Raw genomic sequence first — 72,089 nt, 5'->3', positions numbered from 1 at the left:
GTGAACTATTAGTCTATGAGAAGAGGTGAGAGATAAGCCCAGACAAAATGAGGTGGTAATGAGGTTGCTAAAGACATACAACGAAGAAATGAATTAACTGAAAAGTAAATATTTAACTTGACTGTGTTGAGGACAATTTTTTGTTAAAGTTCAGTTTCTAGTTTGTTACCCTGTATCAAGATTTGGTTAGCTACATAACAGAATTTGTATATTATTAACATCTTTTTAGGAGGAATCAGAAGTTTCTAAGAGAACTAAAAAATGTTTCATAATTAAAAAATCTACATTGTGTAGAATCATGCTTTTTGACTTGTCAATCTTCAAATCTTTGTCCTGATACGTCCATTTTTAAGCTTTTTGTTGTTAATGATGGTGCTGTGGATTGAACCCAGAGCTCAAGGTTAAGGGCTCTATCACTGAGTCATACTTCCGGTACTTTAAGCCTTCTTTAGTCATCTGGTCCTCCAAATATCTCTCTCCCATCCCTGTGATCATAACTAATGTTTGCCTGATGTCTGTATGTGGGATGCATGACACACTGTGCACACTGCATTTCATCTTTCCTTGGCCCTGTCTTGCTGGGTCACACGTTGGTGATCATCACACCTCAATGATGAGCAGCCTGGTGACTGCTGATGACTCACAGGGTCCAATGCAAGTGTCAGATAATTTCTGTTTCATTTTTAGCATTTCATCTGCATTCATTTTAGCACAAGAAATCTGATAAATCCTACTGACCAGGCTTGGCAGGCCTTGACAGTCACACTGAAGAACAGGCCTGGGAGATAACCAGTTCCAGGGTCTTGGGACTATAGAAAAGTGGCTGCAAGTGGTATATTTTCCCATTTCTAGCATTTTTAGTCCCTTCTCAAAGTTTCTCTGACTCACCTCAGGAGATTTTAACTAACAACTGACTCGTTCTTCATATTAAACAGTCTGTCTCGGCAGTTAACTCTCGTGGCAATCCACTAGTGACACATTTTTGATTGATAATCTGCGAGTTCAGTTGCACAGCCAGGCCAGTCATACAGTTAACTTGGTGAATCTTGTATCATGATCATCATGGGCTTTTCATGAAGCTTCAATTTTGATGTTAGTGTACCTTACCAATTATGTTCCTTAAAGTAAAAAAAAATCACAAGTCCTAAAGTGCATTAAATTTACCATAAAAGTAACCTTTTTTCTTTTTAGATATTTAAAGACCCAGCAGTACAGATGGCATATTTATAGTAGCTTGTAAGTGGATCTTCACTAAATATTATCAAAATAGGATATTTCTTCCAGGCCACGTTTTCCCATTCATCTTGAACTAGTAAACACACAAGATTGCATTTGAAGGATATTTATGCAGCCATAATTGTGATTATTGTCATTTTTTTTCTGCAGACACTGCTAAGCAATCAGTCTTTCTAGAGAAATGATCATCAACTTCTGCTTTTTGATCAACATTCTGCATAATTTGACTCCAGGTTACTGAACTAGATATACTGACTTAGTTCAATACATCATAGGGAATGTGATCTTCTGTATTTGATGGAGTTGTTTTCAGAAGCCAAAAATCTGCAAATAAAGATGAAAGCCGTGACATATTTTAGACACGAGGAGATTTCTTCTTGAAAGCTAGGCAGTGATATTTTAATTTCTGTGAAGTCTAAACATGTGTTACCATGATAAGAAATCAAAACAATAAGTAAAATTAAATGACTCAGGTAATGGAAAGGAAATAGCAAGGCTCAGGTGTGCTCCTGCTTGTGTGTTATGTTATCTGGATAATTCCTAATTTTCACAAACAGACATTGTCTTAGTGTTTAGATGTGATTTTTAAAATGCAGACAGTGTAAAGGCAAGTGGAATCTCTGAGTTCCTGGCTGGAAATTTGTGCATAACCTTCACATTTTTGTAACAGATTGAAAGATATGAGTAATTGCTCAACAAGCCACAGAAATAAAATATTCAGTGTATACAGATACACAGAGCCCCGCTTTCCTGACCCCCAACATCAGAAATGGGTTGTTTGAGTCAAGATGGTCCCTCTCTCTCACAGTATATCTAGTTCTCATTGTTTCTCTCCTTCCTTCCCCTTCCCCTCTCTTCTCTTTAATTTTTTTTCCTTTCCTTCCTTTGAGGGATTGGACCCAATGCCATCATGTTGAGCTGCATTCCCAGCCCCTTTTTTTATTTTTCATTTTTAGACCAGGATTACAGGTATCCCTGTAACAACTAGGCAAGATGGCACCGTTTTTTAAAGTCTTTTGATGTTGAAGAGGTTATTCAGTGGAAACTGTGGATAAAGTATGGGAAGCTACTTTTCTAGGCTTTGAAGTTCTACACTTGGTGTTCATTTGGAAGCAAGAACCACAATTATGCTTCAGCTACTATTTTATACAGTAGTCATATTTCACTAGTAGAAATACTACGAAGAGCAAATCATTCACTTGGTCTACTAGGCTTACATTTGTTTCTTTATCTGGAAAATGGGAATAATAATAGCCCTCAGCATATCAGATTACTGACAGGACTGAAGGAATTCAACCTAATAAATGTGCTGTGCAGAAGAGGGTAAATTTGGAGTAAAACCTAGTGTTTGGTCTTATTTCTGTGGTCTTGAGCACCAATTTAGGGAAGCTCTTCCTATGATTCTTTGGTGACTGTGTTTATTGAATTTGTACCAAATAATACATTAAAAGAGATTTCTGAGCTATGTAGATACATCATCTCATTTAATCCCATTTAATCTCACTATTACTGTAATATTAACATAGTTATAAATTTATTAGGATAGCTTAACATACTGAAGATGCCAAGGTTAAAGATCTAATTTTCCTTTGGGCTGATCAGTCATTTATTTATCAGCCATTGCTTAAGTTATTTCATTTTGCTGATTATCTGAGGTGAACCCCTTAACTATTGTAGTTAGGAGTCTTACCTCTAGTAAGTTAAACAGAGAGGCCAAAATTCAAAGCTGCAACAGAATGACCTTTAAAAGGTCAGATGATACCCAAACTCTGATCTTAGACTGAAACTACAAATCCTATACACCATCTTGCAAATGAAATTTGTTTAGCACATAGGTAACCTTGTGAAAGGATCTTAGTGAATACATAGATGTTTAAATTTAAAACTATTTTAAAAGCCAGTTGCAAATTCTAGACAAGAAAGTGTCATCAGTTTGCTTTCTGATTCTCCTCCATTCTGGCAGAAGAATTCAGTGTTGTGTCTGTTGATAACATTCTATGTTAAAACTCCACAAAATCTGAAAATAACTCCAAATGTAATCATTTAAATACTTTTTTAAATTTTAAAATTATTAGTCATGTTTTGAAAGAGATTTTAGTCAAGCTTGTAATGTGTTCTTATAATTGTTGTAGATTCTTTAGGGATGATTGCACTCCTTTAAATTAGATATAAAAAAGACCTCTACTGTAAATGACTAAAAAAATCTAAAGGGTTGTATATACACATATGCTTAATCACAGCTTAATGTTTTTCTTACATTTTCCCTTCATTTAAAAGTTAAAGATCAAGCCAAGGATGGCTGGTCACACCGGAAACCTCAGCTACTGAGGAGAATGAAGCAGAAGGATTGCACAGGTGTGGGACAATGGCTGAGTGCTAGACTGGCCCCTCATATGTTCATGGTCTTGGGTTCAGTCCCTAGCCACACACACACACACACACACACACACACACACACACACTAAAGGTTATGTGCAATCTTCAGTGCACTCTCTAGTTTTACAGATCACAGATCTGCTTTGGACTCTATCTCTTTCACTGACAATCACAAACCATATGGGACATTCAGTCTATTAAAGGAATTACCATGTAGTCTGAAAAGAAATTCAGCCCAGATTTAAAGCTTTGCTTCAGGAGTGGTCATTTCACCTGTACTTCACTGTGGGTGCATTCTGAAATACTATGCAGGTGTATTAGTGAACTTTCTGCTGGGGCACAACACCTCACATCCACTGCTTAAAAGAGAAATTTGAGAGGTTTCAATTCATGGGCTGGCAGCCCAAGGCAGGCACGTTGTGACAGAATGACACTGCAAGAAAACAGCTCACTTCACCACAGCCAGAAGTAGGGAGAAAGAAATACAGCCTGGAAGAAGTTTTCTCTTCAAAGTACATCCCCAGTGGCCTGCTTCTTCCAGGAAGCCCTAACGCTTAAAGTCTCATTCAGCTGACGAGTCTGTCAGCGAAGTCACTGCCCTCACCATCCCTTAACTATGCATTACGTCTCCACACTGAAAAAGTAGCAGCACTGGGGATTGAGCCCCGCTATGTGAAGTTTTGGGGTACACTTTTATTTGAATTATAATACCAGTGTTACATGTAACAAGTGTATATAGAACCTCTCTTTTTTAGTGGATTCCAAGTGACATGTGTGCTATACATACATGGTCTTGAGTTAATAGGACCCTTCTGGCTGTGTAATTTATCATGGTTTTTTTTTTTTTGGTACTGGGGATCAAACTCATGACCTTGTGCTTGCCAGGCAGGCACTTATGCCACTGAGCTAAGTCCCCAGCCCAATCATGTTTTTTTTTTTTTTTTTTTTTTTTTTTTGTTCTGCCTTCTTATGAAGCAACCTGGCAGAATGTTGTGAAAGCCTTCTTAGTTGTCAATATGTAGAAGTAGTAGTGTGTAAATAATTTTCAAAAGTCGAAAGTTATAGCAGTAGGGCACCTGCTCTAAGGAAAAGTTTGAAACCTTGGAGGAAATAAGAAATGAAAATTATATTTAAATCAGTTTTCCAGTTTTGTCTTTGATATTAAACTGATGAGGTAAATTGCTTTCAGAAGTTAAAATAGAGACTTAAAGGTTATAATAATATCACTGCAAAAATAGTCCAGAGGGAGGAAGAGAGGGATAGTTCATTTAAACATAGGCATTCCTTGGGGAGATAGAATAGCTCTATTAATATTAATTCTGTCATTTTCCCTCACTGCTTTCTAAATGTAAAATTGCCAGTCTATATCTCACTGGTTAGAGATACAAAAATGTAAATAACAATCAACAACCCTGTCCTAAACATATAGGATATATAGGACTGTTTTTAAGAAAATTCTAACCAGTGTAATGTTGAAAAAAAACAAAACAGTGTAGTTTGTTAGCTTTCAACTGTTGTGGCAGAAATACGTGAAAAAAAGCCTTAAAAGTTGGAAAGGTTTAGAGTATTGTGGCTCACGGTTTAAAGGTTTCAGTCTGTGGCTGTGTTTGGTCTCTTTGCTTTTGGGCCAGTGGTGGGGCAGAACTTTCTTGCAGAGTGTGATGGAGGGAAAGTGTTCACCTCAAAGAGACTGAAAACAAAGAGACAGAGGGAGGAGCCAGCCCCAGCATCCCTGCAAGGGCACAGCCCCCTTGGCCCCACTGTCTTCCAGAAGTCCGCTACCTCCGCGTAAGGTGATAGGCTGGTGACCAACCCTCTAATTGGAACAAGGACTTCAGGGAGACCCTTCAGATCTGAACTCTAGAACCTGAATTTGGCAGAAGAGTCTGGAAGTGAAGATCTTATTTCCAGGTGTTGCTTTCCAATAGTATCCTGTGCTCGACCTACATGTATATTTTGTTCTGTTTTGCTTGGGATTGAACCAAGGGTTTAAGCACTTGGCTACACATCACTAAGCTTTTAAATGTTTTAGCTTGAGACAGGGTCACAGTAAATTGCTAACTTGCCCAGCTTGAACTGGCCTCCCACCATGACCTTTCCCTCCCACCATTCCTGGCTTCTTCAGCTAGATTTTCTTTTATTGGAAGGAGATGAACGCAGGGATGCTCTACCACTGAGCTACATCCTCAGCCAATTTTAATTTTATTTTGAGATAAGATCTCATTAGGTTTCCCAGATCACTTGAACTTGTGATTGTCCTGCCTTAGCCTCTCAGTGTGCTTGGATTACATTACACACCTCTGTGTCCTGTTTCAGCTGGTCTTTGAGCGCTGAAGCACCCTGGCCTCAAGCTCAGATTTATCTCTGTCACTGTCGCCACCTGGGAAGGGTTTGGGAAAGAAACATGCTCTGTCAGGCCTCCTGGAGGCTCTCTTCAGTCAGAAGGCAGCTGAAGAAACTGAAAGGTTGTTTCTGATGGCAGGATAGAGGAGGTGGCTGAGTTTAAAAGCCATCCCTTAGATCAAGATTTTTTCTTTTTTTTGAAATGGGTAAAGGTTGAGATACAGATTTTTATGTCTGAAAAAAATATCCTGGCAGAGAGAGAGAGAGAGAGAGAGAGAGAGAGAGCAAGAGCTGTCTTTTAAATCTGCACATTGATGTTTTCTTATAGAAGCAGTTGACATTTAATGAGGAAGAAAACAGCATTCTGAAGGTTTATTTTTTAATACTGTGACTGTTCTAGCATTTGAAAGATAATGTTTTTATGTGCAGTTTAAAATGTTTGATATCAATTTGAGTCCCAAACATACATTTCATTAAATTCTTGAGACATCAGTTTTACCCCATTAGGTTCCATTATCAAAATTACCAGGCAATATCTTAAAGGCTTAAAAGTTATATCTCTAATAATGGCACAGGTCTTTTTCTTTTTAAATGTAAAATGCTATTTTAAATGATTCATAGCATGAGTTTAGCTGCCGGTTTTAATCCCCACATCTGGGAATCATCCCAAGATTGCACACTTCCTGTCTGTAGGAGGTAGCATTCTCACCATGGGCACCAACAGCAGTGATTTGATGCAGTAATAAAAGAGGCACCCCGAGTGAGTCCATGTGATGAAATCTGGTAAAAGGGTGTGGATGTCTTGGGTCCTCAACAGATGAAGCTAATTTAATTTCCAAACTCCAATTCTATATCTTCTTTTTATAATTATGCCTGTCCTAAAGTCTAAATGAACAAAACAAAACAAACAAAAGATTTGAAATAAGAGAAGTGGGGTGTGATGCCATATGGCAGCCCAAATGAAACTACCCAAACACTTCAAAAACAGCATGGCATGTTCCCCTTTCCCCTCAGGAACCGTGTATGAGCTCTGCACAGTAAGGAGCTCCCTTCAGGTTGATGGGAACTGACTTTGTCTTTGTGTGCCTTGTGCCTTGTGTGTGTGTGTGTGTGTGTGTATGTGTGTGTGTGTGTGTGTGTGTGTGTGTACATGCACTTACAAGTGTGTATGTATTTTGAAACAAAAGCCACAAACCTTTAAAAGGAGCTGTAGTGAGGTCACTCCAGAGTCCCATTGACAGCATCGCAGATGTTATAGAATGATTGGTGTTTGAAGTAAAAGAACTTTCTGAAGAAGAAAAAGACACATGACAAAAAGCATTGTCATTAACAAGAAGCAATCTTATTTTTGGCATTGGACTAGAGTGGTTTAAGGAAAATTAAAGTGACATATTTCTGCCCTAATGGTATTTATCATTGGAGAAGGACAATTTTGGCTATAACAGACAAAATCAAGAGAATAAGTGGATTTACTAAGTGAGGAAAATGAACTACACAGAAAATGTTACTAAAATGTGCTTGTAGGTTATTGTTGGATCCTTAATTACTAACCTTTTGAACCCAACCTTCCATTTTCTTCTTGCACAGCCTATAAAGGCATGCATTTTTCTCCTGACTTCTATCAAAACACCTTCTTTTACATTGTACTTTGAAGTTACCCATTTACCTTATTTAAAACATATATATTGCCTTAGGGTTGGAAACTGTGCCATTGATGGGATTATATATATATAATATATATATAAACTAAATGCATAAAATTTAATTGAGAATTTAATATAAATCATAAGAAAGAAAATCCCAAACATATTTATTAGAATTTAGACCAAAAACTTGGTTAGGAACCTAGAAATGAAGCTGATAAGACTGAGGGGACAAATTTTAGAAGTTTAAAAGAATCCTGCTTCAGTTCTAGATCTAATTTGCTCTGTATGATGGGTTTTCCATTAAATGAGTAAGTTGAATTGAGTATTTGATGAGATCTTTAAAAGGTCATGTTAATGAATGACTCATTAGTTCAATAAACATTTTTGAATACTTCATACCTGTTAGGAAATCATCTTGGTAAATATTTTACTGGCCTTACTACAGGGCAATTTGAACAGAATATGAGCATTGGTAGTCTGCACAATCACCAAATTACTTAATCAGTTTTTGGAGTTTTCATTATAACAATGTAACATTTAGAACACTTGATTTGATTATACCAATTAATATTCAGTTATTTGTATAGTCTGCATATATAGCATCGTGCTAGTTACCAAAACAATGGAATTGTTCTATGTATTATTTATTGAAAGATCAAGATTTTGGCAATTCGAATTCTAGGCAAGTTCGTGAGAGTCTAAAATTTCAAATATATCCACATAGTCACACGTAATCTAACATACACACTTAGGTTCAAACATTCATTCACATGTTCAAACATTATTAACTTCTTTCAGGTAACTTTATTCAAAAATCAGAAACAAAAAAGGCATTGAAACATCTGCCCTTCTAGAATATACATCACTAAATGCTAATTTTCTCTTTCAAATTTCTTGCCTTTTGATAGCCTTCCAACGATGCCTTCCATCATCCTCATATTCATGAACTCCTTTGGCTTCTCAGCAAAACCAGTTGTGAAACATCTTGAGGTACAAGAAGTGAGTCTGATTGGAGGTCATCAAGATGTAGTCTCAGAGGCCAGGAACAGATCTCTCTCTCTCATTGTCTATTTTTAAATTCCTTGCTGAATATCAAAATCTGCACTGTCAAAATAGCTCAACAACCCACTAATCTATTGTTCATTTCAAATGACCTTGAGGTCCATGAAGACTCACTTTTCTCTGTGGTCAGGCCCCATTTCCATGTTGGTACGAATCAGCATGGTGAACCAGGCAGATGAACCAGCAGTGCACAGCCTGCCTGAGAAGCTGTCAGAGCAGGCTTGCCCTTTGGTAAAAAGCACTGGGCTGGAATAAAGTCATTTCTGTCTGAAGATAAATACTCAAGTGATGATGTCAGCCATGCTCAAAGAGGGCATTAAGGCATATTCTATTTAAACAAATGGAGCAACAGATGCTAATGGCAAGGAAAAATGACTTTTTACAATTGCCATGTGTTTTGTCGATATACACACCTTAGTTTTCCTTCTCTAAGAGTATTTACTTATAGGACTTTGATTTTTAAAGTTACGTATTTGTATGTTAATGGCATGTTGCAAAATCAATATAAAACACCAGCAGTTGTAGCGTGTGACTATGAAGGGCCTGTAAAAATTCAGTAATATGCTAAACATTATTTCTAGGTCCCAGACCAAAGGAACAGTGCGTGGGAAGATAACAGTCACTGTGAGTTGTAGATAATGATGTAGAAGAGTTCCCTCAATTGATGAAATAGTCACAAATGGATGACACGGAAGCTTTCTACAAGTTTAATGTGTAACAGTGTCATCGGTGTCACTTGGTCTCAGAATTTCTTACTTGAAAATGATTCCTATTGACCGTCTAGTCAGTAGAAGTAGCGAGTGCCTTTCTCATGCATTGGCCATGTGCTGACTGAAATGGTAGGACACGTACTCATTGGAGGAGCCTTCATCTTTTCCAAATTGTGGTGATTTTTTTCCTAGCCTTATCTAAGTTATTAACACCTTAGTTAGAACTCAAGGAACATATATTTTGTGATTTCTAATTACCTCATAAATGCATAACAGTGTAAAAAATTGCACAAAACTAAAGATGTTAGAGATGACACATGACAAAGATGTAAAACTCAAAGACTACTTTATTTTTCTGTTAGCCAGAAATTTCTCCTTTATAGCTTGTTGCTCCAGGGCTGGGTTTTAAACATATAAATCTGTGTGACTGCTTTCTTGTAAACAATTTAATATGCACAGAACTAGCCTGGCCTTCAGAGTTGTATATTTGTACAGGTGATACAACCCTTGTGTCCATACAGCAGGAATTTTAGACTTACTGGGAATTTACTTGGAATTCTTAGAGTAAGTATGTTTTCTACTTAGCTCTTCATCTTACAATCAACTTTCCTCAGTGGAGGGAAAAGAACGCCCTGCTCAGGGGGAAAAAACAAAACAAAACAAAAAAAAAACCATATTTTTCCTTTTAACACAGATGTAGCTTTGGCCTGCAACCTCCTTTATTAGAATCACTGGGTGAGGGCTATGAATAAGTAAATTATATCATTTAGTCAGTAGTTAAGGAAGCAGTGATTACTTTGGGTACAGCTGCTGGCATTCCGCTCACATTGCTGCCTTGAGGAGGCTGAGTCACAGGCTATGCGGTGGGCGTGAGACTCCATCTCTTCTCTGCGAATCTGATTCAGGTGCCCAAGCCACACCACGTGGATGTGACCATGACGCCCCTCAGCCTCCAAGCATGGTCCTCACCCATCTACTTCTCCATATCCTTGTCATTCACTGAAAGCCTTCTAACCCATCTAACCCTGTATTGTTTTGAGTTTCTTTTAATTCATTTATTTCAAAGAAGACAGAATTATTTTGTTAAACTATAAAATCACTTAAAATGCTGCAATGATTGCTTTGCTGTATTTGGGATAAAGATACAGCATAATGCACTAAGCTCGGCTTTTCAGGCTCTGTACAGTCTGGTTTCTACTTACTTTTCTGTGTGTCTTGACCCATTCACTCTTTTGATTCATGACCCTCTTTCACATACACTCTTCTTAATTTAGTTCTTCAAAAAGGCAAAGCTCTTTTTTTCTTAACAATTTTCTTCCTTACTCCCTCTTTTCCTACTTTTTTGTCTATTTATCCTTTAAAGTTTCAGGTTAAATGTTGCTTCTTCATTGACAAGATCCCTGAAGACCAACTGAAACTGGATGTACGCTGGGCCTGTGTTTCATAGTGTGCAGCCCCGGGTTAATTCGGCAGGTTCAAGGCGTTTAAAGCTCATACACTGCCAAGAAAGCTCTGGCTTTAGAATCATCTCCTGGGAGGTAACTTCTGAGTCCTTAGTACACAGTGCCTGATATGAGATTCTTACATGCTTGACACCTTCGGCCACATGGTGTCATTTTTACCAGAAAGCTCACTCAGGCTATGTGATTTATGGTGGATGAGGAGCTGAGGACTAAGTAATAGAGGTGAGTAACGAAGGAGCTAGTGCCTCTGGCCCAGGCCCCCACTCACAACCTGCACACAAGACTTGAGCAGGCTGCTACCCCTCACTGTGGGGAGAAGGCCTGTGCTCTTACTTCACAGAGCGGATGCCTGTGAGCCTGTACCTGCCCCTCCTGGGCTTCGTCAACATTTCTTTCCCCTTTGCTGATTTTATTCTACATTTTCTTCTGTAATAAGATGCATCTGCTGAGTCCTGTAACTCCTTCTAGTGAATCACTGAGCCTTGTTTATTTCCTTCAAAATGATTATTTCTGGGGCCTAGGATATGGCTCAGTGATGTAGCGTCAATCTGGGAAGCACAGGGTCTTGAGTTCACTGCTGGTACCCTCCAAAACAACAACAAGAACAACAATGAATCCCTGTAACAAAAAAAAATGTAAATCTACTAAAATTAAATGTACAGGATTTGGTTAAAAAATACAAAGCTGTAAAGAATTTTTTAAAGATTTACTAATGTCACCTTTTTCAATTTTATGAAAAAAGAAAATGCAACTTCATAACAATAAGACACTAATAGTTAATACACTGTACATCATTATCTTTAAAATACTTAGAGTATGAGACACAGACACAAGGTTTTTTCACACAAAAAAGGGACAGACATAGTAGCACAAAACTCATTGCCTTGTAAGCTGAGTTCAATCTTTTATTATTATCATTTGGGGTTGAATAACTACATAGATATTTACATGTATCTATCTACATCCATCTCTATGTCTATATGCATATCTGCATACATCCATTGGTATTTAAAAACTTTTTATTAGTATATTTCAATGCATGATGATTACATTCATTTTGGGGAATTGTAATAACACATCTTAATTCTTTTGTTTTTTCCACTCTACTCTCTTTTCTTCACTAAGATCAGATTCATTTATTTATTTTGTAAACCCTTATAAGGTTACTTATCATTCATATAGACTACCACCAAACCAATAGACCAAAAATACACAAAATACATAAGACAATTACACTAAATTAAAGTATACTTTAGACAATTATTTTTGTTGGCTTATATGGCTTTCCTTCTCTCTCTCTCTCTCTCTCTCTCTCTCTCTCTGTCTCTCTCTCTCTTTCTTCTATTATCTGTTTTTTATTATACCCCTTATATGGTGAGTTTCACACATAAGAAAAACATATGATATTTAAACTTGTGAGGGGCAGGAGCAAAGATGCCAGATAGATAACAACTGGCTACAGAAGCTCCCTGAGATAGTCAACTTAGAATTCAACATAATACAGAGTGGGGAGCCCCAAACAGAGGGAGATGAATTCTCTTGTCCCAAGAAGAAATTAAGGTGACTTGCCAACCATCCGAGGTCCCACCATGACTGGCCGACACTGTAATTTGCCAGGGTCCCGCCATGACTTGCTGAGATCCAGCTGCACCTTGCTGGGGTCCCACTGAAACTTGCCGAGCCATCCGAGGTCCCACCGCTTTGACTCACTGGAAGTGAAGTTATGTTGAGTTCGAGAGTCAGTGAGCTGAACAGAAAGCTGAGTTGGTGGGGAACCTACATCGACCTGTGGTGAGAGACAGGAGTGGAGTCATTCCATAAATAGGGGGCTCCGGTGGATGACATTCTGGGCCTGGGGAGGACTGGTAAGTACAATGGGCAGCAGTGACTTCAGTCAATTGTTTCCTTCCCAAACGGGATTGGTGGAGTGAGCTAGGCCTGGGTCACATGACCTGGCTGAGACCCAATAGGTTACCTGAGGTCAAGTCCCTGTAGCGGTGGTGCACACTAACCACACTGGCCCAGTGGGGCCTCGGAGGTTTGGCTGGTCTGGAGGGGAGGCAGCACAAAGTAATACAGTAGTGCAGGCCACAGCAGCTTGACTGATCTGGAGGGGAGGGGCCAGCATACACTGTCCCTGTCTGCAACTCACTAACACATTGCAGTGTGAAGGGTCATCTAGCCAGCGTGCTTCAGAAGAATTGTAACCAACAAAGAAAGAAACTGGGGCCTCCTGGAAGAAGCAAAAAAATGGGAAGAGGAAGCAACAACAAAGAGTCCCCAGGCCCCAACCCTGAGAACATTGACCTAGGAGAGGTAAATACAAAGTAGAATGAGAACAGCAAACATGCAATATCAGACACAGCACCAGTAGACATAAAGAGAGATATTCAGGACCTCATAGACGAGTTCAAAAGTGAAAAATTTAGCCAAGTAAAGCAAGATATAAGAAGACTAATAAAAGAGATGCTAAGTACCCCTCAAGGAGACACCGACAGAAGAAGGGAGGAACTCAAACAAAGGAGAGAAATATTTGGTGAAGAATATAAAAAATATAGAATACATGAAGCTGATTCAAAGATATCACCAGGAAATAAAAAATTCTATGGAAAGATGGCAAATCAGCTTGAAGGAAACTAAGGATACATTATCCAAACTGGAGGACAATTTTATAGTGTGGGAGTAAGAAAGGGAAAACTTTTTAAAAATAACAAAGTAACAATACAAAGGCTAGAACACCACGAGAGGATCTATAACATGAGAATAAAGAATGTGAAGGAAGAAGCAGGAGTACAAACAAAGGAACTAAAAGGGTATTCACAGAAATAATTAAGGAAAACTTCCAAAACATAGGAAAAGGAAATGATATTCAGATGTATGAGGCATACAGAACTCCAGCTACCTACAACCAAAACAGAACTACACCCAGGCATATAATAATCAAGATCCCAGAAATTCAATGTAGGAACAGAATATTAAAAGCTGTTAGAGACAAGAAACAGATAACCTACATAGGAAGGCCCATCAGAATAACAGCAGACTTCTCCACACAAACCATCAAGTCAAGAAGAGACTGGAGCGAAATATTCTAAGCCCTGAAAGAAAATAACCTCCATCCCAGATTGATATACCCTGCTAAATTGTCTCTAGAAGTTAATGGAGAAGCAAGATGCTTCCAAGACAAAGAGGAACTTGGAAATTTGCAACCACCAATCCAACTCTATAGAGAATACTGCAGGGCATTCTAGAGAGAGAAAAAACTACTAAGACTCCAGGAACATTGACAGAGAGGTCTCAATGAATGGAGCAGAAAACAGAATGAAGCAGATAAGCAGACAACTGATGGCAAAAAAATAGTATAACAGAAATGAGGCAGAGAAGATTTTATTCAATACTAATATGATTGATAGTATCAAGTCTGAGAGTTTAGGCAACTACACTGAAGATGACAAGACTCAATTATACACATTCTGGTTTGATAACTTCCGGTTTTTGAAGTTTTATACTACATACAAAGTCGTGTTTTTATTAATACTGTTGTGTACTAACATATTCAATTGTGCTATTTCTGATGATATAGCCAATTATATTGGAGATTACAAGAGACAACACAGGAACTATGGTAGAATGATTTGTATGGTCTTATATGTTTACTTCATTTCATGTGTTTATAGGAATATGTTTTGTTTTGCCTTGCTTTGTTTTGGTTCTCCCTCTAATATACAAAGGATAGAAATACATATTAATACTCATGCATGTGTAGAATCTATACACAGTTTATGAGAACTGGTCATATGACACATGATGAAGTGAACAGATACTTTAAAGAAAAAGAGACACTAAAGTACCCAGTGCTGATCCTGGAGTTTCATAATGTGAAACCCAGCAATAGGATTATTCTTTGTTCAGAGTGATATTAGCCTGCTTGGGTTTATTCAGTCTCAACATAATTGAAGATATGGATAACTGCATGTATGTTTAAGTGTATAAGATTGACAATATGCTACTAAGTTTGTGTTGGATAGTTGAACAGAACTGTTTGCAGTCTTGTTTGAATTCCCACTTCACATGTTCCAGTTTTGTTTCTTGAACAACTATTTGTAAAACAATAATATGTAAACATCAACTAGTGACTTCTTACTGTTTTTTTCCTGAATGTATGTATTATTTCTATTTTCTGTTTTGTTTAGTCTTTCTTTAAATAAAATTTAAAAAAATAAACGTGTGTTTGAAATTCAAAGTCACGAGGTCTCAGTTGGCATCACAAATTTGTGGTGCTCCTACTATCTGGTTTCACTTAGTTTTTTGAGTTGACGTTTTCTTGTTACACTTGTGTGAAATTCCTACAGTACGTTTTCAGAGTGACTGTTTTAGAGAGCAATGTAAGGGAAACAAAATACATTGTAAGCAGAGTCGTTTGGTTTGATTTAAGAAAATAAGATGAAGCATTGAGTGATGAACTGTCACTGGAAGGAGAATTCTAAAGCTGTGAAGTATATAATTAACTAAAAGACATTGTAACTTGCTCTTGACCCACATTTTAAATTGCAGAGAGCTAGGAAGCCAGGACCAGAAATCTCTAAAGATATGAAGTGTAATAGACAATAGCTTGACTTATAAATAGAACAGGAGTAATGAAAAATTAATTTAGGAGTTTCAAAATATCTGCTGTAGTGATGTTTAAGAAGTGATGCCCCACTGTTTTCCACATGTCCTTGAATTTATTTCTGTGTTCCAAGGAACTTGAAGTCAGACTTTAAGCTTATTCTGTCGTGCTATGTTTCATGGAAACTGATGTGGGAGGAGTAGTGGAAAGAAGTGAAGGGTTACTATTAGAAACCTTTTATGATATGAGGCTGCTCACTAAAGGTGAGCACCCATTTCCAAAGATTGTAGACTGAGTTTCCAGGATATACTCTAAAATGTTATTATCATTTAATACCTAGTGCTAACTTGGACACATTTTGTTCTGTGGGTAGAAATTCTCATTCTGTCTGTAAAGATGGAGGCTGCTGAAGTGGTTTTGTTTTTAGTTTGCTTTTAACCTGCTTGGCGTGACTTTCTTTACTTATGAGGCACCTAGGTTTCCTAGTGAACATGCATGCTGGTATTTCAACACTAGCTGCCCCAGATATGCATTTGGAAATTTAAATCTAAAGTGGAAATATCAGACACAAATTAGTCATTCCATCTTGTAAGTCTTGAAGAACAGCCTTAGGTTCTACCATCTGTACTCTCAGAAATGCTATCATTCTTAGCTTCTTTCTAAGACAAAATGCTTTCTGAGTCTATGAGATGCTGAATGCAGACAGAGCTGGAGCCTGGAGGCTGAGAACTGTCTATTCTTCTGCTGGGAGGATCCACCCAGTGAATGCGGCATGGTTTCGGAAGGAGTTGTAAGCTGGTGAGGATGTGTCTAGGTAGGTTTATTTTTCAGAGCTCTTTGTAATGCCTCTCTGGCAATAGTGGTTTTAACCTAATTAATACATGACCATCACAGAAGAAAATGCTTTTAGTGCAGTTTTTACTGAAAAATTGGATTAGGTTACTGTTGCTCGCAGGAGGGTAGATTGAGTGAAATAAGCTTTGGATTTTGGTTACTTTTTCATTCAATGTCATTCAGTAAACAAGATGTATGTCATACAGTACACACTGTGCTAGAGGCTGTCGGGTTCTTGTGAATATATATTTTATATTACTTTAGGGACTTAAGGGGAAATGTCCATTTCCCATAAATGAATTTTTTGAAAACTAAAAAATTTTTGAAAACTTTTAAGAGATAATGCCCTTGTGAAACAACTTGCCCTTATTTACAGTTCCTCGGTTCAGTCTTGTATTTAATCACATAGGACTTAAAATATTTCCTTACTAATCTTAATCTTCTCCTAAAATGTTTCCTACATCATATCTAAGAAATAGCTGATTCCTTACAATAAACCTTCATATAGTTAATAGTGTTCATGAAAAAAAAATCCCTCATTTGGTAACTAAGTCATTCTTCAGCCTCATTCTCCAAGCTCAGTAATCCAATTATGCTAACTGTATACTATAATTAAACTAAAGCATGCTTTAGGAGAGTTTAATCATGTTACTGAAATATCCCCCAATTAAACTAGGTGCCTGGCAAGGACAACTGTGGTTACGGGCCTTGTAAAACCTAAAGAGGTTTCATATTAGGTGCTATTCTGTGCTGTAAACTTCCATCTGGCAGAGACCTGGAGTTGGGAAACAAATTAAAACAATGCAATCACAGCCATTTGATCTCAGGCTTGACTCTTGACTGGACTCTCAAAACACATATGAATCGTGTCGTATTGATTAAAACAAATCCCCAGCAGAGGACATTCAGTGTTCAGTGTTCATAGTAATATTCTCAGAAGGAAATGAGTTTCTAGATCGAACAGGTTTAAATGGGATGCTTTCCCAGTGAAGTGCAGAACCACTTAGAAGCACTAGGCTAAGTGATCTTGTTTGTACCTCGCTCTCTGGATCTGTGCCTCCAAGTGTGGGGGAGTAGGGGTCCAATTGCTTTTCCAGCTTACTGTCACAAGGTACTTGCTATTGGCATCTCTCTGGCCATAATTTTTTCCTGCTTAAAATCTACATAATTTTTACTTTAAAAATAGTGTGTAGAATTTAACATGTTCTTTAGGTAATGTAGACAAAATATATATTCTGTCTAACTTCATATGTGTGGACCTTCTCTCTGTACTTTTTCTGACTGCTTTAAACATTAAAACAGGGAAGATGGCCAGGCATGGTGGTGCACATTTGCAATTCCAACACCAGGAGGCTGAAGCAGGAGGATTTTTGTGACTTTAATCTCAACCTGATTACACAGTGAGACTATCTCAGAAAACCAACCAAACAAACACAAAAGATAGGGAAGATGGATATTACTCATCAGTAAGCTGGTGGTTATAAACTTTCCTCTCTTTTGTATTAAATATTAAGTAGATCTGGAATATGAATCAGAAGGTATGTGACCTCTCAGTTTCTGCTCTGATGCTACTGTCCCAGTAATTTAATAGCCTTAAGATCTAGAGTAGGGTGAGTTAAGGGGGAAGCCCAAGTGGAGCATCTATGGAGGCCCCCACACTTGGTGCCCTTTGAGGAGTGATCTGAGTGCTTCTTGGCCAGGATGCCCTGTACTACTTTTACAAATTAAGAGTGGAATGGGTGGGCAGACATGTTAGAATGTGTTTGGAGTTTCTCTGCCATCCTATGCCAATCTGACTCTTTGGGCTGTGGTGGAGTATTCCTTGTGTCCAGGGTAGGGATCCAGGGCATCACCTTTCTGTGGTTAAATCACAGTCTGACCCTTCTGGGGTTGTTCCTCTTGTGACTTTTGATGATCTTGTGAACTGAATTTTGTTCCTCCCACATGCATGCTAGGACTACAATACCAGTCAGAATGTGAGTGTATTTGGAGACAGAACTTTAAAAATGGTTAGGTTGGGGCTGGAGGTTTAGCTCAGTGGCATAAGCGCCTGCCTTGGAAGCAGGCAGTCGTGAGTTCGATCCCTGGTACCTATAAGAAGGAAAAAGACAAAAAAAAAAAAAAATGGTTAGGTTAACTGAGGCCTTATGGGTGGACAGGAATGCAACATTACTGGTTTCATTAAAGTAAGAAAAGGCCAGGAATGTGTATATCCAGAGAGAAGGCCATGTGAGGACATAGTGAGAAAGTGTCCATCTCTAGCCATGAAGCAGAGAGGCCTCAGGCAAAAGCAAACCTGCCAACATCTGGAACTTTCAGACTTCAGAAGTGAGAGAGAGAGAATAGATCTGTTGTTAACCCACTTAGAATCTGGTAGTTTGTATGGCAGCCTATAAATGAATACCACTGATAGCAGTGTTATCCCAAGAAATTTCCAGTATGTAACATGAAAAATTTCACTTCCTACCCTTAACTGTAACTCCTGGAAACTAACTTAGGAACACTTAGCTTGTGTTATTGTGTTTTTATCTGTTTAACTTCAAAGAAACTATTCTTTGGTTAAGAAATCCCTTTATGAGTTAAAATTAGAATTTGAGGCCAAGCTAAGAAAGATCTCTGGAGGATCTAAGAATAGAACTGAATTTTTTTAATGGATCAGTACATTATTCTTTTAAGTTCCAGGCCAAGTACAAGTTCCCACTGTTATGACCTACAATGAAGAAAAAAGTTGATCTGATGGCATTTTTGAACGATGGATTATGGCTTTCTTTAAATTAGAAAACTGGGTACTTTCTACAATTGAGATATAGTGATTGGAACCATTTATTTGTCTTCCAACCTCTTTCACTTAATTTAGGGCAAAGCCACATCTTTTCTGTCTTAAGTCAACACATGTATGTGTATGCACACATGTAGTACTCCAAAAACAATAAAATAGTTATGAGCAGAGCAGAGGATGCTATTTCTGGGGAACAATGGCAACACCTAATAATCAGTTTGATGCTGCTAGGAGTCAGTGATATGCAAAGAAACCTGAAGCTTGTGTCTGGGCTCCTAGAATTACTGGTGCTATCAAATGGCTCCACTGTTCATATCAGTAAAAGGAGAATGTTGGGTAAATATGCACTCTGTGCTTCCTTCATGGTCCCTGGGATGGTGGTGTTTGCAAGAGGAGTATAAGAACACACGCCTTTGGTGGGTGAACTGGCCAGAACCCCAAGACTTAGGACAGCAGCTGGGCCCAAGGCACACAGGGACACACACATCTGTAGAGGGTGTAGTAATCAGTGAGATGGCAATGTGGAAGCATCTGAAGCAGGAGCAAGGACACAGCAATTGGACTTTGGAGCACTCCACTGACAGAAGACCCATCCCAGCCCCCATATCCAGAGGCCAAGATCAGCTCCACACCCAGCATGCCTCTGGGTCTAATGTGGACACTAGTCAGAACTGTAAGCACCAGAAGTACTTTACTATTTTTATTCTCCTTTGTTTTTCTGATTGACTTTCCCTTTCTTGTCTGGTGAGAGGTATTGTGTTTTGTTTTGTATTCTGTGATTAATTTTGTATTTGGGTTTTTTCCTTTTCTCTCTGTCCTCTGTCTCTCTGGTCTCTTTTTTCTTTCTTCTTTTCTCTTCTTTTTCATTTTCTTTCCTTCTTCCTTCTTATTTTCACTGTTTAGATTTTGAAACTTTCTTTTTCATTTTCTTCTATTGATCCTCTTTCTTTCTACCTAAACTACTTCTTGAATTTAAATTTTCAAGTGAGTAATCATTATCTCTACCCTTTCTAATTACTCTTCCACATTCTATTTCATTCTTTCCCTCCTGTGTTTCCTGGTTTTCCAAAGCTCAGTCAATTATCCTTCGATCTCTAGCCTTGACTTTACTCTATCTGACTTCACTCATCACTTTAGCATGTCCCCTACCCATCTTAACTCCTGTACCCATCACAGGCTAGAATCACTCCACTATGGGGCAATTATGGCATTCAAGTTCATTATACATGTTTGATTTTGTTGTATACTCTTAAAGTTGCCCTCTGTGAATGGAGGTAGCAGGTTAAAAGTTACTATAGCCTGTCAGTAGTTAAGCTGTACTTGAAACTATTGTTATTACTAACTGTATTACTTTATCCAGGATGTCATACATGTCATAATCAGCTTTTTCCCTGTATGATAACATTGTGATTGTATGAAGTCATAATCATCACCACAGCTGAGTACCAAAGTATTGAGAGCTGAGCCAAATAGTAACTTTGCATCCTTTACAAATTGGTATGATAGGTTCTCAGGATAGCTAAGATCACCTACAGCTAGAGGATATATCTAGAGCAGATATCTCCTAAGGAAGGCTCAAAATTAGTTATGAAACTGTATATCATAAGAAATCAGCTAGCACCAACGTGGAAAACAAAATCAAAAAAAGAAAATGACAAGACATAGAAGTCAAGTGAAATCCCAGATCACTAGACCACACAGCACAAGCATAGAACTCAGTGAGCTAGATGAAATTGAAAATCAAATGCTGGAAGTGAAAAAACACATGGAAAAGGCTATAGAGAAAATAATCTCTCAAATACAAGAAGAAATAATACTTGAAAATAAAAGATAATAGAAAAGACACAGATAAAAGAACAGAGAAGCTTACAAAAATTATAACAAAAAATGTCCAATATAGGAAAGAAATGGAATCCATGAAACAGATCCAAACAGAAATCCAGAAATTAAAACCTCCATTGAGAGTATATGCAACAGACTGAACAAAGGAGAGATAGAATTTCAGATCTTGAAGACAGAACAGCAGCTGGTGATCACGAAAAGAAAGATATCATAAAAATAGCGAGAAAGCCATGGGCAAGCTGCTGCCAGATTGGGGACAGCCACAACCATGCCTCTTTCTGTGAGTCAGCTTCATTCATGGCCTGCAGGGAAAGAGAGTCAGGCCTCACAAAGGAGGCGATCCCTGCCTGGAAACCATATCATTTTCACCCTTTTCTTGGGCTGGGTTTTACCCTGTTTTATTTTGTTTGATTATATCAAATCTGATGGCATGAGCAGCTATTTAAAAGATAAGACATATTATTGTAGCCATTTTGGATTTACTATTGGCTTATTTTGAAGTCATTTATTGCATTCATTGTTTTGTTTTTATTTTTTCTATTCTATTCTATCTGTTCAATTTTTACTATGTCTGAAGGTATCTGCAGCTATTTTTAATCAACAAAAAACATTATGATAACTATTGCTGATTTTGTAAAGTTTTAAAGTCTTGGTTAGCTTATGCTAGTTTATTTTGATTGGTTTTATTCTGTTTTATTTTTCTTGGTTTTATCCTCTTCAAAATTAAAATAACATAGCAAGAAACCATGAAAACTCAATTCATTAACTACAAGACGAAACAAAGAAGAATAACATAACATAAGATTGATTGGGGTCAATGAAAAAACTGGAGACAGCATAAATGCCATAAAAAACTTCACAGAAATAATGGCAGAAAATTTCCCAAACATGAATAAAGAATTTGACATACAAATAATTGAAGCATATAGAACTCCAAACAACTATGAGCAAAATAAAACTACATCAGGACTTATAATAATCAAAATCAAGGAAATTCATCACAGAAACAGGATATTAAAAGCTGTTAGAGAAAAGAAACATCATCTGTAAAGGAAAACTCATCAGAATGATGGCAGACTTCTCAACACAAATCATGAAGTCAAGAAGAGCTTGGAGTGAAATATTTCAAGTCCTGAAAAAAAACAGCTTCCAACCCAGGTTGATGTATCCTGAAAAACTGTCTTTCAAAATTAATGAAGAAACAATGTTTCCATTACAAAAAAACAACCGAAGAACTTTATACCACCAAAGCAACCCTTTAAAGAGTATTAAAAGATATTGTAGACACAAATGATCACAATTCCAAGGACAATAATAGAAAGAAAACACCAGACAGGGAAACAGTTATAAAAAGGGGAAGAGCAGGGAACCAACAGCAGGAAATACCATAACAAAGATAAACCAATGCATATCAATTATTATCATCAATGTAAATGGCCTCAATTCATCAATCAAAAGAAACAGAATGGATCAATAAACAAGATCCAACAACATACTGTATATAAAAACACATTTAATTCAAAAGGAAATTTGTAGACTGAAAATTAAAGGATGGCAAACCATACCATTAAATAGAAACTCAGGACAAAGTAGGAGTAACTATTCTGTTTGCAGACAATGTGAATGTCAACTAAGAACAATCAAAAGAGATAAAGAAGATCATGACATACTTGTTAGGGGAAAACTACAAGAGAAAAAGAACAATCATAAATACATATGCACCAAATACAGTAGCACACAACATTAGAGAAATATATATATATAGACATGAAAAATCAAATATGCAATAGCATAATTTTAATGGGGGAACTTAATACCCCATAGTCACCAAGGGATGGATCAACTAGACAAAGAGTTGGTAAAGAAATAACAGAACTGAATTAAACCTTTGAACAAATGGACTTAGCAGATATTTACAGAGTTTTATACCCCAAAACACCAGAATCCACATTCTTCTTAGCTGCACATGGGATGTTCTATAAATAGACTATATACTAGCCCACAGAATATGCTTAAATAAATGCAAAGGAATTCAAATTATCCCATGCATATTTTCTGACCATAGTGCAATGATATTGGAAATTAATGGCAAAAGAGACTGCAAAAACTCTATAAACACATGGAAATTAAGTAGCAGCCTTCTAAGCAACCAATGGGTCACAGATGAAAAAAAAGGAAGAAATTAAACAATATCTACAACTAAACAAGAATGTAGATACTGAAACTTATGGGATATAATGAAAGCAGTCCTATGGGAAAAATTTATAGTGGTGAATTCTCACATCAGGAAAATAGAATGAGCACAAATAAATAATCTAATTTTGCACCTCAAACTTCTAGGAAAAAAAGAGCAAAACAAACTCAAAATCCATTCAAGGAAGGTAATTATAAAGACCACAGAAGAAATTAATGCAATGGAAACCATGAAACAGTACAAAAATTATGAATCAAAGAGTTGGTTGTTTGAAACAATAAATGAAATTGACAAATTAACAAACTTCATGAAAAAAGTAAATGTTCAAATCCATGCATTGAGGAATGTAAATGGTTAAATCACTTGTAAACCTGTACTCTCATAGGATAGAAAAAAAGAATAAATGGACAGATTTCTAGGTATTTATGAATTGTCAAAGCTGAATCAAGAAGATATAAAAATTCTGAATAACTCAGTACTAGCTAATGAGATTGAAAATGCAATTAAAACTTACCAACAAAGAAAAACGCATGTTCTGGTGAATTCATTATTGAATTATACAAGAAATTTGGAGAAGATTTAGTGTCTATTGACACTAAAATGGTCTTCTCAAATTCTTTAATGAAATAGAAAGAGAGGCAATACTCCTTAACTCATTCCTAGATACAAGTATTATTCTGATATCAAAACAAAACAAAAAAAAGACTCAACCAAAAAAGAGAACTACAGGCCAGTCTCCTGGGTCAACATAGATGCAAAATCCTCAATAAAATACTAGAAAATACAATGTAACAAATCATCAAGAAGATTATACACCTTGACCAAGTGGGATTCATCCCAGGGATGCAAGGATGGTTCAACATATGCAAATCAGTAAGTGTAATACACCATATCAACAGAGCCAAAGACAAAAATACATGATCATCTCAAGAGATGCAGAAAAAGCTTATGATAAAGTCCATCACTCATTCATGATAAAATCCTACAGAAAATCAGAATAGATGGTCTTTATCTACATCTTATGAAAGCCATCTATGACAAACCAGCAGCCAATATCATACTAATGGGACAGAACCTGAAAGTTTTCACTGTAAAAACAATAACAAAGCAAGGATGCCCACTATCACCACTCCTATTCAATATAGTTCTGGAAACATTATCCAGAAATTTTAGATAGCAAAGACAAATAAAAGGTTAAGGATAGGAAAGGAAGAAGTCAAGTTATCACTATTTGCAGATGATATGATACTCTACATAAAAGACCTCAAACACTTCACCAGAAAGCTACTAGAGTTAATAAGCCAATTCAGTAATGTAGCTGAATACAAAGTCAACAGTCAAAAATCAATAGCATTCTTGTTCACAACAAGAAACTCATTGAGATAATTCAGGGAAACCACACCCTTTAAACAAACCCCAAAATGAAATGCTTAGGAATCAACCTAACAAAAAAAGTAAAGGATATATATATTGAAAATTAAAGGGCCTATACATTGAAAATTAAAGATTCTGAAAAAGGAGGTCAAATAAGACATTGGAAAATGGAAAGATATCTTTTGCTCATAAATAGGAAAAACCAACATAGTGAAAATGGCCATACTCTCAAAATTGTTATACAGACTTAATGCAATCCAGATCAAAATACTGTTAATATGCTTCATACAACTACAGAAAACATTAATAAAATTCATCTGGAAGCAAAAGAGACATAGAATAGCAATGGCAATTCTGAATAACAAAGGCAAGGTAGGAGGCATCACAATCCCTGATTTGAAATTATACTACAAAACTATGATAAAAGCAGCATGATACTGGCAAAAAAGGACCTGAGGGTCAGTGAAACAGATTATAAGATGTAGACATAACTACAAACACACTCAGCCACCATATCTTTGACAAAGGGGCCAAACATGTTTACTAGAAGAAAGATAAACTCTAATAAACGACTAAAAAAACTGGCTTTCTACATGCCAAAGAGTAAAACTAGATCCATGTCTATCACCATGCACTAAATTAAACTCAAAATGGATTACAGATATAAATATTAAAACAGAAACACTAAAATCTACTGGAAGAAAACTATTTAGAAATCTTGAAGACATAGTTGTAGCCAGTTTCATGAACAAAAACCAAACGGCATGGAAAACACTTCAAAGAATCAACAACTAGGATCTTGTCTTATTAAAAAGCTTTTGCATACCAAAATAAATTCCAAACACATTTAAAAGACAACCCAAAGAATGGGAAAAAATTTTGGCCAAGTGTCCCTTAGACAAATGACTTCTCCATATAAAGATAAGAACATATAAAGAAGTGAAAAAAACCCCGAAATCAAAGACTCAGTCCAAAAATGGATAGCTGAAATAAACAAATACTTCTCAGATGAAGAAATACAAACAGCATATAAATATATAAAAAAGTTCAACATCATTGATCATTTGAGAAATGCAATTAAAACAACACTGATTCTATCTCACTTTAGTAAAAATGACTATCATCAAGAAATAAACCAATAACAAATGTTGGTGGAACTGTTGTTGGGAGTGTAGATCAGTGCAACCCTATGAAAACTAGTGTGGAGATTCCTCAGAGAGCTAGGATAAGAGCTCCCATTTGACCCAGGTATTGCCCTCCTGAGTATTTTCCCAGAAGAATTACAAACATCATACTACAGCTCTATATGTGTACCCATGTTTATAGCAGCATGATTTGTAACAGTAAATCTTACAAATAACCCAGGTGCTTATCAACCAAGGAATAGATACAATGCAGTTCTTTTAAGGTATAAAGAAGGCTAAACTTGCGACATTTATAGGGAAATGAATGCAACCTGAGAGCATACTTATATGTGAAATAAGTCAGACTTACATATGTAAACACTATATTGTCTACCTAATGTGAGAAGCTGAAAGAATAAATAAGACCCAAAATGTTCAATAGATATTATGAAATGGGAAGAAATTGTTCAAAAGGAGAGAGAAATTGAATAAGGGAAAGGAGAAAAGAAGGAAGGGAAAAGGAAAAAAAAATATATATATATACATGGTACAAAGTAATTAATATAATTATACTACTAATTGTTATTAGTTCATTGAAAAGACAGGTTTGTGCCTATATTGTCTGATTGACTTCATACCTATATCTTGTAATATGAGCAACTACTTTGAAGATAACAATACACAATGTCCTAATCATTATTACTCTCTTAAAATCTTGTTTTGAAATTTTGTATCATTGTTTTTGATCTTTCTTTTTTAAAAAAATAAAAGCAAAACAAAAAGAATAGGAAAGTGTCGGACCAAATACTCTAAGTTCTGTCATGGAAATACCCTATAATAAAAGATAAAGAAAAATAACTGAAGAACCATGCATTCATACATTATCTAGTTGATCATATTATCTGAATCTCCACTTCTTCCTGAGTTAAAAAATTCAAAAGTAAAACTTCCTAATTTGGTAAGGATTCCAGCCATATCTCCTAGTAATCTGTATTCAGTTTTGAAATCTATGTCCTAACTCAGACATTTCAAACACCAGTCTTGTAGGTCAGGAAGGGAGACAGGCGAGGACCAATGTGAGCTAAGGGAACAGTGCACATAAGCTGTCTAAAGCGGGCGTCAGGCCTTCACCTTGAAACATAGGGCAGTGCGTGAGATGAAAGGATCCTCAGTGGCCAGATCTGAGTTAAAGAGAAATGCTAGATACACAATTTTAATAGTAACTCTCCTAATTCAAATGTTGTTAGTCAAGAAATTCTTTGGAACACGTGTAGGGCAAATGAACATATCTGTTACCATCCTTTAATATTCCCTTAGTTCTCAAAGCAGGAACTGTGTACACTGGTCCTGAGTTGTCTCCTGCAAACCTGTACTAGAAGTTTCCAAAACATATCCCCTCAGAGCCATGTGGGTCTCTAGGGCTTCCTCTCAGGCTCCATACATGTTTGTTTGTTTTTTGTCTTTGTACTGGCCTAAAATTTCATTTGAACACAGGGTTAACTTGGTAAATATTCATAAGGTATTTAAAGCAGCACTGGACATACAGGAGCTCTATTTAAGTGCTAGCTACTTTTATTAGTAAAGGGTCTGTAGGAACGTTGAGTTCCTAATTATTTATTAGTCAAAGGTCTGTAGGAACGTTGAATTACTGTCCTAATTATTTATTAGTAAAGGGTCTGTAGGAACCTTGAGTTACTGTCCTAATTATTCTATCATGTTCTGCCAAAGAAAAATTATCCCCCAATTTCATGAAATTCGAAAGCATTTTAACACATCTTTAAAGATTTTATGATGTTCAGAAATAGCTATAGTTTATGTAAGTAATCCTTTCATGTACAAAAAAAAATCCAGAGAGGAACCTTTTTCTAGTTTGCAATCTTACCTTTCCTACTTATGCTTTTAGATTTAAAAAAATACAGTTTCATTTCTTATCTAGGTTACAGCTGGGCTGGCTTTGGGGATTTTACCTTTGGATCTGAGCATATAAATTCTTTCATCAAAATTCTATTTCCTAGAGGTATGCTAATTCTCATGAATAATCACAACAATCATGGCAAATGTTTGGAGGTTATGACTGAATCATTCCACTGCAACTGCTGTAAAGAGAGTGTTAAAAACTGCTTAACTTGATGATTTTCTCACATGCTGGTCTCTGACCTACCTTTCCAGTCTCACATTTCAACCATGCAGAGTCCTTCATTTTCTTTTGTTATTTCTTCTGCCCCAATATACCAATTGTATTCCTTTGACTGTCAAAATTTCTCACTGTTCTGTGATGGTTTATTGGTTTGTTTTTTATGGTGCTGGGGATTGGACAAAGGCCCCCAAACTACTGGGGTAGGTGCAGCGATCTACCAGAGGAAGGCCATCCTGAGCCTTTAATGCTGCATTTAAACCTGCTTCCTCCAGGAAACCGCTTCTGCCCCTTCACTATTTTAATTACCCTGGGTCAGCCCTGCTCTTTCTCTCCTTTAAGTCCTCTTAGTAGTTTATGATTTTGTTTTTGAAGGCACTTACCAAGTCTCTATTATGCCTGGTTGCATACTTCCTATAACTTCTCCCTATGCCTGTATGATAGTGTCTTGGTTACTTTTTACTCATTGCTGAGACAAAATACCTGATGCCCAAAGCTGGGAAAGGAAAGGTTTATTTCTTATAGCTTTTTGAGGTTTCAGTCCATACTCAGTTGGCTCCAAGGCAGGGTGGCATGGCAGGGCCACAGTACATTGCAGCTGAAAACAGCAAGGTAGGAACCTGCAAGAGAGAGAGACACATCTTCTTCCTGCCATTACATTGTATGCTGGCTCCACCTCTATGTGGGTGTAGCACTGACACCATCAATCCAAGTGCTAGACAATGAACCAGTCACAAATGCTTAATGCAAATGCATGAGGCCTGGGGGCTGCAGACATAAACCATGACAGATAGTTTGTAGATAATCCATATTTTGTGAAGCATTATGACATATACAATTAAATTATGAGCATTCCCATGTCTTGACTTAGAGCACTGACTCCTGATACTTATTTATTGTCAAGTACAAAAACCTTTCAGTACCCTGGGATTGCAATATCATCTTGTAGCCTTTATTTTAATAGCATTTGAGCTGAACTGTATTGGATGAGCTGAACTGAGCTGAATGGTATTGGATGAACTATGGTTCATCCAATCAGGTAGCTCAACAGTTTAACATGCATGTTTTCCATAGTTGGTGCCTTTTTTTTTTTAGCTTGACAACATACCATATTCTCAATGACAGGTTGAAATCTTGGTTAGCTTAGAATGTTCCATACATTCCTTTTTGAATTGAAATACATTTACATTGTGAAACATAACATTCTTTAACACTGCCATAGTTTCCCATAGAAGCCTATGTAAACCAATATTCACTTTGCCTTCAGCCATGAGCACGTAGGAGGTCCCTTAAGGCTGCAAAGTGACTTCCAAATGTTGGCTGTCTGGTGTCCACTGAGGAATCTCAGCATCCCTAGAGCCAGTATGAATGTCATGGAGAGATGGATCTTTTTGTTTTTACTACTTGGAAATTTACACTTTCCTGTTGTCCTGTGAGTGAGCTCATTCATGTCTGTCGTCCCAGTGCAATTACTAATAATTAACTCTTCTATCCTCCCTCTACTTGTAATATGTCTACTTATTCTTTAATATCAGTACAGTATTGAAGATCTGTGAATTGAGAGTAGACTGAGAACTCAACTTGAATGAAGAGGAGACTTACTCCTTATTCCTGACCTCTTTATTGTCATGCAGTGGCATTTAATAAAAGATCCTTTAAAAGGAATATGTCCGTAAATTTACAAGGTGTCCCTGCTGACTCCAGAAGGGCTCTGGTAGTGTATGTGTGTGGTAGTTGGGTGGATGATAGGTGTGCAGGTTGGTGCTGTTATTGGCAATGGAGCCACTGATTGTCTTTCATGATGGGGTTGGTTCAATAAATGTAGCAGCTCAGAAACATAATCTTTGACAGGAAGTCATGGTTAACAGTGGGAAACACCTGAACTGATCATTCTCTCAGATGATGCATCTTCAGAAATTTTCTGACTTCTAAAATGTGATAAGTCAGATATTATTTTTGGCTAGTGAACCTACTGGGGAAATTGGAGTCATCAATCCTATGTCCATACGAATTTTAACAGCCTGTACAGTAATGGTTAAAAGTGTGGGCTTTATCGTGAGGTTGTGGGATGTAAAACCCTCACCTCCTCCACTTGCTAGCTATGTGATTCACACCAAGTCCCTCTGGTCTTTAAACCTCAGGTCCCCATTTGTGAAACGAGTTAATGATGAAGGTGATGATAGTACTGACTTTATGGAGTTTTTAGGATGTGAGTGTAACATAATGCACACTGAATGTTTATCTCTGTGTTTGGTATGTAAGAATGGCCAATCATTTGTATTAAGAATGTGTTTTTGATACTTATGCACTGAGGACTCTGCTGGCAGTGCAGATACTGTCCTCTCAGGGCCAGCCAGTTCCTCGAGAGAATACATGTGCCCCTTTCAGATGGAAGCAAAGCGGTCCATAGCCCACACATTTACCACTTAGGGCTGGAATTCAGGTCCTGCTCTTCCATTTTCATGACCCCAGGCCAGGCGCTGCACAATGGAGAGCAGTTGCTTTGCCCCAGGCCTTGCTGAACTTTTCACATAGCCACTCCTAGAGCTGGCTAGCCTATTTCACTCCTTGCTTCCCTCGGGAAACTATAACAAGACCTCTGCCCACATCTCCCCCTGGCTCCTGTGCCTCCCTGTAGAGCAGGAGTGTTCCTGCGTGGCGCCTCCCTCTGCAGTGTGGACTGCAAATGTCTTTCCAGTGCACTGTCCCTCCTTTTCTTGGCCTTCCCATATTGAGCTTAAAAGAACCTACATTTTAAATTGATATTATTGTTGCTGTTGTTATAACAATAGAATTCAAAACCGACTAATTTATCCTGTGGTAAAACAATGTAGACACATATTTTCTCATAAATAATTTCTCAAAACAGAAAAATACCCACATTTAAATTTTTGCTTATAAAACTGGAGGAATAAAAAGCTACTACCCTTGAATTTTAGATTTAAAAAGTTATTACATACTGCATGGGAAAACTTTTCAGGTTTTTGATATCTTAGATCCCTTTTAAAATTAAATAATTGCTAGCCTGATAAAACTAATTGTTAGATGGATAAAAGGACAGCATACATGAAAGGATTTTGAAAATAAAACATGGAAAGTATTACTATATTATGTAGGGAAGTCGGTGACACAACTTGACAAAGAAGAAAACAGCCATTCTCTTTCCATGGCTATGTGTCTCGGTGCAGTGTCTCTATCATTTGCTGCAGCAGAGGTAGTGAGGCAAAGTCAATGTGGAGAAAGTATCCAGAGAAATACGGGTTAAACTATAATTGAACAATGCATGTGATGAATTATGTATGATTTTAAATTAGTTAATGAAATAGCATCATATTAGATGATAATAAAGTACTTCTGGTTCTAGTTTTGAATTTGATACTGAAGTGAATCACTGTGCTGGAATTCCCACTGACAGCCACAGTGGTGTAAATCTTTCCCTGTGGCTTGTTCAATATACCTCCCTAACGAGGTGGGAGGAAAGAGAATGTTTAGCAGTGCTGGAGTATGGACGCGAAGCCATGGGTGGACAAGACATTGCAGTATGGAGAAAGAGGCTGCAGACCAAATAAAAGTCATTTACCTTTCAGCCCAACAGGGCGCTAGAGAGTAGAGCCTCTGTTTTCTCCTTGATTCTCTTACCCTTTATATCTAGTTTTCCCATTTCTTCTATTTTTTCATTGTTTCTTTAACCAGCTAGCACTTGGGCTTTGATGTTTCCTGTTTTCCTTGGTGTGTGGCCAGACAGGACAGCTGGTGGTAATGAGGCTGGTGGTCAGTGTTGGAGGCAGGAGGAAGGGTCATTCGGCAGTGTGTTTTCCACAGTAGGAGCCTACCTGTATTCAGGCCAGATGTGACATGTTTATGAACCAGTTTCGCACAATGAACACATTATGTGTTGCAAACATATACTAATGAAAAGAGACAATAATAAAAACAGAGTAGATGCCAGTTCTTTTTTTAAATAATAAATGCACATCAGATGTTTCACATGTTACCTAATTGGACAATCACAGTTGGCGCTTTGGTTGAGTATTTGACCCTCACATTTTACTAATTAGGAGGCTCATTATCTGGAGGGCAGTTTGTTTGGTTAAGGTCTTGTGCCTAACAGTGACCAAGCTAGGCAGAGACTGGAGCAATCTGACTCCAAAGTTTGTGGTCTTTGCCCACAACTCCTCAGATAGTCTCCTGGTTACAGAGTCAGAGGCAAGAAAACAAAATATTTCCTAAGCAAGAATCACCACCTCGGGGGAAAAGTATTTGATCTATATCAAGCTTCATTTTTTATGTGAAATACAGAACATTTTTATTTGGCTCCTTGTATTTGTGTCTGGATCCCTTTTTTGACCTTTCTAGGGGTTAAAAATAAACCACTTATTTTAAAGCAACCTCTATGAATGGGTAAAATACATTAAGTTTACAGATTTCTTCTTGCTGTTATTGCCACAGTATTTTCCTTTGCTGATGTGCATGCTTTATTAGCCCTAAATTTGGACACAGTCATAGATTGAGAAACCCTTTAGTTGTGTCTTCTGATTTTCTGGCCCCTGCTTTGAGGCTTAAATTTTGTTTTTTATCTGAAATGAGAGTCTACAAAGACGAACTCCTGTAGCATAAGTTCTCTGAATCATGCACACTGCAGTTAACATTTAAGGAAGGATGTCATTACCTAGCTTTATCTGTACACTGTCCTGCGAACACTTTAAGGACAATGGTCATGTTGTGTTCCTTTTCTATTCCTAACACCTATGTAGTGTGTGGTGCCTAAGAGATGTTTAATGCACACTGATTACTTCAGTTCATATCTCAGAAATTCTGTCAGGTCATCAACTGATGGAAGTCTAAATACTAATTTGAGATAGATATCAAATTTCACAGTATGGTCAATTCAAAACTCTTCCCTCGCATCATTACATGAATAACTGAAACTACAAGTTGTTCTAGATTATTTTACTAGAGGAAAATGATGAGAATTCTATGAAAGAATAAAAAAATACTTGTGTTTGAGGATCAGAAAATTCTTAAACTACTTAGCTCCTTTTGTCTTTTATGTCTCAATCAATATTGTGTTCATTAGTTGGATGAGGTGATGCAAGATTGTAACCCTTGCCCTGAGGGAAACTGATGCTTGAAGATCTCAAATTAAGTCCTTGTGGGAAATTTACAAAGAAGCTGTTTAAATATATACATGCATACATACACACATGCATGTATATACAGGCGTATAGGCATGCATACATACAGCAAATAACCTCGGGGTGTAGCTCAGTAGTAGAGCACCACTGGGCTCAATCCTAAGTCTTGGGGGGGAAAGGCATGTATGTCCCACATGTTAAGGCTACCAGAGATTAAGCCACATGCATTTGTTTGCATGTCCTTGGGACCATGATAGTCTGAAAATCTGACCAATCCATTCATTCTTTGTTGCTTTTATGTACACAGAACACACAGAAAATTTGAGGAGCAAATCATTTTCCTTTCTTGCCTTTTTTTCTATCACTATTAGAAGTCACACATAGGCTTTTAAAAACCAAATCAAAATCATGTGATTATAATTAAAATTATTAAAATTTGAATTAATAATCACAACATATTTCCCACTATGTCAGTGAACTCAGGAAAAAGCCTCCCTAAAATTGTACCTTGCAGTTATTAAACTGTTTCCTTGAATTTAGCAAATGGGAACAGATGATTTTCACAGGACTTTCTAAGTGAGACTTGGTGAGACAGAAGCTAGTCTTTCCTCTCTGGATTATCAGTTGTATATTTTTCCCTCTTTGTCATAAATATCTATTAACTCCTTTTTACTCTGGTAAAAGGAAATAATTGAAGTAATTAATAAAATCAATGTGACATAAACTCTGATCATATCTCTGTTTTCGTTACCTTCAGTTAGAAATTTCCCATGCGCTGTTCCTGGAGTTGTACAAGTGAAACTTCATGACTTCATTTTAAAATGATTTCTTCAAGATATTTTATTGGAAACTTCTGAATACATGTCTCTGAGCATAATGTTTCACACAGCATGTGTATAATTAATTTTTGAAAATGCTACCTCAAGAACTATTACATTTATCACACAATGATAGAAATATTTACTCTTGGAAATGGTGTTAGGGACATCAAAATGAACTGGCAGGAAATCTGAACAATTATCAATACCTTACCTGTCCATAAATCCCCTCCTGCCAGCCACCAGCTTGTGTCAGGATAGCAATGACATGGCAATCATCGATAACATTCACTTCGAAGTTGGCATTTTCACTGAGGCCATATATACTAATTATCAACACCAACATACTGGGCTAATATTTCAAACAGGCATGAATATGGACATAGTCGTGACTTTTCCTCCAGGCCTGATTTCTTCGGGTCTCATCAGTCGACAGGGATTTCTATTTTTTAGTGATTGCACTGCCTCTGCTTGTGCACACAGCATTCTCTCTGGTGACTTTTCTCCAACCCTACCATGTAGTTACATCTGAATTCTGCCTGTCATTCAATATGCATGTGAAATGTCATACCTTCTGAGAGGTGCATTCTTATTCTTGCCATCAGAAATCATTCACTGATAGTTTAGTGCCTCTGGCATCTGTCTTTTGGATCTCTATGGCAACAAATACTTTAAAGTACTGTATGTGCTATTATGTGTTTTAAAGGTGTCTACGACTGTTTTACTTTTTAATTTTTTAATAATTAAGTTTATTGGGCCAGGGATTTAGCTCAGTGGCACAAATGCCTGCCTGGCAAGTGCAAGGTCATGAATTCAATCCCTGGTACAAAAAAAAAAAAAAAAAAAAAAAAAAAAAAAAAAAAAAAAACAAACCAAATTAGGTTTGTTAGTACATTTTAGATATGCAGAATGTTCACATTCATTGTAGGAAATTTATACTTGTACACGATGTATCTTAGTTCCTCTTTTTCCCCCATTCCCTTTCCCTCTTTTCAACCCTGCTCTTTATTCACAAAGTTTTCATTCCATTTTGTCATTTTTCTCACTTTTTTCTTTTCCCTTCCCCCCAATTCCTCTTTCCTATTGAACAATTACTTCTTGTTTCATAATATTTACTATGCATTTTGGTTCTTTTGTACACTTTCAGTTTCTCATACCAGACATACAGTGAAAAATATTTACATGTATGTGTCAAATTTATTTCACTTAAGAGTATGGCCTCGGGACTTCCGGGAGAACATGGCGGACAGATAGCAGCAGCTATGGAGGCTCTCTGAAAGACCCAGCATAGAATCCAGGAATGGTGCGGAGTGAGGAATCCTAAGCAAGAGGAGATATGCCCTGCTGACCCAAGAACGAACTGGGCTGAGAGAAACCAACTGGGAATGCAATCCTGGTGCTATAACAGGAACAGATAAAGCCTCAGCATGGAAGCTGGAGCCCACGCCATTTTTAAATTTACTTATATAGGTATTTTTGATGCTGGGAATTGAACTCAGGATCTTGCACTTGCCAGGCAGGTGCTGTGCCTCTGAGTTATATTCCTGATTCTTAGTTTTAACTTAGTTTTAACTGTTTAGACAGAGTTTCACTGTATTGCACAGGCAGTGCTTGAACCTGAGTTCCCTTTCCTTTGCTTCCCAAAGTGCTAGTTTTTTAAAAAATCTATTTTATTCATAGATCGAAAAAGAAGAAAAGTACAAAATTTCAAGATAATGTCAATTGGGGGCAGCAATGGTACATACATTGTGCATTGTCATCCCCAAATCATTCACCCAGAGCACAAGACATGTGCATTCAATTGTCCAGCACCAGCACAAAGCTTTCTCTTCAGCAAACTTGGAGAAATCCATAGCAGAACTATATCAACTGTTTTTTTTTATGTACATACACATATACATATGTTTTTTCTTTCAGCCTGTCACACTAATGAAGCTATGTTTACACATGTATGTTTATTTTATTTTACTAATGAGTGTGTTCTCAGATTGCATTCATTTATGTATAAGTGTCCATTTTATCTTTTATGGCTGAGTAGTACTCCATTGTAGAAAAACACCACATCTCTTTTACCTTCCTCAGGGGATGGGCATCTAGATTGTTTCACAGATCTGGCTATTACCATTTGTGCTGCTGTAAAATGGGTGCACATATATCAGTGTGGTATGATGTTTGTAATTCTTTTGGGAAGATACCTAGAAGAGGTCTAGCTGGGTTGTAAGGGAGCTCCAATCCTAATTTGTTTTGTTCTTTTTTTCTTTTTTCGTTTGTTTGGTATCGGGGATGGCACTGATGACCTGACACTTTCCAGGCAAGCACTTATGTCACTGAGCTAAATCTCCGGCCCCATCCTACTTTTTAAGGAATCTCCACAGTGATTTCCACAACGGTTGCATCAGTCCCACCCACAGTGGAGCTGAGTTTCTTTTTCTCCACACCCTCTCCAGTATTTATTTATATCTTGTCACTAGCCATTCTTTCTGGAGTGAGGTGGAATCCCGGTGTTTGAATTTGCATCACTTGAATGAAAATTGCCCCTTGCTTCTAACATGAAGCATCTCCTTCATCTCCTCCATGCTAGTGGTCCCTAGTATAGATTTGAACTCACCTTGAACACACATAATGGCTTACTGTTCAATCATTAGAACATTTTTGTTTCCAAATTCCTGTCATTGATCCTTGGTTCCTGTTTCTAAGATCACAAAATTCATTAAAAGAAATGTAGGAAGTAGATATTTCATACATATTTTAAAACAAATAATTATGTTAAAACTGAAGTGTGAGAGGAGGGCATTTCTAGGAAAGTGTTTTCTTTTTTCTGCTTTTCAAAATCAAAGGATTGTCTCATTGTTGGGTGCCACCACGGTTATGAAGAAAGTTCTATTACAAGAAAAGTTCTGAGTTATTGCTTGTTCACTTTGAAAAAGTGATAAAATAGCAGTGGAATACAGGGAGGAGAGGGTGATGCCAGAAGTGGGGAGGACCTTCAGGATTTAATTCAAGTATGAGGACATGAAAGCATGAGGACAGAATGGTGGTGGGATAAAAACAGCAGTACTGGATAAAAAGGGCTGGGGGCAGCCTCGTAGTGGTGCAGTTGCTTGCATGTGAGACGTCTGGGTTCAGTGCTCAATATAGCAAGGAATAAAACAGCACTATCACCAAAAGCCCAGCAGGCTTTGGAAGACTGCAGATATGGCTCAGGAAAGCATGAAACTGGGAGACTGCTTCTGATACAGGGAGTTTCTGGTGCTGGCCCTGACTCCTTGTTTGAAGTTTGGCCTCTCAGATACTTCTGCAGTTGTGCACCTGAGCGAGCAGCTAGCTCCCTGTAAAGGGCTTAGGAAAGTCAGCTGCTTAAACACAGGCCCTGTAAGAGCCCCTCTCAAACAGGATTTCTGGGATCAGTGTAACTATAGCTTTTAAGTATAATTGTGCTATAGCTTGGAACATTCTCCTGTCTTCCCAATATAATATATTACCTAGGTATCAGCATCACCTGAGTGAGTAGAATATTTTGCTAGAGAATCTTTCTGTGACTCAGTTGTGTAAAACCTTTAACCAAGGATTAGTTTTCCAATTTTAGTAATTTCTAAAAGAAAATTGTCACTATTTACTATATTTAAGAAATTTAGAAAGAGGCAAAAACCTGTTCCATGGCAGTGCGACTTAATTTGGGAATTTTTGACTGAAAAGTTGTGAAGTGTTTGAAAAGGTAGAGAACATAGTGGTCTTGTAGAAAAGTACCTGAAGTTTTTTCTTGTTAAAGAAAGATTGTAGTTGAATTTAAACAAAAAGTCGAGGAAGCTTTAAACTTTAAGGCATGTAGCTTCCTGTAGAATGTGAGATGAGCAAGTTATTACTGATTTTCAAAATCAGATTTTAATACCAAATCCCCCTAAATGAGGTGACTTTTGGAATCAGTTCTATTTTAAAACCGTCACTGGGGTTGGGGATTTAGCTCAGCGGCATAAGCACCTGCCTTGCAAGCAGGCAGTCGTGAGTTTGATCCCTGGTACCGATAAAAACGAAAAAGACAAAAAAACAAAACAAAACAAAACAAAACAAAACAAAAAGAACATTACTATGTGCAAGCCAGGAGAGGTAAGAGGATGAATCAAGCCTCTTCTTGAGTTTCCCATGCCTGGGTTGTGTCAGGTAAAAGACAAGTAATAAATGGTTGAAGAAGGACTGTGAAAGAAGTCGGTTTATAGCAGTGTTTCAAGAGAACTATTTAACTTGAGGACTTGAACATTTTAAGTGTCTTCTCATGTGTGGTGTGAAAAAGGGCACTGTCACGTCTAGATGGAAGTGTTGAGGCATGGTAGGGTAGAGAGAGTTCTCACATGCTAATGGAAAGAACTGACTCAAATCCTTTCTCTCAGATCCAATTGCTCACCTCCAAAACCCCTCCTGCAAGCACTACGCATCACCATAGAGTATATGCAGCCCCAGCCTAACAGAGGGAAATGAATCACCAAACATGGAACTGGATAGAGAATAGAGCAAATGACAACGTTGTGGAATAAGCCATCATATTGTGTATTCTCCTGTCTGTTGCCCTAACTAGACCTCGTTCTGGAGGTTAGCTGGATTTCTTAGAACCTGTATCCCTAAAGGAGGAAGGATTTCTCCTGGATTGTGGCTTGGAGCAAGAAAAGCTTAAGTTGCTGGACTGGGTTACTACTTCTGAGTGTACAGAGGCCCAGCCCTGTGACTTTCATGGAGCTCTGTCCTGCCCCACCCAAGGGGCTGCTGAAGACACAGCATTACCCAAGTCTGAGGCCCAAATCCTGCCTCGATATGGGGAGTAGCCCTGCGGCACACTGCTGTCACCTCTGCTGGAGGCAGGGAGTTGGGCCTGGCCAGTGTAGCAAAAGGCTCACTGAGGCCATGGTAAGCCCATCTGGGCCAGAACCTAATTGTTTCTTAAACAATGATGTCACAAATGGTGGGGCAGAACACAATGTACATGGTTACGAAGGCACTGGCAATATAAGTGCCACCACAAACATTCCAGCGAGTGTTTTTCTGGAACACCACTGGCCTAGGTCTTCATGACCAAGCCTTATCCTATGATGTTTATATTGCCCTTCTGGGCTCCAGGGCTCATGATTTGGCCACAGTTGTGGCTAGTGGTCATGGGAGTCCCACATCCAGAATGGGCTCAATTGCCAGTCCAGAGGGACGTTGAGCCGTTGGGCCCTAATTTTTTCTTTTTGCCCTACATGTCCAGTCCTTCACCTAAACCACTCCATGCTCCTACGGTTCCAGCAGATCCAGAGGAAATGGATTACCCAGGATCCTCTGCACCAATGAAGAATTTGCTTACACCTGAGGAGTCGACTGGAGAGTCACTGCCAGATCCAGATAAGTTTGCTGTTCCACATCAGGGTCTGCATGACAAGTTGGTTAGGCCACAGAGGATCCCAGAAGTGCATCCAATGCTAGCCGGGCATGAGAATGAAGACCTAGCTCTGCCTCCTCAACTCCAAAGAAAGATGGAGACTTCTCCTTTAGAGCAGGCTGCAGACCACCAGTCACAAGTACATGTTCCACCTCTAGTGACTAAGAGCTCAACAGCATCACACTTTGTTTCACCCCTGAAACTGAAGGGTATAGCTCGGCATTGGCAACTTGCTAAGGAGGTTTTTGGGGCTCCTTATCTATCAGAGTATCCTGAGCATCAGAAACAAACCTTGAAGGACGATACTGTAGATCTGAGAATGGATAAAGCTGATCATGACAGCCTACATTTGGGATATCTGGAGAACCCAGATGAGCCTGCACATCCCTGTGAGCATGAGAAATCATCACAATACGAGGTGGAGGCCTGGACTAAAAATCTAGAGGCTCCCCAAGTCCAATCCTCTCTACCTCTGGGAAAAGGCCCATGTGAGCATTCACAGCCTGCTGAAGAGGTCTTACCTTCTTTAACCCAGTGGGAGGCCCTACGTCACCATAAGCTTTTTACTGAGGATGGTTTATATCAGCTGTCAGAGAATCAGGAGTTCAATGTTCCATCCGCAAGTAGCAGGGAAACTCATCTCCGGCATTTGCCCAATTTAATCTCTAGACCTGTGGATACGGAGGTAGTGGCAACCGTAGTGGAAACTGATAAGGAGACTCATCCTTCTCTCAGGCTGCTGCAGTCCCCAGGGCAATCTCCAGAGAATCCTGAGGAGGTGGAAACAACTGTATTCCAACAGAAGATTCTCCCTCTACCTCTAGGTCCTCCTATGGCAAAGGAGCCTTCTGCTAGTGAGCAGAAGAATCCAGTTCCTTTTTCTGAGGTGACTGAAGAAGGTGAGTACCTAGAGAGTCAGCCTGAGGCCACAGCTCAGCCTATAAAGTCTGTTAATGAAGGCAGACCTCCAGTCCAGGAAGATGCTCAAACTTCAGAGTCCTCTCTACGGAGTGTGGCTAAAACTCCGCTGTACCACAAAGTGATATTTCAGTCTCCAGATCACCATAATGACCGGCCTACTCTTGGAGTTAAGCCTGCATATGCAGAACTTATCATAACTACAAAGCCTATCAAGGAGGTTGAATCTTCTGTGGCCCATCAAGAGGTCCCGGTTCAGCGTCTAGGTCCTCCTGTGGTCCTTGAACCTTCTGTCAGGCAGCAGAAACAGCCAGCTCAGCCTTCTAAATATCTTGGAGAGTTTGAACATTTCCAAAGCCAGCTGGAGACCCCAGCTCAGCCTGCAGCACATGCTGAGAAGGTGGAACTATCTCTTTGTGAGCAGGAGGCCCCCTCTCCACCTTCAGGTTTCCCTAAGACAATTGAACTTTTCCAGGACCAGGCAGTTCCCCCTTCTGAGACAGTGGGGGAGGTTGAACCTCCAGACAGCCTGCTGGACAGAGCTCAACCTGCAAAACTGAACTGTGAAGTCAAACTCCCAGGCCAGCAAGAGGCTCAAGGTCCAGAGTCTTCTCCACAGAGTATGGCTAAAACCCCACATCATGAGGTGACATTTCAGCCTCTAGATGAGGATGCTGGTCTCCATTATAAGCTGCTCACCCTTAGAGTCCAGCCTCTGGATATGGAAGTTACTACAGTTCCGGAGCCTGTGAAGATTGAATCTTCCCAGCAAATGGCCCCAGATTTGTCCTCCATGTTGTCTGCACTCTTTGAACCTTGGAAAGTTCAGCAAAGTGTTACAGCTCAGCAGCCAAACTCTTTGGTAACTGATGACTATTCTCTGGTGGATCAAGTGATCCCAGTTCACTCTGAAGAGCTTCCTGAACATTCTCTAAGACAGGAGGAGAGCTTAGCTCTGCCCTCAAAGCCTGCTGTGAGTGCCACACTTCAAATGATCCAGCAAGAGCTCTCAGCTGAGCCTCTAGGGCCCTGGAGCAAGGGTGGTAGTGCTCTTCCATTGGCAGCTAGCATGACAGATTCACTTGTACATCAGCATTCAGTATTGTCTCAAACCCCAGTGACACATGTGGATCTGGAGCTTACTGCACCTGCAAAGCCCATCCTTGAGAGTGAGGCTTCTGTCATCTATCAGGAAGATCGGCTTAAAGTTCCTACTGAACTCTCTCTCGTCCAAATTGGCCCCTCTTTCCAGCATGCAGAGTTCTCTGAAAAATCTAAGTCTTCTCCGGCTCAGCAAGGAGTCAAAGGGCAGACTCCAAATGCTCCAAAAGAGTTAATTTCTGCTGCATCACAGCACGAAGTCCTGCGTCTGCCACTAAAGTTCTCCAAGAAGGCCAAACCTCTGCTTCCCAAGAAATCATCTCCAGTGTGGCAGCCAAACCCCACTCAGGCTCAACAACCTCCTGAGGGAGATATACCTGAGCTCTTAGTGCCACATGAAATAACACTTCCAAGGGCAGGGCAGGACCCTGTTCAGCATCCAACATCACCCAGTGTCATACTACAAGCACTGACCACAAAGTTTACTGTAAGTCCCAAACCTACTACAGAGAGTAAATATTCTACGACTGTGCAGAGCACCACAACTGTTCCTCAGAAGCACCCTGAGGTGACACCTGTACAACCAGACCCAGTGCAACATTGGTATCCAAATCTGACTCCTGTCATGGCTTACTCTGTGCCTCTGGATCATTCCATGGCTTCTCTGGCTGCTTCAGAGGATACAGTTTACCCAGTTAGAGCAGAGATACCATATCAATCTCGAGAGGCATCTCTGGAGCCTATAGTTCAACATATGCTGTCATTTGGGATGACAGGTCCCACCCCAGGTCTGGACCAAGCTCAGCATCCAATATCGCTTGTTCACCCTTTGGATATAAGCTTTGCCAAAAGTTCGGGACTTTCTACAGAGGCTGAGCATTCTGTGGCCCTGCAGAAGACTGAAGCTCCTTCACCAATGCACCCTGAGGTCACCCTTGCATATTCAGACCAGGTGCAGACTTGGAGCCCAGGCCTAATTCCTGTCATGCTTCAACCTTGGCATGCGGAAAATACCATAAATCCGTATTCTGGAAATTACTCCCCCGAGAAGGCTTTAACTGTGCAAAAAAACCAGAACACTACCAGAACAACCAAGACATGTGAGCTCTGCACCTGCAGAAAGCATACCCTGTCGTGTGTTGGTCTCAGTCCAACCCAGAAGCTTCACCGAGTTCCTGTACTAGAGCCCGAAATCAACAACACTTTCACAGTCTTGTAAGAATGAATTTGCTTCATCTGTACTTTACAGTCTGCCTGATGTGGCAGCCTTTTCTCCAAGGCCTTCGTGGGCAGCCCTCATCTCCCCAGTTCCCACTGACTGACTTTCTGCTTTTACATTTTTCTTTCCAAATTTTCCTTGTTCCACTCTCCTTTGTACTTGTGCTTCTTTCCCTTTGTCCTTACCCATTTTTACTTAGTCCACACACCATTGTTTAACCCGGCTCCCCCACCTTTGCTCTAACCCTTTTATAACTCATTTTCTGTCTTTTTTTTTTTTTTTTTTTTTTTTGTACCAGGGATTGAACTCGCAACCTTGCACTTGCCAGACAGGCACTGACACCCCAGAGCTAAGTCCCCAGCCCCATACCTATTTTCTTAGAGACAATATAACAAAGTGAGTGTTGTAGACTCTGGTCCTGGGTGTGTAGCTCAGTGGTGGAGTGTTTGTCTAGTACGTGCAGCGGGGTCCAGGTTCAATCTCTTGCACCTCCCCCAAGAACAGATTCTGGAACCAGACTCCATGGGTTTTAACCTAGATATCTCTTTCATTAGCTTTGTATAGTTATTAGCTTTGTGACTCAGCTTCCTTATCTGAATAATGGAAATTACAGTATTTGCCATTTCACAAGACTGTGAGATTTAGCACCATGGCTATAGATGAATTTTGGCTGCTACTAGTATTATTTAGTACCTGAATTATGTGCAGAAATCATCTTTGTCTGTTGGTTTCTATATCTAGCATCCTGTTATGTCCAGATCAGGAGGTACACTGGAGGACACATAAGAATACCATTTTCTCCAGAACATGAAAAATGATAGGAAAGGGAAAACATTAAAAGGGAGGTGGTGTGTATAATAAGGGGAGAAGAGGATGCAGACCTCAGGAGCTGTGATTCTCCGAAATCTGGAACCACAAGTATGATGCTCAGGGAAAGCTGTCAAACCTTAGCTGGTGCTTAGAGTGGCTGCAATTGTCAAGTTGAGGAAACACCGGAGGCCAGCCCGAAGGCATGGCAGCAGGAATGAACACGGCTGGATGGGACAGTCTGCTTGGCAAGAACTGGGTTAGGAAGCAATGACATATTATTTCACATTGTGAAACTTGAGTATCAACTTTAGGGTTTTTAGAGAGACAGACACACAGAAAGACAATGAGAATTTTCAAGCTAGAAGGCAAAATGATTGGAGCAGGAGGACCCTGTTAGACTGCATATGTGGAGGCATCTGGAAGGGAAGGCTGAATTCAGGGGGACCTAGAAGCTCTAGGAGCCTGGGGATAAGTGATAAGTGACAAGTGGCTGAGCAGAGTGCTGGTGTGAGAGTGGGCGAACACTGGAACACTGCGTGACCAAGTGGCCAGTAAAACAGCTGAGGGCAGGGTGAACAGAGAAGTGCGAACTCCGGTGAGCTCCCGTCTCCACGCTGTGTGGAGCTGAGAGTGGTGGAGGAGTCACAGGTGGCAGCCCAAGCAGGGAGGAGAGCCAGCTTGAGGGGCACAAGTTCTGTTTGAGGCCGTGGTGAGCGCAGAGCAATGAGAATGCATCTGGTCACGTGGAAATGTTCACTAGGCGCATGAGCAGACTGATTGCTTTCCCGCCATCCTCAGGAAAAGTGTATGCAAACTGAACAGGAAAGTTGTTGCTGAGGGATTAAAATGAGTTTCTGCAAAATGGGAACTGAGCCCTGGTTCGAGGCAGGCTGGCCTCAAGCTCATCGGTATCTTCATGCCTCAGCTTCCTGAGTGCTGTGATCACAGACGTGCTCCCCTACTCCTGACCTAATAACTGTTGTCAATGCATGATAGACCTCCCTTAAAAAGGAGTTAGAGATGTGTATGGAATAATGTGAGATCCATACCCTTATGTGCTTGACCACCTGTCTCCCTCACCCTGTCACACAGGAGATAAGCTGTGGTGCCAGTTTTGTGTGAGTTCCTCCTTCTCCTTTGCAATTTTTGCCCTGACAAGGTGATGGCCTACTCCTTGCCTGGTGGTTCCTGTTTTTTCCTGTACATCAAGTCCAAGCGGTTTTTCCACATCAGCACGTTAGTTCCTCTACGCTGCTCTTGCCCTTATCCTTCCACTGCCTGCAGAGCTTCCACAAAGAGTACTGAGCCAAAGCATTGGCGCCAGTACCCTTTCTTTATTATTATTTGTTAATAATGATGCATTTTGGCCCATTTTTCTTTGGAATTATTTTTCATTTTCTTGTTGGTTTATAGGAGTCACCTTAGACACAGAGATTTGGGGAAAATACGTTAAAAATGACTGACAGGCATTATTTATCCAGGAGATTGGATTGATAGGAAGCTCAGCTTTGGAGGAGAAGGCTCATCTTTTGTGCAAGTGGACTTTCATACTTTTATTTTTATTGTATAAATGAGGACGCTGTTTGCTCTGGAAATCTAAAAAACAGCTATCTTATCTGTTTCCATATCCCCCAGGTTGCCAGGATTCTTTTACGTATTCTGATGATTCTTTTCCTAGTTACTCAAAGATACAAACTATTTCTCCACAGAAGTTTCCAAGGAAATGCTATTCATGATCTTCCAGAAAAGACATGGGAATCATATCATTGGGCCGAGAAACTGTGAGTATATTCCCTCCAAATATGTAAGATCACTTTAAGATACTTCTTGGTCCTGAATTTTCAGGCGAACCTCTGAAAAATGGTACTTGCCCTCTTATCTCATATTTACCTCACATTACTGAAATTCTGTGAATGTGCTGAAAATTGAATTTGTGGGAATTGGAAGTGTAACTCAGTAGTGAAACACTTGCTTAGATGTGTGAGGCCTTAGGTTCAAACCCCAGCTCTGCAACTCAATTGTTTTTTAGTGTTATTTTTTAAGTTTCATAGACATTGTTGGAAATTTTATTGTCTCACTAGTGTGAGAAGCTGAAAGAAAGTATAGCTAGCTAGGTAGATATAATAGTTGAGAAAGTTATCCTACTGGTTTCTCTAATCTCACTGAAGAGAAATCTGTGCTACTATTGTTTGGACAATTGAATGCAGATGTCTTGTACTCTGAGTAACATATAATGTATTTTGAGTAACTGATTTGAAGAGAACAATGTCAGACATATATACAACTCTTGACCCTCAATGATTGTTTTGAAATTTTATTTCTTCTCTTTAAAATAATACATATTTGAAAAAAATGAATTAATAATAGCCCCAGGGGATTTGTACCTGCACATAATATATCTTTCTTCTTTTTCCCCACTCCCTCCTCTCCCTTCAGCCTCTCTTCTGTCTTCCTCTCCTATTCACAAAAGCTTTAATTCCATTTTTACTTTTCTCTGGTGATGTTGGTACTGAGGAGCAGTCTCACGACCTTGTGCTTGCCAGGCAGGCGCTTGTACCACTGAGCTGCACCCCTGACTCCCCATTTTTGCTTCTATTCCTCGTTCTTTTTACTTCCTTCTTTCCCCCTCCCTCTATTTGTTGTTCCCCTCCCCATTTGAACATTTTCTTCCCACTTCACTATCATGAGTGTACATTTTGATCCTTATTTCCCCTTGCAGTTTCTCACACCTGAGAAACGGTGCAGGGTGTAAACATGTGTGTCCAATATATTTCACTTAAGGCTACGGTCACAAAATGCAACCAAGTACCTAGCAATGTCTCGAGGTTCTCCTTCTTTATGGCAGAGCGGTACTCTGCAGTTATACCCACATCTTCTTTATCTGTTCATCCACCGATGAGCATTTGGGCTGTTTCCAAGATTTAGCTGTTACATATTATGATGCTATAAACAGGAGTGTGTATGTATTACTGTTGCATGGTGCTTTTATTATTCTTTTGGGAAGATATGAAGAATAGCGGGGTCAAATGGAACCTTGAGCTTTAGTTTTCTGAAATCTCCATACCGATTTCCACACGGTTATATCAGTCTACATTCCAGCAACAGTGGAGAAGGGTTTCTATTTCCCCATAGCTCCACCAGCATTTGTTATTGGTTGATTTCTTGATAATAGTTTTTGTGGGATGAGATGGAGTTTCTGTATTGTATTGTATTGTATTTGTTTCTTTAGTGCTACTGGAATTGAACTCACAACCTTGGGATTGCCAGGCAGGTACTTACAATACTGAGTGAAATCCCCAGCCCTCAGTGTTGTTTTAATTTGCGTCTGTCGAATGACTGGTTATGTTGAACATTTTTTATATTTTCATCTGCTATTTCTGCTTCTTCATCTAAGACCTGTCTTCACCTCAGATACCCATTTTTCACTGGGCCTTTAAATTTGGGGCAGGGGGCCGAGGATAGCTCAGCGGCGTAAGCGCCTACCTGGCAAGCGCGCAGTCATGAGTTCCATCCCCGGTACCAAACCAAAAAAAAAAAAAAAAAAATTGAGGGTCTGATTTTTTTTTGAGTGCTTTACGTAGTCTAGATATTACTCTTTTGTTTGAAATAGTACTCTTTTTGTTTGGCAAAATTGTTTTTCCTACTCTTTGGGGCCTCTCTCTGTGGTTTCTTTTGTTGTATAAAAGCTTTGTTTGTTTGTTTTTAAGGCAGGGACTTGCTAGGTGGTGCAGGCTGGCCTTGGATTCAGTTATGTAGTCCAGGGTGGCCTTGAACTCATGAGGAACCTTCTGTCTCAGCTTTCTGAATGCTAAGATTACAGAAATGCACCTCCAAACCTGGCCTGTGAAAGTTTTTTAATAAGGGGTAATCCCAGTTGTTAATTCTTTGTGATATTTCTTTGGTTTTATACATAAAGTCTGCCTACACCTGTATCTCCAAGAGTTAAACCTATTTACCTTCCAATAGATTTAGTGATCTCATTTTAATATTTAGATCTTTGCTTTATATTGATTTTAGTTTAGTGTGTGGTGAATGATATGGGGCTAGTTTTAATCTCTGGCATGCAGAAAGCCAGTTTTTCCAACTTCATTTATTAAATAGGCTACCTTTTTCCCCGGAGGGTTTTTGGTCCTTTGTCAAACAGAGGATAACAGAATGTGTCTGGAGTTGTTTCTGCATCTTCTAATCTGTTCCATGGATCCTCATGTGTGTTTTTCTCTACTAGTACCTTGCTGTTTTTATCATGGTAGTTTTGTAGTGTACCTTTTTTTGGTATTTATTTTTGAGGCAAGGCCTCACTATGTAGTCCACGCTGACCTCAAACTTGCTATATGCTGTGCATATAGCAAGGACCCAGGTTGGTCCCCAACTCAAATGAACCTTTTGCCTTCGCCTCCTAAATACTGGCATTATGGGGATGCACTAGCATGCGTGGCTATAATATAATTTCACATCAGGGTCTGTGTGTCCCTCTGCATTGTCTTTGTGCCCAGAATTGCTTTTGCTATTTTAGGTCTCTTCTGCTTCCAAATTAATTTTAGGATTGTTTTCTCTAGTTCTTTGACATATGTTACTGTGTTTTGTTTTTGTTTTATTTTTTTGAGACAGAGTCTTTCTAAGTAGTTCAGGCTGGCCTTGAACTCACTATGTAACCCAGTCTGGCCTCAAAATTGTGGCAGTCCTCCTCCCTCAGCCTCCCTGGTGCTGGGATTACAGGTAAGTGCCACCACGTTTGCCTGCTACTGGTGTTTTGGGATTGCATTACATCTTTATAACAATTTTGGAAGTATGGTCATTTTAACTATAATGGTTGTTCCTTCCCACGAACAAGGAATATCTTTTCATTTTCAGATTTTCCTTTTTATCTTTTTCAGAGTACTCTAGTTTTCCATGTAAAGATCTTTTGCTTCTTTTGTGAGATTGATTCGGAAGTATTTCAGTTTTTTGGATACTGCTATGAAAGGTGTGAAAGCTTTCCCTAATTCCTCTTCCAGTGAGTTTGTTGTTTGTGTACAGGAATGATACTGATTTTTGAATGTGGACTCTATATCCTATGTTACTGAATTTCATCACTAAATCTAGGAGTCTTTTGGAGTTGTTGGGATCTTCCATTCTGTGTATCATATCAACCACTAATACTTTAAAGTCTTCCTTCTTCTCTCCCCCCACATTGCCATATTCCAGTGTATGGACACCAAATCTTAGAGAGGTTGATTTGCTGCTGCTTGCCAGTCCATCTTCCTGAAGCCTCGACCGTCATCTTTCTTTACATCAGTTGTAATATCCTGCAATTCTACGTTTGATACCTCAAGGTTATTTTGTTACCCAAACATAGAGGGTTGTCCTTTTTTTAAAGTTCCTACATAACATTCCACAGTATGTACACATCAGTGCTTAATAATTTCCCTCTTTATATGGATGCTTAGGGTATGTCCAGTTTTCTTTGTCCCAAGTTTTATTTTTTATTAGTACATGACTAATTCCTCACGGGGAGCTGGCATATGCACATAATGTATTTTCTTTCTTTTTCCATTCGCGCCTCTTCTTCCTCCCCTCCCACCTCCCTCCATCCTGTCTGGATCCTCTTCCCTTTTGCAAAAGAACTACCTTACTTTTCTGTTAGGAGATTAAATACCAGCACCCAAAGTTAAGGAGGGAAGAGGCTTCATTACAAACAGTTTCAGATGTTTCATTCCATAATTGGCTGCCTCCAAAGCAGCATGACACGTGGCGGAGGGGCAACCATTCATAGTGGGAGAAGACAGAAAAAGCAGCCACCGGGAGGGAGAGAGGACAAGCCTCTTCCTGTCCCTTACACTGTATGCAGGCTCCCTCATTTAGGGCAGCCTTAGCACTCACACCTTTAATCCCAGCACCGTACTATGAATTAATCACACACTCTAGACTAGATTCAGATACCTCAAAAATAAGTAAATAAATAACCCGCATGACTGCATTAGGCTTTAGGGGGAACATCTAGACACAAACCATAGCAATATCTATCTCCCTCTTTCTTATTATTTTTCTCTCTATTTATATTTTGGGTTTCTCATAGAAATCGTGCAGTATTCAAGCTTTGGTGTCTGATTGACGTATTGTTTTTAACCGTTCTGGTCTCAGGTGCACCCGCTTTCTGACTCAAGCTTATCCTTCTTTATTGGTGTAGAGTAGTACTCCATTGTGCATAAAAATCACATATTAGTGATTTATTTATTAGTGCATGTTCATAGTACATAACGTGTGCATTCCTTTTGGGGACTTGGTATATGTACATAATTTATCTCCATCCCATTTTTTCATCCTCTTCCCCCCCCCCTTCTTTGCCAATTCTTGATCTTTTCTTGTTTGTATATGCTTGTAGTACATACTATTTATGTTCCTTGTGGGAACCTGGTACATGCACATAATACATCTTAGATCCTTTTTCCACTTGCTTTCCCTTCCCTCTCTACCTGTCCCCCCCATCTCTTGATTCCTTCCCCTCCAAGAACAATCTGTTTCCCTATTTACTATTATTTGTCTTTTATTTTTTATTTATATTTGCATTTCTCACATAAGAGAAACCATGTGATGCTTAAGCTTGGGTTTCTGATCTATTTCACTCAGCACTATGGTCTCAAGCTGAATCCATTTTCCTACACGTAACTCCAGTACAACCTTCTTCATGGCAGCGAAGTGCTCCCTTGTGATTAAACACCATATTCTCTTTATCCTTTCATCTGTAGACAGACATACAGGCTGCTTCCAATATTCAGCTATTATGAATGTGCTGCTATAAACATCGGTTTGCATGGGTCATTGTAATTTGCTCTCTAACTCTTGAGAAGGGGAAAAGCTGGGTCAAATGAAATTTCTACTTTTATTCTTTTGATGGAATCTGCATATCACAGTCTCCATATCAGTGACTGGACTAGTCGACATTCTCACCAACAATATAGGAAGGTTTCTTTTTCCCTGCAGCCTTACCAGTATTTGCTCTTGTCCAATTTCTTGATTATGGCCATAGAATCTCTGTGTTGTTTTGATTTGCATTTCTCTAATGGCCAGAGATGGTGAACAATGTTTTCAAGAATTTATTGACTGTTTTGACTTCTCTTCTGAGACATGTCTGTTCCTATTAGTTGCCCATTTTTTGGTTGGGTCTTTTATTGAGGGAGGTCTCTCCAGCTTTCTTGTTACCTGTATCATTCCATGCACGTCCTTGCTCAGGCCTCTTTGTGAACATGGGCAAGTATTTCTGTAGAACAGACACCTAGAAAAGGGATTGTCGGTGTGAAGACTGTGTTAGACATGAAACTTTAGTTGCTCTGAGAAATGCTGTGCCAACACGCTCCAGGCAGCAGGAGCTCACAGTGCTCATTTTCTCACCCTTTGTCACTGCGGCATATTCTTTGTTTCTGAGGATGTTGATTCAGAAACACCTTTTCATCTTCCAGAAATCTCAGCCAAAACTACATCACTGAACTACGTAAGAATTCATTTGAAGGCCTGTCGTCCCTCCGATATTTGTAAGTTAAACATATTTAGTTGTCTCTATATTTTTTTTTTTATTTTAAAGAGGGTAAAATAGAATAAAACCAGTCAAAACAAACCAGTGTAAAAGATACAGGACTTCAAAACATTACAAAATCAACAATAGTTACCATAATGCCTTTGTTGTCTTCACAACAGCTGCAGATAACTTCAGACATATAGTAAAAATTAAACAGGACAGAATAGAATAGAAACAATCAAAACAAAACCGTGAAGGCAAGAAAGGACTTCAAAACAAGCCTATAGTAAATCCACAATGGCTACCCTAATATGTCCTGCTGTCTTTGAAATAGCTGCCAGTTAGTCATATTATTTGAGTTTGAAGTTATCTATAAAATGAGGAGAGAGTTCAAAGCAGACATTCTTCAAAATCCCTTCCAGTGATAAAATTGTGCGATTATGTGAATCTGTGTAGGTTTCAGTCTGTGTCTATCATCAATGAGAAAAATCCCACTTACAGAGGAAAAGTGGTAATAAGACTGTGCATTTACTCATGCTAACACGGGCCTTGTTTTATTAGTGTTTGGGTGCCATTGGCTTGTACTTATATTTACCCCCGATCCATGGATCAAATTGATTCATACTCTTCATTTTATTCAGCTCATAAGGTAATAGTAGTTTTCATATTTTTAAGTGCTGTAAAAGGAAAAGGAAAAACAATCTATAGTTGTATATTTTATTTATGAAGATCATAAAGGTGATCCTCTTAGAGGAAATATAAACAGGGCTGGGGTCCAGAATATCAAACATGAATATAATGATTTAGACAAAAATATGTTTTCAGTTTGATAAATTCTAAAGTCTAGCATTAATTCAGACTTATTAGATATCTAATAGCTACTCAAGGCAACATTTTCCTCTTACTTTTTCTAGAGATGTATCCTGCAATAAAATACAATCTATTGAAAGACGCACATTTGAACCATTAATGTTTTTGAAGTTCATGTAAGTTACAAATACAACCTCATAATATATGCAATTTTATAAACCTTGTTGTTACTCAGTTTGAAATTGTTTTAATCTCTACCAAAGATTAGTATAAGGATTATCTCACAGGTCAGACAGACATTAAAGAGCAGTGACCTTCAATTGGTGTGAATTTGCACCCAAGTGATATTTGGAAACTGTGGCTATTACTATTGACCTCTAATTCTGATAACCATCCTATAGTGCCCAATAAGACACCACAACAAATAATTGTCCAGCTCAAAAGGTCACTAGTGCTGCAGCTGTGAAATTCTGTTCTAGAGTAATGGAGATAACTTAAGACAAGTACTTATTAAGCATTCACTCTTACGTATTTAGTGCATTTCAAGTGTAAATATGAAAGTTTAAATTAGAAGCCAGCATCTTCCCGTGAGATTTTTTTAGTAGGTGGAAAAAATATTGATATTTTGTTTCACCATGTACTGTATAAATTGAAATCATCGCCAAGTGATTAATCTCCAGAATTAATATCTTTCTTCTTTGGCTTATGCATTTTTGTAGAAATCTTCGTTGCAATTTACTAATAGAACTGGATTTTGGAACATTTCAAACATGGCATGGAATGCAGTTTTTACACCACATGTAAGTAAAATGAATGGCAAACACATGTAAAAATAATCAAAACAAAAACTGTAAAAAACAAATCGATGTGTTATTGGTTAGCTGGGTCTGAGTCCTGCACGAACCCTGAGAAGTATGTCTTAAGATTCACTGACTCCTGTCAGGTGAGATCGAGTATGTTCAGAGAGGTAGGGCCAAAGACTCTGTTCCTTATTTTCAAATGAGGAAACTAGGGAACAAAGAGGCTAAGAGATAACTTTTCTTGGTGACAGGTTCTTACTATGTAGTCCAGGCCGGCCATGTACTCACTGAGAGCCCATGCTGGCCTCAAACTTATTTGTCCTGCTTCAACCTCTTGAGCGGTGGGGTTATAAGCATGTGCGACCATGTGCGGGTTGACTTGTGCAACTTCCGGGCAGCCTGCTCTGTATTTCCGGGTACTGATATTTGGCATGAGCAGTATGAGGTGTTGCAGGTACTGCCCAAGTAACACTCAAATTAGTACTGCAGAGAGCTAAGAGGTATGGTTCTGACAAGTGAATGGTTCTTGAAATTCCACTTTTGAGTTTAACTCTGATTCCTTCTCACATGCAGAGTTCTGTTACAATGTATGCAATACAGAGCTTCAAAGAACTATGTTTAATGCTCTGTTCTCCAAAGAACAAAAGGTACAGGTGCTGAGTCCCAGAACCTCCTCAGTGGAAAAGCAGAAAGAATTCCTCAGAACCTGCTGCCAATCAGTTCCCTCCCCAACCACCCAGTATGTTATGTTTCAGAATCAATATTAGCACAACCTTTCCTATTCAGTGAACTAAGTGACACTAATGGTATAACCAACTTGCATTTTTTTCTTTTCCCTTCTATCCTTTCTCTTTAAGGGAGAGGATGAGATAAAAGGGGGCATAACAACATAACAATACAGGTTAAAGCATAACACTTTTAGCAACCTAGTGCTTCACCACCAAATAACCCGACTTAATAGTAGTTACCATAGTGTCTCTTTCTATGAAATATTTGAATATAACTTCATATGCTATAGCATCAAACATATCAAGACTGTGTAACACCATTCAAATGGATGAAAGCATTGTAGAGTATTTAGAACCAGCCTACAGAAAAAAATGATCAATGGTTTCTATATTATCTCTTTGCCTATAACAATTTTTGTTTATATTACCACATACGATAAAATACAGCAAATTACAACATGATAAAATCAATGGAGACAGAAGAGCCATAGTTTGGTGCGGCTTTAAGACAAGATGGTATTAAATCAGCACTAGCTATATTATGTTTTATTTTCTTCAAAGTAGCTGTTCATTGCATCACAAGGCCATGTACCTTTTTTGAATAATAGTTTCAAATTCTCTCCCCATTTTATCCTTATGTATCTTTTTACTGACTTGTAAAGTTTCTTTATACATTCTGGATATTCTGTGTACTAGGCCTTTGTCAGACATATGATTTATAAACATTTTCTCCTGTTCTACTGGTGGCTGACTTTTTATCATTTTACTGGTGTCCTCTGACACACAAACATTTTGCAGTTTGCCTTTGTTTTGTGTAAAACTGGGGGTCGATCCTTGGGCCTCTGCATTGAGCTACATCCCCAGCCCTTTCTCTATTAGGATCTCCTTAAGTTGCCAAGCTGCTCAGGCTGGGATCTAACGTTCAATCTTCCTATTTCCCAGAGTACTAAGGTTACAGCCAGGAACCACTACACCCAGCTATTTGTAGATTTTTTTGGAGATAGGCATGCATCACTGAGCCAAATTGAAGCACAAAATTTTAACTTTTATAAAATCTTGTTTATCTATTTTCCCTGTAGTTAAACTCTTTGTATCATACATAAGAAATTGTGGCCTAATACAGTTACCAACATTTGCTCTTATATTTTTTTCTAAGAGTTTTATAGTTTAAGCCCTTACATTAGATTTTTGCTATATTTTGTATCAGTTTTTATATATGGTTAGGGATTTGGTTACGTTGTTTTTCTCTATTGTTTTGGATTTTTTATTTCACTTTTTTCTGTTTTACTCTTTATTATTTTCCTCTGTCTTGGGCTTAAGTTACTGTTCTTTTTCCTACTTTATTCAGGAGAATTTTACATTATTGATGAGAATTTTTAATACTTGCATCTAGGTGTATATCTTTCCCTCTGCACAATGCTCTAATCAGGTCCTAAGTGTTGGTGGTATATGACTTCATTTGCATTGATGTTGAAGTATTTCCTGATTTCCCTTGTGATTTCTTTTTGACTCCTTATTTGCCTATATGTGTGTCATTTCTATATTTATGAATTTGCCAGACTTCTTCCTGTTGTAGCTATGATCTCAGCCTGTGTTTCTCTGGATCAGCTGATTGCTTACAGAGGTGGAGAGGGACTCAGCTCTTTTTGTCTCCCAGCCCGCAGGACTGCCCCAGGCTCATAAGAAGAGGCTGACTTCTTTCTCCTCCCAGTGGCCCATATGGCTGCCACTGGCTCAAAAGAAGGAGCTGGCAACTCAGGATAAGTTAGATAACCTCTCTGGGCCTCAGTTTCCTCACTTATAAAGTGGGGGTAATTTTAATATCCACCACTTAGGATTACTATTAGGCTTCAGTATAAAATGTTGAGCGTAACTACTGTTACTAATAATTACTATTCTTAAAATATTCTGTAGAAGTATAATAACTTATGTTTCCTGAGTAGATTTAACCTCAACATAGATTTTTCTTATATTTCTTTTGTTGTTGTTTGCTTACTGTAAAGAATTGAAAAAAATTACATTCCAGCATTCTGAAGTAAAAATTTGCGTCACGATGAATGTAGCCAGGCACAGTGGTAATTGCCTGTAATCCTAGCACCTGCCAGGTTAAGGCAGAAGTATTACATGTCTGAGCCCAGCCTGGGAAAATTATTAATTTAGAGAGAATTTTTCTGAAAATAAATGTAAGAATGGCTAGGGATACAGCTTAGTGCAAGGGCTCTGGGTTCAATACCTGTGTTTGTAGTCTCCACCGCACAGGAGCCTGAGGTTGCAACAGGGCTTGATCCTAGGAGTTTGATGCTAGTCTAGGCAAGATTATATCTCTTAAAAGGGATGTGTGCATGCGAGCATGCATGTGTGAATGTATTCGTTTCATTGATATGAAAAGAGAATTTTATATATTCAGTGAACATTTATTAAAAACCTAGTAAATTTTAGGCACTATACCAGGCATTAACATGATACAGGAAAACAGATGGGAGTAATAGAGCAAATATGACTTTAATTACCTCCCCCTTGTTACAGTTTTTATCAAAATGTCCCCCCAAAGCCTCCCTCAGTCCTAGGTGGAGCTTTGGGAGGTGATTGGATGATGGGGGTGTTATAGGTGAGGTGGGGCTCAGAAGAAGTGGGTCACAGGGGTGTGGTGTGGATGGGTTATCTTCCTCCCTGCCTCTTCCCTTCACTCTGTGCTTCATGATTGCTGGGCTGTGAGTGTCTCTCCTCCACGCAGGCCCTTCCACCAGGCTTTCCTGCCTTGGAGCTGGTGATGCCCTGAAACGTGAGCCAAAATAAAGGCTTTTTCCTTCCATGTGCGGCTGTCAGATATGGTCTCCTTCATGAAGAAAAGTTACTAAGACTCACCTCTTGAGATGTTTAAAACTTTTTTTCTTTGACTCTAAACCAAGGAATTGCATCCCTCCCCACATAACTGCCTTTTTTGTCGTTGTTGTTGAGACAGGGTTTCACTATGTAGTTTCAGCTGATCTTGAATTCACTGTGTAGCCCAGGCTGGCCTCAATGTTCATGTCTCAGCCTCCTGAGTGCTGGGGTTACAGTGTGTACCAACATGCCTAGCACATTTTTTTTTTCTCAGTGAATTAGACCATGATTTTATTTAAATTTATAAAGATGAAAGGCAAACCACTTGAGTTATGAAAGATTTTAACTATAGAATTTCCTGTAGGGTGAAGATTGCTCATCAGAGCAGTCAATTTTAGGGTTTTTGTTCTTTCACATATTTTTCCTTTTTTAGCCATGCTATTCAATATTTTTGCCTCCCTCTTTCTCATTTCCACCTTATCTTTTAGAGACCTACTTGACCCCCAAAGAAAGAATGCTTTCTGAATTCTAACGGTTATTACACGTGTAGTCACAGAAAATGCTTTTTTAACATGTAAGTTCTATACCAAAAACAAACACCTTTTCATGTAACCTCAGGCATCGTAAAATTTTAATTCCATTGTGCCTTTCAGAATTCTCAATCATAATCCTCTGTCAGCCATTGAGGATTCATCTCTTTTTCAATTACCAGGATTAAAATATTTGTAAGTATTCTATTCCAATAATTGTGTAAATGTAATATAACTTCTGTTCTTCTTGCTTCCTTTCATCAGTGGTTAAGTATTGTATCTTGATTCTGAAAGTTATAATTTTAAGTTTAATTTGAATTTTAATGCAGCTATTGAAAAAAAGTTATTGGAAAGAAAATAATTAAGATATCTAATGGGTAAGGGAGCTAGCAGGGGTAGAGAGCACTGTTGAGGAACACAGAAATGAAACGTATAAACGAGGCAGACCCATCATTTACCTCAGAAAGCATAGTGATATGTTACTAAAAATAAAAAACACACATAAAGGTGACTACAATATAAAATTGAAAAGTAAGATGATGATTTCAAAAAGGTATAGGCTCTACTATGGAACGTTAGTCATCAATTTGATAGTGCAAATATTAAAGTTGAACTTTTTCATGAAAAAACTCTGGGATTATATTTTGTGATAAACTCATGTGCTGGCTTGTTAACGGGGACAATTGAATTAACCACACTTTGTTGAAATACCTGTGTAAGTACAGAGTATGTGTTGGGATTCCTCATGACTGACTGAGCTTTCTTTTTCAGAGACTTGGGACAAACACATTTCCCACTTATATCGCTTGAGAATATAATCACAATGGCTCTAGGACTGAAAACACTGTGAGTTAGTTTTGTTTTCCTTAAATTTATTTGACTAAGGTATTTTGGTTAGATTTTTAAGGAAATTATTTTGGTTTATTAGGGTAGCTGTGTATTCCATTAGTGATTCCATCACGTACAGGAGGAGGGGAAGTGCACAATACATCTCAATTTCTTTCTCAACCTCTTTCTCTTCCCTCCCTGCCCCTTTCACCCTTTCATCTCTTGGTCCCCCTTATTTTTTTGTTACGCATTTGTACATAATGCTCGCACTTTTGTACGGACTTGGTGCGTGTATGGAACACATCCCAATTTCTTTGCATCATCCCTTACCCCCCATTTCTTGACCGCCTTCCCCTCTGAGAACAATCTGTCTCTCCTATTATCTATCACTTATTTTGCTCTTTCTTTTAACTCAGTTTCACATATGAGGAAAGCAATGTGATATTAAGCTTGTGTGTCTGATTTCTTTTTTAAAAAACTAAATTTTATAACAAAATAATAGAATATTAAAAGTTAATATATTGTGTATTGTTTTCTTCAAAGTAGTTATTCAGAATACTAGATATAGGCATAACAAATTCTCCAAAATGATATTAGCATGGCAGTTTCTTTTCAGTGAACTACGAGAAACTAGTAGTATAACTATCTTATATATATATTTTTTTCTTTTCCCTACCTTCCTTTCCCTCTGCCCCCAACGTGGCTCCTCTTTCCTTTCAAATCACTTCTTCTCATTTCACAACATGTATTGCACATTGTGGTCCTTATTTACTCTTTGTTTCTCACACCAGAAATACAATGTGATGTTTACACCAATGTGATGTTGATCTGATTTACTTCATTTACATGCAGGGTCTCAAGCTGCATACATTTACCAATAAAAGTCTCCAGTTTATCTTTCCTTATGACTGAATAGTGTTCAATTGTATAAAAACAGCACATCTTTTTAACTCATTCCTTGGCTGATAAGCATTTGCATTGTTTCCAAGATTTTGCTGTTATAAATGTGTTCTTGTATACATAGCTACACGTATATCACTGTGGTATGATGTTTTCAGTTCTTCTGGGATGTTACCCAGAAGGGGATTTGTTGGGTTGAATGGGAGCTCCAATTCAAGAGGGGTTTTTTTGTGGTTTTTTCTTTTCTTTTCTTTTCTTTTTTTTTGAGGAACCTCCACACTGATTTCCACAGTGTTTGCACCAGTCTACACCAAAGTGGAGAAGGGTTCCTTTTCCTCCAGAGCCCCTCCAGCATTTGTTATTGCTTGATTTCTTGATACTAGCCATTTTTTCAGGGGTAAGGTGTAATCTCAGTGTTGTTTCAATTTGCACCTCTCAAATAGCCAGTGATGCTGCTAACATTTCTTTCTTTCTTTTTTCTTTTTGTACTGGTGATAGAGCTTACTATCTCGCTCTTGCCCGACAGGTACTTACACTGCTGAGCTAAATCCCTGGCTGAGCATTTTTTTATGTTTATTTGCCATTCATATTTCTTCATCCGAGAAGTGTGTGTTCATCTCAAATGCTCATTTTTCGATTGGGTCTTCAAATCTGGGAGGATTTTTTTTTAAGTTCTTTTATAGGTTCTCAACAGTAATCTTTTATCTGGGGAACAGTTGGAAAACATTTTTTTCCCACATTGCAGGTTATCTCTTCACTGTGTTGGTGGTTTTCCTTGCTGTGCATAAGCTTTTCAATAAGATGAGATCCCACTTGTTGATTCTTTGTGATAGTTCCTGTGCGATTTGGGTTTTGTTCATGAAGTCTCTGCCTATACAAATGTCTTCAAGAGTTTTACTACTTCTGTCTTCCAGAAGATTTATTGTTTGTTTTAATATTAAGATCTTTGATCCATTCTGATTTAGACTTAGTATATGGTAAAAGATATGGTTCCAGTTTTACTCTTTAGGAGGTGTAGAGCTAGTTTTTCTAGAACAATTTATTAAAGGGGCTTTCTTTCAGTGAATTTCTTTGGCACCTTTGTTAAAGACAAGGTGGCTTAGTGTATCTGGAGTTGTTTCTGCATGTTCTATTCCAATTCCATTGATCTTCAGGTCTGTTTTTTGCCAGTACCATGCTGGTTTTATCACATTAGCTTTATAATATAATTTCAAGTCAGAGATTGTAATTCCTCCTGCCTTACCTTTGTTACCTAGGATTGCCTTGTTACTCTAGTCTCCTCTGGTTCTAGATGAATTTTAGGATTGTTTTCTTTAATTCTGTGAGATATGCTACTGCAATTTTGATTGGGATTGCATTGAATCTGCATAATTGCTTTGGAAGTATGGCCATTTTCATTATATCAGTTCTTCCAACCCAAGACACTGGGATAGCTCTCCATTTTGAACATTCTTTTCATTCTGCTCTTCCAGAGTACTGTATTTTTCAATATTGAGGTCTTTGATACCCTTTTAGACTCTTTCGAAGTCAACATCCTTCTTGTACACTCCCAACCCTGAGTGAGACTTTAAGGTTGAAAGAGATGCTTCTGGATGAAGGAACACATTCCTGTCACTCAGCACTAATTTCTAGTACCATCACGTCAGATCCACCACACACACTGCTGAGCTTACCCTTCTGTAGGGACCCCTCTCTCCCTCCTATTTACTCACAATATTCAAAAGCTGCAGTGGCTGTTGGCTTCCTACCCAGCTGCACAGGCTGCCTCCAGCACTCCTTCCTGCACCACCCTGTGGAGCCTCATCCTGCCTCTTTACCATTCAAGGGGCCGGTTTCCATTAATTCAGATCTCTGTGTCCTGTCTGCAGAATCTTACCGAGCAATATGGTCTGCTGCCTCTGCCAGTTTAAAAATGATATTGAGGTTGTCGGGAAGACTGTCAAGCTGCATTGTGACAGAACATGTGTGGTTAACACGACTCTGTGTGGTGAGTCTATGCCTGATGATATTTTTACTTATATTTTGCTTTTAAATTTTAAATGGTGATGATAAGATTGTAAAATAATGATATAACTGTTTTACACTTATTCATTCATCAGAGTTAAGCCTGATAAAGTTTTGAAGTGGTCCCCTGCAGACAGGTTCTCAGTTAGTACTGCATGTTGCAATAACAAAACTGTTCCATATTCAAAGGACTCAGAGGAAGGGCTGGAAGGGGAGGGCACACCATGCTTGGCTGCACACCATGCACAGTGCTTGCTGTCTGGTGCTTTGCCTTCCCGTGAAAACTTAATTCATAAAGTGAAATGCAGTTTGTAAGCTGATTTATGTACTCAGGGGCTCAAGTTTCCTCAACCTTGGGGCAGGTGGAGATCACTTTTGTCTTGTTTTTGCAATTGTGTAAAAGAGTATTTTGTTTAAGGCCCAGGAGTTTCTAATTGCAAAACCAGAAACTGCTTCCTATCTCTTCTAAGGGAATGCAGGGTTCCTCCATGCCCAGACTATCCAACACTGTGCTCTTCCTGGGTCTCATGTGACTCAGGTGCATTTAAGGATTTTTCTGTATGTCGGGTTTATTAGCTCTTGCTTCATGCTTGCAACATGTGACAGCTTTCACATCCAGAGAGCTTGAATACAGATGTCTACCAGTGATCTGGGACAAATCATGAATAATGGCACTTTGCTCTTTCTGAAAAGGCAATGTTGCTTGCCTTTTAAAAATAATTTTTTACTTACAATATTACTCCTTCCTTCCCTAGAAATATAAGCAAAGGAAGAATTTCTTAACTCTGTTTATAGACAAGGAAAGCAAGATTAGAGATGTCATGTGCTAGAGCCTCATGCCAGCCCTCTGTCCCCAATTCTGGGTTCTCCAGAAGCCCATGTTCCTCTGTGGTCATGATCTTAACTCCTCCTCTGGCCCTCACCACCACCACAGTCACTTAATTCTTCTGGAAGAGAAAACAGGTTACAAGTCCATGACTTTCATATCATCAGTAGCTTCAGATGCTTAGAAATATTAGAACAGAAGTGAAGGTAAGGCAGGCATCTGATAGAAACAGGTTTTACTCCCTTGTACATTAAGACCTTAAATCATGTTTGTCCAGAAATTGCTATTATTCTGAAAATGTGTTGTGCATTACTCCACACAGGCATACAACCAAGCAAATTAAAAGTCTTTGAACCTACCCCCCAGGTCCCTGCCCCAATTTAAGGAAGAACCAGAGCAGGACAGTATTTGGTTCTGGTAGTCTTTTGTTATGGAGCTAGGACATATGAGAGCAGGGCCAAGTGAAGGTATGTGGTGAAGAGGTGGAGAGAACATACCCAGAGGAGGACCTGGAAGCAGAAGGAGTGGGGCCTCTGCCTTGGCAGTTTGGCTCACTGTCACAGGACTGTCCTTCCTCGTGGTCATCTGTGACAGTAGCAAGAACACGACACACGGAAGAGGCGGAGCGAGGAATTCTTGCGCTCCCTCTGCACCTGCAGAGTGATGTTATGGTATACAGAATCTGAGCGGGCATAGAAGGGCTGCAGAGAGGGCTGCTGAGTGGGGAAGTATTGGCCAGCATTTGGCCTTTTATTAAGTATCGCTTATTTGGCTGTCCTAAGTTAAGTTCCTACACTATGGAATGTTCTGAGTAGGTAGTCAATGGTAGCAAGAGAGTTCTTTTTCTCTTGCTTTTTAAAAAAAATTTATTTTAAAACAAACAAAAGACTAAAAACGATGGTACAGAGTTTCAAATCAATGTAACCAGAGAGTAAGAATGGCTACTATATTCTGTATTGTTATCTTCAAAGTAGATACTCAGATTACAAGATATAGGTATGAAAAATGATCAAACAATGAAAGTGCAAACTGTTTTTTTTTTTGAGGAACAGAGATTAGTAGTATAACTATCTAATATATATATTTTCCCTTCTTTATTCTCCTTGCCCCATATCAGGTGTCCTTTCTTTTTGAGCAGTTTTATCCTCTTTCACTTTCACAGTATGTAGCATACATTTTGGGTCTTATTAAGTCTTTCAGCTTTTTACACTGAGGAGACAATGCAGAGTTTATACACATGTGAGCCTGATTTACTTCACTTATGATTATAGCCTCTAGTTGCATTCATTTACCTATAAAAGGCTCAAGTTTGTCTTTCTTCATAGCTGGGTAGTATTCCATTGTAAAAAAAAATACCCCATATGTTTTATCCATTCAGTGGTTGATGGGCATTTGGGTTGTTTCCAAAATTTAGCTATATTACAAATTGAGCTGCTATAAACATGGGCACATGTATATTGCTGTGGTGTGATGTCTTCAGTTCTTCTGGGAAAATACTCAGAAGGAGAATAGCTGGATCGAGTGGGACCTCCAAACCTAGGTTTTTGAGGAATTCCCACACTGACTTCAGCAGGAGCTGAACCAATCCTGCACTCCTACAAGCAGTGGAGAAGTGTTCCTTTTTCCCCACAACCCTTCCAGCATTTGTCATTGGTTGACCTCTGGATATTCAGAGCCATTCTTTCTGGAGGGAGATGGAATCTCAGTGTTATTTTAATTTGCATTTCTTGAATGACCAGTGATGTTGGACATTTCTATATATATTTATTTACCATTTGCTCTTCTTCATTTGAGAAGCGTGCGTTCATCTTAGATGCCCATTTTTTGGATTGGGTGTAAATTCTAGATAGAAGTCGTTTGTCTGAGTTGGTTAAAATCACTCTTGTTTTCTCATCAGATCTCATAAATCTTTCATTTTTTTTCTTTACTTTCCTGTTACATGTTTCATAGTTTTAAGTTTGGGTTTCTTTTTTGCCTCTTCCAAATGGTACTGAAATACTGACTGCTAACTTTGATTGGCATGATTAGCTGTGGGCTGACAAAAAGCTGGCTATTCAGTCTCCCTTGATTGAGAGCAGTCTCTTTTTTTCTTTTTTTCTGACAGTGGGACAAGCCACCATAGGGAACCTTGAAGAAGCCTTGATGAAGGGGTTACAAGCCCGAAACATGAACACCAACACTATGCTCACTATCAAGCCAGAAAAGGCATCTGCAAAAAAGAGCGGTTTGCACTTGTCAGGCCTTGTGAAAAAGCAGCTAGACACTAATGATGAAAATGATATTACTCACACAGCTAGTTTCACACTGCCATACTTCCTAGAGGGAAATCTAGAAGACATAGAGAAAACAATATTACCATTCATTCATCTCCTTTTTTCAAATACACAAAATGGAAATAATCCCTTGGCTTATTTGGAAAACAGTACGAGAAACTCCTCTGCTCAACTTGCATCTGGCAATTTGAGTCTCAAAGATAAACTGAAGACGTTACAGTTTCTCCAAAAGTTGTTAAATGCAAAAATTCAGGAAATATTAGATGACACAAAAAAGAAAGAGAAAACTGCCACGCTTATGCCATCTAGGACTTTAGATCCCCAATTCAGACACCAAATTTTTGCAAACAAACTGGAAAGTCCTGAAACACAGGAAAACAGCCTGGCAGAGGTGGAGGGTGAAAGGAAAATGTTTCCAAGCTCGAAGACCCTTCTCAAGGAGCTGAAGCATCCACAGCAAAGTGTTTTCAAGGAAGAAAGGAAACAGAAAGCCGGGGTTAAGGGGGCTACCCAGCCATTCTTAGAAGATGTCACCAAAGAGGGAAGCCTAAGGAGATCCATCCCACAGGAGGTGGGGCAGCATCAGAGGATGCCAAGACCCAGGAAGTTCGTGGAAAACTCTTTGCGCATAGAGCCCTCCTTCACAGACGAACAAAAAGTAACAGCTTCTTCTTTCCTAAAACATCCCTCCATGGACAGATCTCCTTCTTCCATCCCTGCCAAAGCCCTGCCCAAGGTGAGAAAGAGAACAAATGTTTTCAACTACATTTTGGATTTACAAAATGCAAATGCTAGAGTTAAAACCACAGAGGGTACAAAACCAGTCTTACATCCTGGAAACCCTCACCACTTTCCCAAAACTCATTCTCTCGTGGTCCGGGGAACACGCGAGGTCAAGCTGAGTGACAAGTTGAGAAAGAAAAACACACGCAGTAAACTACCACTTGTAAAGAGGCCTCAATTCTCAGCAGTGAGGACTCTCATCAGTTTCCCATCAGGACGATTCTTCTCATCTTCAGGAGAGCCCAGTTTTCAGGAGACTCCTGTTTCAGAATTATATGCTCCTTCAGAACTTTCTGTAGAAAGCACCCCTGTAGAAAACCATACTGCAGCAGATACTTCCAAAGGAGCAGATTTTGCATTAGGCATTAGTGTGCCAGAAGAAACTATCTCCAAAGATACAACTCACAAGAATCATTCTGCTGCATACTCTGCCGTGACTGCATTCAACCTAATACCAGCTGTGAACCACTCAACAAAGGCACTTTGGGAACACCCCAACATGGGCACTGACTCACCGCTCAAAGACTTCACCTCCCTGTCGCTATCATCCTCACGTGATCAGTTTGAGATTTACGTAAATCAGCAACTCTGGTCCCTCATCCCCAATAATGACATCAGAAGGCTGATTTCTCGTGTTATCAGGAGTTTAAAGATGGACTGCTCTGAGACCCACGTGCAGGTGGCCTGTGCCAAGCTCATCTCCAAGACAGGCCTCCTGATGAAGCTGTTCAGTGAGCAGCAAAAAGCCAAGGTGTCCAAGGCCCAGAGGGATACAGAGCATGGGAAAAATGAGAATTACATCATTGAGAGCGCAGAAGACCAGAATGAAGAGAAGGAGCAGCAGTCAAGGGAGGTGAGGTCAGCTGCCCAACATGAGGGTCTGCTGTGAAGCACAAAAGGGCCCCCATGTCTGTACTTTGCCCTGGCCACGTAACTGTGGTCAGGATGGTGATCTCCACCCTGCTCCTTGAGAGAAGGAAGATGACCTGGCATACAAGATAAACTAGAAAGGAACATTCATAATACTATTTGTAACATGGTCCACCATGTATGTTTTTATCGCCTTGCAAACTACTCCCCTGTAAGAATTTGATTTGAATAGTCAGCTTTCATCTGTCCCATCTTTGTTACTTAACAAAAATTTCTCTCTCTCCTTCCTCTTTTTCCTCCCTCCCTGTCTCATCTATCTGTCTCTCAGCTCAAAGTAGAAGTTCCAGGATACGGCTATAAGAACAAACTGATCTTGACAGTATCTGTGACAGGAGTAGCGATCATTTTGTTGATAATTTTCTGTCTCATTGAGGTAAGCATCACAATTACTTCAGGCTTCCTGGAAGGACTCTTTCCTATTGAGCAAACTCTCTTTTCCTGTATTAATACTGAACTACCTGACTTTATTCCAGCTGTTATATAGTTTGAGTTCTGAATCTGGTAATATTACTGGGTTTTGAGGTACTGGGGAGCCCATTTAGAGATTTTTTTCTAGGTTCCTTCTGTCCTGTGAAAGAATTGGTCAAGACAGGAACAAATGTCATGGCCTTTAAATTTATTAAAGGTAGGAACAGAAACATGCTCTGCAGAGTGCAGGTTAGTTAAAAGTAGGAAAAGAAGTACATTCCACAAGGTGAGAACAGACTGCACTGAAAGAGACACAGTGGCCATGAGGAAAATGGCTGCTCTCCAACCTTGACTGTCCTATCAAAAAAAATGCTTGATTTCTCTGGGGGCTGGGGATTTAGCTCATTGGCATAAGCGCCTGCCTTCCAAGCAGGCAGTCGTGAGTTCGATCCCTGGTACTGATAAAAAGGAAAAAGACAAAAAAAAAAAAAAGTGCTTGATTTCTCAAGAGAAGAATTGAAGATAGCACTCTCTGATTGGTTCCAAGTGCAGGGCTTTGAAAAATGTTCTGTACTTGTGTCACACAACTCTATGGTTGACACGAAATACCCACTTCCCCAGTCAGCTTGCTGTGCCTTAGTCCTCTCCTTAATTCTTTAAAAAAGAGGATAAAACAATAAAACCAATTAAAACAAACCAGTGTGAGAGATACAGGACTTTAAAAAAATACAAAATCAACAATAGTTACATAATGCCTTTTGATATCTTCAAAATAGCCACAGATAACTTCAAACATAGTAAAAATCAAACAGAACAGAACAGAATAGAAACAATAAAAACAAAACAATGAATGCAGTAAAGGACTTCAAAACAAGCCAATAGTAAATCCAAAATGGTTACCATAACGTATCTTGCTATCCTTGATATAGCTGCTCCTGCCATCAGATTTAACATAAACAAAAGAGTCTAAAACCCAACACAACAAAACAATGGGAATGACATAGGATTTCCAAAACAAGACTACTGTGAGTCAACAATGGCTGCAACCCTCAGAAGGAGGGTTGGGGATGCCACACAGTGTACTGCTATCCTCTGAACCTGTGATCAGACCACCGGCCACTGGCCCTAGACCTGCAATGTTAGTGAAATGGACCAAAGCACCACAGGCATCCAACTGCATTTCACCTCCACCGTTATCATCACAGTCTGTGTTTCTCTGGGTAACCTGCTGCTTACACGGTAGAAGAAGTACTTCTTGATTGCCAGCCTGCACACCAGAATTGACTGGGGTCCATGTGTTGCAGCCCAGTCGCAGACTGGGCTTGCTCGCTGGTATGGCCTTGTTCTCTCTCCCCCTAGTTCATGAATGGTACTGACTCATAGAGAGAGGCTTGGCTCTGGCCGTTCCTAGTCTGGTGGCAGTCCACATATGACACTGTTTCCCAGACTGGGCTTACTCCCTGGTGTGGCCTTGTTCTCTCTCTCGAGTCCACGAATGAGGAGAGGCTTGGGTTTGACTATTTCCAGTCTGGCAGCAGCCCGTGCATGGCACTTGTTCCTAGATTGGACCTGTTTGCTCAATTTCTACAATTTTTATGGGTGCTGTGGAATTTGATTTATACAATTTTGGAAAAAGATGAACGCTTGAGGCAAGGATGGCAATGGTTGTGTTTGTCACCTGACGCAGTTTGCAAACAAAAAGAAATTTTGCCAAATGCTTCTTTGTAGAAACCAAATTGTTAGGGCCCCAAAGCATTTGTGAGCTAAGGTCCTGCTGTATTATTCATCTGCAAAGCTCATAGCCTCTTTTTTTATCTGGAGTACAGTTAAGTGGCCAAGTTGAGTTGGATGTCTCACCATGACAGGTCAAAGTTCGGGCTGCACTCGAGATTGGGATAATCCTGGTTCAGTCTCCTCCAGCCCTAGGGTCAAAGGCATGTGCCACTATGCTTGGCTTTGTTCTTCACATTAAAACAATGCTGTTTAGATTTCTATTAGATTTTTTTTATCAAATTAAGAATGTTTTCTTCTTTTAAGAATTTTTATTAGGGATTACTAGTTGAATTTTACCTAAAATAGCCAAAAAGATGTATTAAGTGCCTGAGACTGGTGGCATATGCCTGAAATCTCCCATCATTTTGGGAGGCTGAGACAAAGGCAATGGGCCATTTGCAAAGATGTCTCAAAAATACATATAAACAATATATATTATAAAAATATATAATAAGTATAATAAATATTTAATATATATTTGAGGAATTCTCAGAACACACATACACACACACACACACACACACACACACACACACACACTGGAAACAGTTCAGTCCAAAGGCCCTGGGTTCAATTCAAGTGCTAGACAAAAAACAAACAGATTGTGCCAGCTGCACAATAACTTGAAGTAGGTGCTTTGGGAAAGTCAATGAACTATGATTAACAGGGCCGAATTCTAGTTTTCAGAAATGTTATCATGTCACTCAGATAAAATTTTGTTTTGCTTTGTATTTTGAGACAGGGTCTCACTATGTAGCTGAGGCTGGCTTTGAATTCACCTTGTCTCTAGTTCATGTTGATCCTCCTGCCTCAGCCTCCAGCACACTACCATCCCCGACTAAAAAAGATTTAGATAAAGAAAAGGAACAAGTGAAGAATGGGAGGTAGTGGTCTTGGTGTTGGATACTCATGACTGTTTACCCCCACAACAGATTTATTCCCAAAAACGGGCTTCAGAGGAAAATGAAGAAGAGTCCTCAAGGTAAATATGATTTTTAAAGGAAAACTTCAAAACCAGAACTAAAACCACAACTAAGACCAAGCCCAGAATTAGAATCAGAACTAGAACTAGAACTAGGGCTAGAGGAGGACTTAGAACTCATCTATGCTTAAATACCCCAATGTCACGGTGCACAGCCCACCTGCAGCACAGTAACCCTCCCTTCCCCTGATGCCTCCCCTCACTGCAAGGAAGCTGAGATGGGCGGGACCAGCAGGGAGGCATCTGCTGTCACCAGGCATCCAGTACCGAGGGTAGAGGTGGCAGGTTTGGGTACGCCTGCTCCTGTGCTGGAGAAGCCTTGTGGGGCTGCACAGGAAGCCCAGGTGCTAGGCTGGAGCTGGTGGAGGATGGAATCCTTCCATCCATCCGTGGAGGGGTAGGAGCTCATCCTCTCAGGCTTCCGGTTCCCTTGTGAGCCTCCTCAGTTCCTTTACACAAACCGCACAGCCTTCTCCTTGGGAGAGACCTACGTAATGGTAGTTTGCCTCATTTTTTTGCAATGAAGAACTGGAGAGAAAGGACAGGAGACTGCCTTGCCCTGTGTTCACACTGCTAGTGAGTGTCAGAAAGTAAGGGCTGAGCCATGCTTTATGAGGAGTCAGTGTATGTAGACACCATCCACCGCAGTAGTCTCTGAAACAGTCCATTTTGATTTCTTTCTGTTCTGTTTGCATTGCACAAGGCACTCTCCTTCTCTTTCACTCTTTCTTGATGGTACTGGAGATTGAATTCAGGGCCTTTTGCTCTGAGTTGCATCTTCAGTTTCTTTTTCTGTGATGATTTATGTATTCGAGACATGGTCTTGCCAGGTTGCTGAGGCTGGGCTTTAACTTGCCACCCTCCGGCCTCAGCCTCTCAGAATACTGGGATTACAAGTGTATACCACCACATATGGCTCATAAAGGACACCCTGTTTTTTAGTATTAATTATCCTTTAAAGGGATTTCACAATTCACTCATCAGAGACAGTCGTTGGTATGAAAATCTCTGAACTGTAGATCTTTACAGGTTGGACTTGAGTTTTTGCTTGATGAGTAGGGTGAACCAGCTAGGAAAATAGAAACACTTTCTGTTTATTCCACAGGGAGGGCTGCATGTGGGGCTAAGTATGATGGGGGACTGATGTGAAAGACTCTGGAAAGAGTGAGATTTTCCCCATAGTGTAGTTATGCAGTTTGTTCACTGAAAGAGCGTCACCAACTGATGGTGAAAATGGGGTGATAATCTTGCCTGGTTTCAGGCTGTGCCAGGTGCAGAGGTCTCTCCCAGAGACCTTGTGAGGCCCTTGATAACAGATGGAGGTTCCGAAAGCACAGCATCGCGCAATCAGGACGCCAGGTCTAGGTTGAACTTGCTTATTGTGGTTGTGAACTAAGGTATATATTTTGTCCTATGGAGACCTGAAGTGTGCCGTCTGAGATGAGAACAATAATGCGAATCACTCACTGTCTTGCACGTGTTTTCCCACAGGGGCTTTTCCCAACGTTGGCATGGGAGATACAAAATGGAGCAGGAAAAGGAGGTAAATTTGAGATGGACTCAGTGCTGTGGTGGTGGTGGAGGGGAGGCAGAGCTCCTAAGTCCCCTTCTGTTTTCCAGAAGGCCGTGAGTGGGGTTGTTTGCCCGCTGTGGCTTAAGGATATGTACAGACCTATCAGTGCCTCACACATGAAACAAGTGTCGGCCAAGCTGCATGGGAAGGATTCCTCTGATGAGGGTGAGATTTTCACAAAGCACGCAGGGTAAGTGGATGGGGATGACTTAAAATTGCAATCTAAAATGAAGAATAAAGAAAGCCTCACTGCCTTGGCCTTGTTCTCCAGGGAGGTCCACGGAGTCACCACAGAGGCAGCGCCCACAGCGTCGGCCATCAAGGATAAGAAAAGGGGGCTCAAGAAGGCGCCCGTGGAGTGACCCTGACTTGCCTCCAGTGACTGGCAAATCTTTTTTTCACATTGTTTCGCATTGTTACATTAAAAGCTATAATATTCATAAGCACTTCTAGCCATGCAGTAAGAAAATAAGTCCTGATAGTCAAATTGATGTGTGCATGTAACGCACGGCATAGTGGGACTGCTGCTCGGATCCTTTGTTGTGGTCCTGCTTCTGGGGGAGCCAGTGTGGCCTTCTTGTCCTTGGCAGCCAGGATAACCAGTTTCTGTAACCAAACGCGTTTGTGGGTTTGGCATTTATAGACTCCTAACACTTAGCCCAATAATCCATGGAAGCATAGTTTTTGTCTTATTTGTCTTATCATCATTGCACAGGAAATGGAGCTCAAAGAATATAAGTAATCTGGCCAAATACACAAAGCCGCATATCTAAAGCCTCAAATTAGAGTTTTAATTAAGGACCCTAAGACTCTAAGGATTTTAACCAAGACACTGCCCCACTATAGAGTATAGAAACATGGGGACATACAGACCTTGCTACCTGCTGTCACATGGCTTAGTTTTCTGAAGATGGGCCATCAGAATTTGGGGGACAGGTGAACCTCCAAGTCCCCAGGTGTAGGAAGTGGCTGAAGTTGGAGATGGATCACATGTGTGGGGCTAATGCAAGGCCAGGCCTGTGAACATAGAGCCCAAAGTGAGCCACATAACAAGCTGTTCCAGCTCTGGAAGGCAAGGTGCCCAGGTGAGTCAGTCAAATAATAGGGGTTGAAATTGACATCAGTTCCCTGAGTGCCTAAATAAATGGACTAAGGTGGTTGAGCAGTTCCTTTCCTCCGATCTGGAGAGAGGGTCCCACCTGATCCCAGCTTTGTGTGTCTTGCCCTTATTTTTTCACCTTTTCACCGCCCTTCATGGTCCTCACCCCAGGAAGTTTGAGAGCTGCATGAGTCATGGCACCTAAGATTACTGATGTTCAGCATGGAACCTGGGAGTCTGAGGCACGTCCCTCTGCCTCAGCTACTGTGAGATACTTTGGCTTCCTGTGCTCATGGAATCGGGATGGCTACGACTTAACGACCCAGCACCTACAAAAAGAGCAGGCTCTGTTCTCCCTAGGTCCCACTCACTTTTGTGCTTCATGATGTGTGACATGCCTCTTAACACACACATCGTGTCCCCTGTGTTAAGCAAAGACTCGGCTGTGAGTGTCTTCAGACTGTAAGAGAGGACAAGGAGCCAACTCTGTGGGCACAAGAAGACATACATTACCCTGCAGAAATGCTGAGATTGAGACGGAAGGATGAGCTCAGCAGGGCGGTGGGTGTTCAGTGAGCAGGGTGGCATGGGACTCAGGCACAGGCTGGGAAAGGATGGGATGAAAATGACTCATGGGCCTCCTTCCTGGACATTTGGAGCCAGGAAAACATACACCTGTTTTAAGTGCTCTTTATACCACGTGACCACTTTGAGCCTCCCCTGGGCACACTGCGATGCATAACTTCAAGTCAGCTCACAACAGGTGAAGCCTTGGGGGTGTACTTTTTCTCTTCTGGTCCTGTAGTTTTGTTTTTTTTCTTTCCATGGTAAGCTAATACCAGACGTAGTGATCGAGCCAGTGAAGGGCAGGTGTCAGGAGCAGTCTGTAGCAACTGTGCTTTGGGTACTTTAGATTTGGAGACTTTGGTCAAGTGGGAGCCCAGGGTCTGAATTCAGACCACAGTATTGGGCTGGGGAGGTACAGGCAGGTCCTAAGAGTGCACATGAGGGCTGGGGAACAGGCCAATTCTCGGCAGAAACCTGCACTGAGCTCGGCTCGGGGTCTTCTGCTCCTTTGTCTCTGGGCAAGAAAGGTGTCCCTACGTCTTTGACAGTGGAAACCCATGGGTGCTTCCATCTGTACAACTGTCTGTTGAGTGTATGGACTTGTTCCACAAACTGCCAGGCTACTTTCACTAAAAAGAGTGACTTCACATGGGCTGCAAATGTCCTACGAGTGACTGAAAGCAGGATTACAAACTTTGATGCCTTTTGAGTCATCTTCCCTGGCAGTCCCCTTGGATTCTCTGAGCCATCCATAAATGTCTTTCGAGGCGCGAAAAACCCATAGACAACTTTCTTCCTGTCTTTAAAAGCTTAACTACTTAACTCAGCA

The 72,089-nt window shown here is 39.4% G+C and overlaps 1 protein-coding gene across 1 annotated transcript; it reads left to right on the top strand.

Annotated features, from left to right (window-relative positions):
- Positions 1–16,042: 16,042 nt before the first annotated feature.
- On the top strand, positions 16,043–70,040 carry LOC134471643 (leucine-rich repeat-containing protein 37A2-like). The gene is made up of 14 exons (XM_063230961.1): positions 16,043–16,256; positions 44,841–44,912; positions 50,568–50,639; positions 51,538–51,609; positions 52,153–52,233; positions 56,438–56,509; positions 57,086–57,160; positions 59,911–60,029; positions 62,977–64,781; positions 65,127–65,231; positions 67,972–68,021; positions 69,513–69,564; positions 69,642–69,784; positions 69,866–70,040. Exons 4-14 carry the CDS (start codon positions 51,593–51,595, stop codon positions 69,954–69,956), a joined length of 2,610 nt encoding a protein of 869 aa, XP_063087031.1. The 5' UTR covers positions 16,043–16,256; positions 44,841–44,912; positions 50,568–50,639; positions 51,538–51,592; the 3' UTR covers positions 69,957–70,040.
- The last annotated feature ends 2,049 nt before the right edge of the window (positions 70,041–72,089 follow it).

This window comes from Cavia porcellus, unplaced genomic scaffold (assembly GCF_034190915.1).
Source record: "Cavia porcellus strain 051 isolate PalLab524CR breed Dunkin Hartley unplaced genomic scaffold, mCavPor4.1 scaffold_19, whole genome shotgun sequence".
NCBI classification, from domain to species: Eukaryota; Metazoa; Chordata; class Mammalia; order Rodentia; family Caviidae; genus Cavia; species Cavia porcellus.
Note: the sequence above shows the minus strand (reverse complement) of the source record. Positions and strands in the feature narration are given on the sequence as shown.

What these genes read in the sequence shown, in the direction of transcription:
- LOC134471643 (XM_063230961.1), top strand. An exon ending in GCTCTAGGACTGAAAACACT is followed by an intron (nt 57,161 to 59,910) that starts GTGAGTTAGTTT and finishes TCCTGTCTGCAG; the next exon opens with AATCTTACCGAGCAATATGG. An exon ending in GGTTAACACGACTCTGTGTG is followed by an intron (nt 60,030 to 62,976) that starts GTGAGTCTATGC and finishes TTTTTCTGACAG; the next exon opens with TGGGACAAGCCACCATAGGG.